Source organism: Haliotis asinina, chromosome 15, assembly GCF_037392515.1.
Source record: "Haliotis asinina isolate JCU_RB_2024 chromosome 15, JCU_Hal_asi_v2, whole genome shotgun sequence".
NCBI classification, from domain to species: domain Eukaryota; kingdom Metazoa; phylum Mollusca; class Gastropoda; order Lepetellida; family Haliotidae; genus Haliotis; species Haliotis asinina.
Window position 1 is genome coordinate 52,781,107 of NC_090294.1, and position 68,915 is coordinate 52,850,021.

Genomic DNA, 68,915 nt, shown 5'->3' on the forward strand with positions numbered 1-68,915 from the left:
AAGACTACCTTTCCAGTGTTATGACATATTGTCCATTTTGTGCATTAAATAAGATTCTGTAAAATGAATTAGGAATTTCATAGGGTTGCCACTTACACTGATGCATCAACACTTTTTCTAATAAGATACAATTGTTGATACAATGAAAACTGTTTTGATATTTAGTGTTCAAAGTACTGATTTAAATATATTTATGTATCATTCACATTTTGCAGTTGTTTTTTAATGTTTCAACTGATCATTATGATGCACAAAGATGGATAATTACAACTGTTTAGTCTTTTATAATCAAACATGTTGATATGTTCATGGACAATTATAAAATATGAAATAGTAACGTTGAAATTTTAACAACATTAATAGAATAATGCAGCGAAAAATGGTGTCGTGATACATATCAAACCTTCACATGGGTATTGTGACACATCTTGATTCATGAAATTTCTGTATCATGACATCAGCAGAATTTGATGTTGAGGATGAATATCCTAAAATGCTTATATTTCATAGGTACAGTTCAGTGGAAAAACGTACCATCAGAAATTCTACACAGAAGGATTGTCAATCTGGAAAATACTTTGTGCATTTGAAATCATCAACAAGTGATAATGTAATGTACATTGCCTGTCAGCATCTGACGAAATCTCAGTGATTAAGAAAAACTACTATCATAATCGGAGCCATTGGTCTGAAATATGAGTAAATCTCTGTCAAAGGAATATTGTTATACAATGTCAGTTTTATCCATGTTTTTCAGGGTGACAATAATTTCTGTAGAGTATTACTGCTATGAGTGTAATTGGTATAAACTAATGGTAATTATGATTAATGACTAAAAAATGTCCGAATAATGTGATGTCTCACATCACAACCATCAGTTTGACCTGTATTCAATGGTACATAATTATCATTAACATTTGGTGTTGGAGGAACAGGATTGTCTTCATTATTAATTATATCTCCCCTTTCAATCCCAAGATTGTGTAACACAACACAAGCTATAACATATTGCACAGCATTCCTAGGTGTGGCTCTAAGCTCATTATGCAGGCACTGAAATCGCCGTTTCAGAATGCCAAATGTCTGCGCAATAAGCACCCTTGTCCTGCACAAAGAGCCATTGTATCTCTCCTCCGCTCGAGTGGTTGGGTTCAGCAAAGGTGTCAGGATGAACCAACGACATGGGTAGCCTGAGTCCCCTAGTAGAAAGCCAGTGTACTGTCCTTAAAGGGGCACTGATGCGGAGCGAATAATGTTTCTCACCAACGGTCGAATTACGAAACAAAACCGCAAATTGGTAAGCGCCCGCTCCTTCGACCGTGACGGACAAAGGAACTGGGCTCCTGTCCATATTAGCAGAATTTCTTCACCTAAACAATCAGGAGGCCGGATGCCCATCATATGCCATCTGTTTAAAAATATCCATGGTATTCCTTGTCTGATCGTAACCAAATATCCCAGCAGTATAGTTCTTTTCGGATGCTTGGATGGTATAGTGACTGATCCAATTTGATCCTATTTCTGTGTTTTTAACCTCGATATTTAATCATGTTACATGAAAATATGATGTCTACAGGCACGTAGCAAGCCATTTGTTTCAGTACGGAAGATTGCAAAGCTTTATATATATAGGTAGTTTTGAGTGTTGGTTCAGCTGTGATAGCAAATATCATACGTAAATTTTGGTAGCTATGGTAGCTACAATGGTTTATTATTTATGATAATAAATAACACACAGTTGATTTATTTGAATTCGTAAACAAAAAACGATGACTTTGCCTTTGGTAGAGAAATCTGAAAATTTTCTTACGTTAAAAAACCCTTATTTCACCTATTTACCCAAGTACACAGCAAATGCCTGTGTGTATTCCTTATGTAACGAAATTCCGTTGGTATCCTCAAAAGAGTTTCGGCCCATAAGTGTTTTCAGGCTGCATGCGACACAGAGATTACATCTTCCTTGCTGTAACTCGCGTTTGATGATGTAAACCTACACGTGTTATTTGTCATCATCCTCTGGATGGTCAATTAATGAATTTATAACAGGTATAATTAGTAGTAACACCATTTCGGTTACTCAACAAAGGTTCCCATTTGGCATTTCTCCTGTCTGGAGTAAATACTCAACATTATAAATTAAGGTCTGTAATGGCAAATGTATTGTATGTTATGTAATATGTGCATGTAAGTGATGCAAGAGGGTTTATCAGCTGAGTTACAAAAACAAACATCGATCAAAGGATTAACCGTTAACACACTGATTGATTAATTACTTTATCTTCTAGCGGATTTGTCAAAAGGCTGTGTGTGTAGATGACTACACCCTGTCGTAAAGAGTGAGTGCAAAAACAACATCCTCCCTTCAAAGAATTAACCACCCTAGCGTTGATTGATTGATTGCTCATTATTGGTTAACTAAATTACTTAGAATAGTGGACATCATACAATTAGTTGCCAGGTGTGCTATCTTGGGAGACCAATGAGAGGTTTATCTGGTTTTCACCAACGAAAGATGTGAAACGATGTGTTACTTTTTCGCAAACTAGACAGTTGTAAGACACGCGACACAGAGCAGGATTATTTACCAGCTGCAGATGAATGGAATACGATTTCTTTTACGTGGATATTGATGGATACATTCCTGAACCAGGTAGTAGCCTGACATTGTTGCTATAAAATTAGTCTGTTTTACATTCATTATTTGCATTTTGTTTTAATTTATTTGTTGTAGCATTCAGCAAAATCTGTATGACAGAAAACACACACTAGATCGCGTATGTGTGTGAAATAGGATCCACATTGGCAATCTATACAATGTATAAATGTTGCTGTTATGTTAGAAATTTACTATGAGTATAAGCAGATCGTGTGTTCTTTTATTAATTTTCAGAATCATACAAATATGACAATAAACTAATTAGGGTTTTGAGACAAAATATAGAGACGTACATTGGCTTCGTTATTTTTCCGTCCTAATAGTTTTTTACCATTTCTACCACTGGCAGATGATTAACCTTCAAAGTGTTTCATTTGTTTTCATAATACATTTGTTTTGAAGTAAAAATGACTTCACCTAAGTTGATCTGTCTATAATTAAACTACCAATTGCGCTTACGGACTGCGCAGCAGAGGTCACGAACCAGTCACAAATTCTGGGATATCATCCGGGTACTCACGGGAGAAAAACAATAACAAAAGTTTACACCAGTCCACGGAAATTGCTCCGCATCAGTGCCCCTTTAAACAAACAAATGAAAACTTATATAAGATGACAGCATAATGTATTAATTAAATTTGTAGGTGTATGATTTGTGATATTTATTTCAGCAAAAAATAATTGCATATTAATATTATGCTTGGTGCTGGAATGATACATCCATCTTCATTGAAGACAATGTTTATGATAGAATACCCATTACAAGCAATAAATTAACACATTACTGTAATTATTCTACAATATAACCCCAAAATAACAGTACCATTAATCTTGATATTTTGGCATCATTTGCAAACAACTTAAAATATTTATGGGTTTCACGCTAGGTAACGTTTGAGAAAAATATGATATCATTTTCAAACATACGGCACAGTGTTGATGTCCGGCAGATGCGGCTATCGTGTACTGACCACGGCCAGCTGGCATTACAACTGGTGATCTTAAATCTGCCTCACTGTACATCTGTAGAAGAGAAGACAGAATTTTGAAAAAAGCACAACAACAAGCAACCGTTAATACAATCAGGGATACTCTATAACAGGGATTGGTCACTCACTTGCTTTCCTTACCATTTGTACTAATTAACGTGTGCCTCGTCATGCTCCACTGCACACGTCGACTTGGTTTGTTCTCAGCGCAAATCGGCTGCGCTTAACAGTATTTCAACCAGTTTATTGTCGGAAACTATCGGCATCTCCCGGAGTAATACTCAGTAAATTGGAGTAGGCTCCCCTGAATGTTGTCACAACAAGCTGGTTACACTTCCTGTCGCCGAATGATGCATGTGTGGATTAATGAGAGGACTTGAGAATGTGTTTACACATTGCCTTGTTCAAAGACTCTCTGTTTATGTGACAATTTTGATACAGCGTTCGAAACGATCGCCAGCCCAGAGGCCCAGCGTCGGTTGTTAATGTATCAGGCCAACAGTTTCAGTTATCTGCAGGCCCTTGTGGTCTTCTGTCAATTAGATCTCATTTCTTTTTAACTAGCATCTTGCCCATAATTTGTATTAATGTTCAGGAATTATCCCTGATCCTTCATGTTAGGATAACTTCCAGTTTCACTTCATAGTATTATATATTCAGTGCCGCATAGGAATGTCAGCAGTCTGTAACTAATGTAAACTTCTCTGTGCTCCATACACTTCACTAATGGATTTTGTAGGGACTGTGAAACTCTCTACAATGAAGACTATTTTGTTTTTATTGGTTTGATTTCAACAAAATGGGTATGCAGACTTTAAAGACTGCAAGTGGCAGCAAGCCCTGATGGCCAAATGGCAAACTAAAGAACTGCAAACACTGTTATTATATGTATTTGAAATGATCTGTTACACAATTAAAATGTCTCATTATGTTTCAGTGGTTTTCTGTTTGTGTGGAATGCATAAAAATATGTTTCTTAGGCACATTCTTTTGAAAAGTGACGAGTAAGACTCTGATTTTTAATTTTTGATAGAAAAAATGTGACGAGTTTGGAAAGTTAAGCACATGTTAATGAGTTGTAGATTCAGTCACTCTCATTCTTACAGACACTCAGTCTATAATGGACAAATGGACGGTCGTGGCAAAGTCGAAATTATTTTTTTAAGAGGGCAGTTAATGAAGATGACCAGATGTCTTCCTGCATGTGCGCAATTGCATGGATACTGACAGAATGTCAACTGACACAGTCACTCCCCCCTAAAAAAACAGAAAGTTTAAAACCATCACAAAGCGTTAAAAAGTCCTTTGCAGTTTTGTCAAATATCAACTATAGTTTCAGAACTAAAACATTCAAGCATCAAAGGCATCCATGGCAGATTAGAACAGATCAGATATGTCATACCTCACACTTTCACCAGATAGAATATTCCCCTCAATACTTAGAGGTGTATTTGAAAGAAATGAATCTTAGGATGACTAAACACATTGAAACATTGGCTTGTAGTAATGAGTGATCAGATCAGATCAACGATATGTCATATTTTTCACACCAGGGAGCCTATATAGTGTTAGAGAGTATCCCTGTTCACACATATGAAATACTTGTGAATGTATACACCCAACCAATTATTTTTTTAATTCATAAAATCATCACTATTACTTCCAAACACCTCTCACCAGATGGAACGTTTCCCTAACAGAAATTAAAGGTGTGTGTGAAAGAAGTTTTTTGAGCAATAACTAGAAACACTCAAAAAATGCTGTGTAGTATTTCAATGGCGGATCAGAACAGATCAGCGAGATGACACGTTTTTCACACACCTCAAATAAATCCTAACAATATGTTTAGATTATCAAATTATAAATATTACCTGCAAACACCTTTCGGGTCATAGTACATTCCCCTCATAAATATTTAAGGTGCATGTGAAAGAGGTTTTGGAGCAATAACTAGAAACACTCAAAGTTATACTATTTCATTGGCGGATCAGAACAAAACCGCGAGATGACACATTTTTCAACACCTCAAAAACACCCTACCGATTTTTTTTTAAATTATACAATTAGCACTATTACTTCCAAACACCTTTCACTAGATGGTATGTTCCCCTAATGGAAATTAAAGGTGTATGTGAATGAAGTTTTTGAAGCTGAAACAAAAGCACTCAAACAACGCCGTGAACTATTTCAATGGCGGATCGGATCAGATCGGCGAGATGGCACATATTTCACACACCTCAAGTACGTCCTAACAATTTATTTTAGATTATGAAACTATCACTATTACCTGCAAACACCTTTCGCCTGATGGTAAATTCCCCTCATAAAAATTAAAGGTGTATGTGAAAGACGGTGATGAGCAGTATCTAGACACACTTCAAACAACGGCGTGTAGTATTTCAATGGCGCATCAGATCAGATCCGCGATCTGCCACATTTTGCACACACCCCAATTAAACCCCAACATGTTTTTAAGTCACAACACTATCACTATTGCTTGCAGACACCTTTCAACTAAAGGTATATTTCCCTGCTAAAACATAAAGGAATGTGTGAAAGAAGCTTTTATTGACGAAACTCAGTCTATCTTCGCTGTGTACCGATAATTGAAGCCAGAGAGTTACAAGATGGCGACTTGAAACTTTACTACAAACATATTTTCTTATACTGACACTAATTACAAATATGTGACTAGAACTGAAGTAACAGAACAGGTGACTTACCTTCTACGTGTAGGTTCCGAGTTGTCACAACACTCAGCGAATGTAATCAGCTGTTGAAAATGAACCGAGCTCAATCTTAAGTACTAAGATGCCGCCATATTGTCTCCACTGGTCACGTGACAAAGCGAGACATACGTTCAGCGGTTTTTCGAGGAGTTTCACCTCCCCTCTCTATATAGGCTCCCTGATACAATGACAAAACAAAAACTCATTCGACACCTACACCATATTCGAACCAAACATTAACGGGTTGTATTTGTTGATATCGATAGTTACCTGAACATTTAGAGAATGGTAACCTCTCCGGTTCACGAAGTCTCCCTCGTTAGCAGTAGGCCGCTGTATTCTCACGAAAGTCCCGCCCATGCACCCGACAACATTTGGAAAACCTGCAAGTGCAAATCAATGACATGGTCTTACACAGATAGCATATTTCATTTTCATGTGATAAAATCGTTTTCATTGACAACCAAAGCCCCCTGCAAAGATAAAACGTATCGCTAACAGAGATTTCACGTACGTTGATGTTTCGATGTGTGACACGTCCTCGACCCCTGAACCAATACACTGGCCAATAGAAATGGCACTGACGCGTACTGCACCAGTGAAATCGTCTATGTATTTTTATATTGGGGAAAACCACATGTACGTACCTGCAATGTTGCGGAATGCCTCCTTTGCACGAACGGCGTCCCTTCCGAGTGGAAACTTGATGAAATCTCTGGAAAGCTGTGCTATTTTTAATGATACTGCCCGTATGCATCTGCCGGCAGTTGATCTGGAAATGTTGAGGTTATCCCCAACCAACAGATGCATAGCTCCAGTCGCCAAAAAGCGGAGACGGATGAGTAGCTGCCAAAGTGGTGGCAGTGAACAGTTCCGTGCTATGTGCCTGGATAATTTCAGTAGACCGAGCAAATAAATGATCGTTCTCGGCCTAATACGATATCTGTCGAAGACCTCGTCCTCTCCCATATCTTCGAGCGGATTCGAACGATCTCGAAAAACTCTCGGTACGCGCGATCTCCGCCGAGCTTGCCGAATCTGACGCAGGTGAGCTGCCATTGTTGACATCGAACTCAACGTTGAGCTCAATTTACTGAGTCTAAGTTCTGATTTGAGCACGAAACCGGATTTGAGCACGAGATCGTACTCAGGACAGTTTTATAACATCGGGGCCTGGAGACGGTGAAGCTGATCCTGGACCTCACACTCATTCTCAGTTAACCGGGACTATTGCGGTCTACTATTGTGAAATCATAAAGTCAAATTAATATGATCCATGTTTACGTTTTCAGTCAGAGGCATATCTGAAGTAAACTCCTGTAAAATTTCCACACTCGGGGACAAACAGTTTTTTCATTATCAACGTCTGAACATGTGTACTCCATTTCTGCTTTGTAATTTAGGTTACAGTGCTTAATTACAAAAACTTGATACATAACTTAATTTAAAATTGTGATATCTTCGGTATATCATGGAAACAAACTTTTACATATTTTCATCTAACTATGGAGCTTAATCAATATTCTTAAAATCGGAAAATTAGAAAATCGGAGTAATTTACAAAGTGATAGACTTATTCTCAGATATAAATTTCCCACATAAGTAAAATATCAAATGTCACTTCTAATTTAAAGAACTGTTTAATTACATTTGAATGATCTTTTTCGAATTGTTTAATCCTCTAAATCTCTAAACTGACAATAGTATATATATTGGAGTTTGCATTTACCCAGGGTTAGGTCATTTGTCTGTAACGTAAACTACTATTCTTACATTGTTTCAACACCGGCAATCAAATTCAACCACATAATTCAACTCTTATTTCAGTCAAAAAACTTTTCATAAATCTTTCAAGTGATTCTCAAACGCAACACAAACAGCTTTTGAATCATCACAGTTTTGATTGTCCGCTTCAGTGTTGTATTTTGTGACATTAGGTTGGTTATCTTTCTGTTCGCCTTTGATACTGCTCTGCTAACCCTCTTTTTAGTTCTTTTCTTGGAAGGTAACTGTGGCAACTTCACTACCATGGGAGTAGCAGCTGTTGTACTGGATACACCGTTGTCATCCTCTACTACGTCACATGTGGTTTGACTTTAGTTTTGATCTTGATTTGATGCCACAGGAACAACAGTTTGATCAATGTCATTTTTCGAAAGTTTCACCTTTTGCCTGTATTTAGCCACATTCTTTCTTATTCTAATCCTCCTTTTGTTTTCATCAGCTCTACTCAGATTTGTTGTTGGTACATAGTATCCTTTAACACGTTCTGTTTCCATTTTGAGATATACTGCTCCGAATTTTGCCTTTTTTCTTTCTCTGTAGTCATGCTGCTTTTGAGCCGCAGTTCTCGCCATGGCATCTGTAAGTAAAAGAGCATTTTAATATTATATTATTTAATGATTTGTGAATATGTTTTTTCTTTTAAATATTTCAGTATTATTGTCAACAGCTGCAATGGAACATCATTGGGTATGATTAGGTAATTTACGTTACCATCACTAATGTGCTGACCAACATTCATAAATGAATTCATTCAATTAAGGAATAATTCCAACATAATAAGTCGGCAATGTATTATCCTTTTGACAAGTAAATTTGACATTAAAATGTAACATACTGACACTTTCTTACATAAAGAGACACTTTTTTCAAACATCACACATAAACTATCAGAAATACAAAAGGTTGTTCAATGACACGACCCTTTCATTATAGATGCTAAACAGTAATATTTTATGTGAGGTATCACGCTTCTAAATGCTTAAAAAGCAAAAAAATTATTTCCCATTTCGATCACATTAAATGAATGTAATTTACGTTACTTATCTATAAAGGGACATTACTCTGATCAACGTCATTCAAATATCAAACCTTACTTTCACTTTGAAGGTTCAGTAATTTGAGACATGAAAACCCGATGCTACAATGAAAAGTCAGATATTTTCTTATCTAAAATATGTCAATTGAAGTATTACTTACCAAACTTGCTTCAAGACAATCGTTGATCGCACGTATTTCCTCTCTTCCCAGAATATTTACTGCTTTAATCACCCGGAAAAACTGCCGTGACATGCCGTCTGTGGCCTGCAATGACTGGCAAATCTTTGGGGGTTACACCTTTACTTCGAGGCTGTTTCCCAAAAACGGTGCTAACGTAAGTTACAGTAACGTAAATTATTTCTGGTAATGAAGAAAATGTTGCCATATGCTATGAACACTCAATGCATGGTTAGGGCCCATGGCTAACATCATTCCACCTGGCTCCAAGTATATCGGGTCGAATACAGCTGACAGAAGGCTAGGTTTTGAGTCCTAACAGTAACGTATGATTACATCCTTAAAAAATCGGTACTTATGAAGAATATATCTTTCCACGTTGGAGGAAAACTTGATGTTGATTAAGCTAATTGTTTGAAACTAATAAAAACATATCATTTGACACATTGAGAAATTGCGTCTTTATTGATTTTGGCGATGGTTTATCACAAGAACTGATAGAAACAAACAGAGGGTAACGTAAATTACCCAGTCCCTACCGACGAAATATAAATGCATTTTTTGTTTCATTCACGCGGAAATATGGACAAAGTAATATTTGCAAAAGAAACCACATATATGTTGTTGAATGTATGCTTATTACGTTAAGGAAAAGTCTTTTGGTGTAAGTTTTATGCAAATTCATTTGTGTTTGGTCTCTACTGCCGACATTAGAAAAATGGCGTCATTGAACCATGTAAATTTGTCTTACGCTTCAAATTGTTTTACTGCAAAGCCTTTGATGCTTGAAAATGATTGTAGATGCTATTATTTGAAATATCTGTACATGAAAATTTGTATTTATGCTCAAATTTTAAAGTACAGCCAGCTATAAAGTAGGCGACATATATAGTCCCTCTTAACCCCTGGATGCCGAGTTTTTTTTCAGGCGCACATTTTCATAAGGTTTGAAAAGTGAACGTTGTGCGAGATTTGCGCTCGCGTGGTCCTGGATCTGCGTACGGCTATGAAATTGCACAGACATGTTGAATATTTAATTTCCTATCCGTTGGTATAAATATAATTGCGGCTACCTCAGGGGTTTGAGAAATAGACACTGCTAAAAGTTGTCCAAAACTTTTGTGTGTGTTCAAAAACAGTACATTTCTCAGTTTTTTATCGTGCACCAATAAAAGCACTCTGCTACTATTTTTTTTTTAATTTGGCATCTTAACGGAAAGTGTGAGCGAAGAAAATACAGCTTGATATCTGAACGACGTAAGTGTATATGAAATGGATGTATGTGCTAATGCATAACGTCATTCTCACAAAATCAAAAATGACCCGTAATAAATGTCAAAAATCGATTTTCTACTATGACGTCAAACTTCGATAGAGAGGTCATGCACGTATAAAGATAAGGGGGCATAACTCAGCTATGGTTTACATTAGGTCAATGTAACTCCGATCACATGAAGAGAATTTGCTGTGGATATGGACAGTATATTGTCGTGATGTTTTGTTCACAGTGAACCAAACTATTCCAATACAAATTTCCCCAATGTGTGAGAATACCTTTTGGTAGTTTCACAATTTGTAAGAAAAGATGCCAGTGTACTACATCAAAAAGCAGGCAATAGCGATTTGGATTTTCAATGAAATAACTGAAAATAATACGACATTTTAGTTGACGTCACGGCATGTTTTGTGCATTTTGTGACGTCGGAAAAAGACTAGTACTCTGGTTGCTGATTAGTACATATCTAACCTAATTTCCACTCGATGTGTAAAAGATCTCGGCTTCTGTGTCAGAATTCAACACCTCTCAGCCAAAATATAAAATGAATGGTTTTATCACTGAAATAGTGTCCTGAATATATCAACAATTACACGGTTTTACTACATATCTTATTGTGAGCAACACGCGCACCTGCCTAGCATCAATTTAGCGTAAATGAAAATTTCACAACACCTGAATATTCATTGAGTATTCATTTAGGAAAAAGACTTTTCTTCTCATGACTATGAAATCAATTCCCTTCATAAGTATGCAATGAAAGGTACAAAGAGATCGCTTTTTCAGTGAAGAAGTATTAGAAAATGGACGTAAGGCTTGTCCAAATTAAGACTTGACCTGATTTATATATTTTTAACAATTTCCGTATAAATATTGTTTGAGTTAGACATTCTGCCATCAGAAATATTTTAATCGCATTTGAATTGACTTTATTATCGAAAAACAATGATAATGAATCATGGAACGTTTTGACAAACTCGCACCTGGTCAATTAATATTCATAATAGTTTTGTCTATAAAAACGACACAAACCAATACAATGAACAAGACAATTCCTTTAATTAGTAGTATGTGTGCCCCTACATTTGATAAAATGTACAAATCATTTTCATTAATACTATCCGTTTTACTTATAAGTTGGAAGTAAATCGCTGTTTATTAATCTGTTCATATGAAACTGCAATATTTGTCCGAACGTATTGAATATTGCACATCACGGGAACTAAAGCACATGTTGCAGTAATGGCTACGTGTGATCTTCCAACACTTGTGTAGAGGCTTAAAATGTGGTATAATACACTTGCTGAGTCAATTTCCCATGTAAATATTATTCAAACAATCAGAAGCTTTCAAAGAATAAAAACGGATACCTTATATCCACACATGATATGGTGTTGAACATGGATTATGTAGATACTGAAATCAATTTCATGAAAAAATATCTGAACAATGCGCAAAATATACATCACAATACTAAAAGTGCAATCGGAATGGTATGGGCATTGTGTTTACTCTTGTTCACCGACCTTCACCTCAAAGAAATTGCCTAATATTTGCAACAATGCTGACGTGTGACATCACTACCGATGACCGATTTCTTTCAAAATGGCGGCTTCGCTGACAAGGGTACACGAGATTTTGCGAGGACGTTTTCCTCGTTTCAGGGATCTTTTATACATAAATGTGAGATGTAAGTAATCAGAATTATTCTGACTATCTGTGTATTGTCATATGTTCTTATCGTTTACATTGTAAATGACGGAAGAAGCCAGAAATGCCGATAAGTACCGTTGTCGTTCTGCGTGATTTTGCGTCAGTCATGGCGTCACGCTGCACTAAAAGTTTGACAGTTTCTTATGAATTACCCAATTATTTCATTGTATCTATTTTCAATTTGCTATTTTTTGCCACGATACTCTTCCCCTGAATATACTAAGCGTATTGAGCCATTGTAAGCAATGATTAGACAGATGGATGTTGGAAAATGTCCGAAAATGCTACGCAGTTTAAAATTGGAATTTTTCTCTGTTTACATTTCAAACAAGCGCTGTCTTTCGAGCACAGCGTTCGTTTTCATACGAAGTATATTTCGTTTCGTTTTGTCTAGACAGTTGGTATTGGTGACAAAGACCATTTGTAATTTGATTCTAAGATGCTTGGGGAATTCAATGATGCATTTGCCGCAGCTAACTATGAAGTATACATGATGTAATAGGCTTCGCAGTACCGGCCTTCTCGAAACGTGATTTTGTAAACACTATCCAATATGGCGGAAAGCGCACTTCATCGTTCGTGTAAGTGTATTTTCGAAAACTTCCCAAACGATTCTGGGTACATCGGTGGCGTTTGAGAATTATCATTCCTGGTGACATGAAAACTTGATATCAGTGATCATTAATATGCTATTTTTGAATTTCATTACTCCCAGTAATTATCCGATTTTCACATTTCAAAACATACTGCAAATAACGCTGTCAATCTCGATTTTGTACAGTTTGAAAAATGGCGACATTTGCGATGAAGCCTATTTTGAAAGGCGATTTTAAGCACTCTAGCTTGGTCTGAGATAATAGTGGATCGTATCAAGAAACTGGGAATTTTCCGCAGAATTCAAAACTGTGAAGTATTTATATATGCGTGGTATATTTACAATTTTATTCGACTTCCAAGTGAGGTATGTAGAGGAAGGACATATATGTCCCTGTGGCATCCAGGGGGTTAACCCCCTACTCACTTGATTATTTCATTGAAAATCCAAATCGCTATTGCCTGCTTTTTGATGTAGTACACTTGCATCTTTTCTTACAAATTGTGAAACTACCAAAAGGTATCGTCTCACATTGGGGAAATTTGTATTGGAATAGTTTGGTTCACTGTGAACAAAACATCACGACAATATACTGTCCATATCCACAGCAAATTCTCTTCATGTGATCGGAGTTACATTGACCTAATTTAAACCATAGCTGAGTTATGCCCCCTTATCTTTATTCGTGCATGACCTCTCTGTCGACGTTTGACGTCATTGTAGAAAATCGATTTTTGACATTTATTGCGGGTCATTTTTGATTTTGTGAGTATGACGTTATGCATTAGCACATACATCCATTTCATATACAATTACGTCGTTCAGATATCAAGCTGTATTTTCTTCGCTCACACTTTCCGAAAAGATGCCAAATTAAAAAAATCGTAGCAGAGTGCTTTTACTGGTGCACGATAAAAAACTGAGAAATGTACTGTTTTTGAACACACACAAAAGTTTTGGACAACTTTTAGCAGTGTCTATTTCTCAAACCCCTGAGGTAGCCGCAATTATATTTATACCAACGGATAGGAAATTAAATATTCTACATGTCTGTGCAATTTCATAGCCGTACGCAGATCCAGGACCACGCGAGCGCAAATCTCGCACAACGTTCACTTTTCAAACCTCATGAAAATGTGCGCCTGAAAAAAAAACTCGGCATCCAAGGGGTTAACTGAGAATGCGTGCTCAACGTGGTGGACGTCAACGCCAGGAACAACTTCGGGCAGACAGCGGCCTACTACGCAAGACGCTGGAAACGTCAGCGAGTGTTGCATCTCCTGGTGGCACGTGGTGCACACTGAAGTCAGTGTTGGTGTAGACAGAGACGGAGCAGATGTCGTTACTGACACTAACGTGGTGTGTGCCGTTCATGTAGTCGTGTGTCACAATTCAGGGGATCTCCTTTTATCTTCTTGAATATATATAAAAGTTGTTGAATGTATTTTCAGACATTTTGTCATGTTTTGTGTTTGGAACCTCGCATGATCAAGTAAGAAAATTGTGAAGTGAGTGTAAACATAAACTATGAGTGATTGTACGTAAACGCCGCCCGTCTTGACATAATTCCACTTTAATTTTATTCTGAGAACCTCGCGATTTGTGAAACAGACGACAACAAACTTACATGTCGCTGTACTCTGTGACCTCAGACTGAGCCCAGGTTCGCCACCTGACGTGGTGCCATTTGTACAGTGATAGTGACGTCACACTGCTTATGACGTCATAAAGATACACTGAGGCCAGCTAGAGCCACACAACACAAGCAGTGTTAGTCAAATACGAGGTCGTTGATATTGCTTAGCAAAGAGAGAACGGACATTTGCAGCTGATTACTGTGTAATAGGGAAATGCACCTATTTTGCACTGACTGAACACACAACATTGAGCTAAAAACAATCATCTGCCAAATAATCTCAGTTGTATTTATCCCTGGATGCCATTAGGACAAATATAATCTCCCTCTTGACATAACATGCAGGTTTTAGGCTAAACACAATTTCTGAAAATGACCGATAATGATTATTTACATAATAAATCTCGCCATTTTCGACAATGACGAAGTCACCATTAGTCGCCACGTTTACTGTTTGTTGTAAATTTAAATATTGTTTTGTATTAGTGATGGGTGACGCGTGTGTTTTGTCAAGTCGCAAATGATTTTGCTGAGACCTCGCCTATAACTTTCAGATATATAAAAAAAAGAAATCTTTAAATAGTCCTTCTGTCATATTTGATAGTGAGAGTCTCGGCGAGTTAGCTTAGTTTTGCGCCGCTTCTGGCAATATACCAGGAATATCCCGACGGGCGACACCAGAAATGAGTTTCACACACTGTACCCATGTGGGGAATCAAACCCAGGTCTTCGGTGTGACCAGTGAACGCTTCAAACATAAGGCTACCCCACCACTTCTGTTTGACAGTGTTTACAAAATCCTGTTTCACGTAAAGATTCATGAAACGCCCATTACACACAAATGTTTAACACTCGGCCACAAAACACACATCCTTGAATTCTTCACAGATTTATACTATCAGATGACTCATGGTTTTTCTTAGGCGAGAAAACAGTGTTGATAATATTAGCCCTTTAGATGCCGATGAAATTGTTTCGATAATATTAACCCAAGGTTTGAAAAGTTAACGTTGTGCGAGAATTGCGCTCGCGTAGTCTTGGATCTGCGTACGGCTACACAATTAGATGTACACAGAAATGTAAAATATTAAATTTCCTATCCGTTGGTACAAATATATATGCGCCTCCAACTAGGGTTTGAGAAATAGACACTGCCAAAAATTGCGTATGCATTGAAAAACAGTAAATTTCTCCGTTTTTAATCGCGCACCGATTAAAACACTCTGCTACGATGTGTATTTTTAACTTGTCGTCTTTACCCATAGTGTGAAGAAAGAAAATACGGCCTGATTTCTGAACGACATAAATGCATATGAAGTAGATTTATGCGGTTATGCACAACGTTATACATCAACATTAAAGATGACCTGTAAAACTATTCCAATACAAAGTTTCCCAGTGTGAGCGGATACATTTTGGTAGTGTCACTATTTATAAGAAAAGATGCCAATGTACTACAGCAGAAAGCATGTCATAGCAATTTGGATGGTCCTTTCCGATATATACTCTGTTTTTGTCGACTCCCGTTTCTGCAGATGTATTTGACTGATAATAAAAGTGAATGAAATAGCGTCTGTTCGGCGGCCCGCTGCTTGCTAATTGCATGTTGGGCTTACAACTTATAAATTATAGCCTGTCCAGTTGGCCAATACATTTTCCAGGGGTATATATTTCACCTTTTCACTGACTGCGGGCAATACAACATCCAACACCTGGGCCCCGTTTCACAAAGCTTTCGTAAGCCTAAGATCTCGTAACTTTTCTCGTAGTATCCGTAACTCCTGTGTTACAACATAGGAGGCACAATGGCTACGAGAAAACTTACGAGATCTTAGGCTTGCGAGAGTTTCGTGAAACGGGCCCCCAGCTATCAAAAGTACGTTTTGAGGACGTCTCAACGTTACGTTTACGTCCCCAGAACGTCAGCATATAACGTCCCACTTACGTCTTTTTTGTGGAGTCGAAAACACGTCCTCACAACGTTATTTTCTACGTTCATACGACCCAAAAATAACGTCCTCGTGACGTTATAAACATAACGTTGTCACAACGTTATTTTCTACGTTCATACGACCCAAAAATAACGTCCTCGTGACGTCATAAACATAACGTTGTAACAACTTTATTTATAGTTGTTTTGGGTATATACCTACTCAGAACGAACAGTAGTCTGAGGATAAAATATTTGTATTAGGTTTCTGGGCTGTTGTCACCATGATCATAACAATATCCAGGGCTAAAAGTCATAGTTTCCGTTGTTTTTGTTAGATTTAAATTACGAATGCTGAAAAAAGGTAAAGTGATCAACAGTTCGAAAACTCATTTCGGCAATTATGAATGTGTGGTTTGCATTTTTCGAAACTGTCTACTTTGAGCCCTGGTAACAAATAACAGAGATTCTTCTTTTGTTTACACTGAACCATTTATTCCAGTATAATACATTGCTTAGAAACGTTTCACTCTAGACTTGCACTTCCTCATCTTTCCCAGCGGCAGCGTGCATCTGAAAAAAGAATAGTTTAGCTTCAAGACTAAATGTTATTCAAAAGCACAAGATTAGAACATGCCGTTACATTTTTAACACCCTGAATGCCGAGGTTTTTTTTGTTGTCTGCATACGGCTATAAAATTACACAGAAAATGTACAAATCATGTTCATCAATATTATCAGTTTTACTTATAACTTTGAATTAAATTGCTGTTTATTAGCCTGTTCATATGAAACTGCAATGTGTGTCCCAGCATACTGAATATTGTACATCACAGGAACTGAAGCACATGTTGCAGTAATGGCTACGTGTGATCCTCTAACAGTTGTGTAGAGGCTTAAACTGTGATAGATCCTATAGTACACTACTGAGTCAATTTCCCGTGTAAATATTCAAACAATGAAAAGCTTTAAATGAATGAAAATGCATACCCTATATCCACATATGATATGATGATGATGAACAAGGATATATCAAGATACTGAAATTAGTTTCATGAAAAAGTATCTGAACGAAAAATATAAATCACAATGCTGAAAGTGCAGTCGGAATGATATGGCCATTGTGTTTGCTCTTGTTCAACTGAGCTTCACCTCCAAGAAATTGCCTAACATGTGCAACGATGTTTACGTGTGACATCACTATCGAGGGCCGATTTCTTTCAAAATAGCGGCCTCGCTGACATGGGTACACAGGATTTTGCGAGCAGTTTCCTTGATTTAGGGATGTTTTGTACATGAAAGTGAGATGTAAGTAATCAGAATTATTCTGACTCTCTGTGTATTTATATGTATTTATCGTTTGCATTGTAAATGACAGAAGAAGCCAGAAATGCCGATAATTACTGCTGTCGTTCTGCGTGATTTTGCGTCAGTCATGGTGTCACGCTGCACTTACTCGACAGTTTTTTTTTATGAATGATCAAATGATTGTATCGTATCTATTTTTAATTTTCTGTTTCCTGCTACGATACTCTTCCCCTGAATATACTAAGCGTATTGAGCCACTGTAAGCAATGATTAGACGGCTAGATGTCTGAAAATTTCCGAAAATGCTACGTGGTGTAAAATCGGATTTTTTTCATTTCAAAAAGATAACCACGTGGGTGGGTTGAGGGAGGGGAATGGTATTTCACACGGCAGAAATGTCCTCTTATCTAGACTTGCCTCTTTGAAGGATAGAATTACATCCATGGGCCTAGCCATGGGCCTCCGTACCGCCTTGGAGCATGCGACAGTTATGCCTACGTTTAATAACACTTGTGTAACAACTAACGGTTTCAGATGTGGTATACTACACTATATTTATGTAAATATTATTCAGACAAAGAGAAACACTCAAAGAATAAAATCGCTTACCCTGAATCAACGTACGATATGGTATGTAAACACTACTCAGTATCCAAAATGGCGGAACTTTTAAACGCACTTACTGTTAGCATGTATTTTTTAAAACATCCCAGCCGATTCTAGGTTCATCGGCAAAGTTTCAGAATTATCATTGATGATTCCATGCAAAATTGATATCAGTGATCATTAATATGTTATTTAGAAATTCAGAGCTCCGAGTAATTATCCGATTTTGACAGTTAAAAAAATATATCAAATGACACTGTGAATTTCGGATGTGTAAAAAGTAGGACAAGTAAATAGATCTAATCAAGAGTCAGTTTCATTATTCTTAATGAGTACATTCTGAATTAATACATATAATTTACTAAGCTAAACAAAACAATAAACAAACTACTCACTGTTATGGCGATGAGCCCGTTTTAAAAGTGAGGAACAGACACAGAACCCTGTACACGTAGGACTGGCAGCCGCGCGAGAAGTGTGATGTCAGCGAGCGGGAAAGTGCTCGCACAGGCAATGACGTCACATGAAGAAGTCATGTGTAATGTGCCTCAATCTGGATCTTGTGGGTTAAAAGATCTAGAAGGAGACATGTTTCATAACTTCCCTGAAATGAGTGAAGTCAAGAGCACAACAACAAGTGTATAATATAATAATAAATTGTATGCAACAAAAATAAGGTAAATACTATGAATAAACTTCATTATATACTGAAGAGATAGATCTATATGGTAATTTAAATAGAAAATATCACATGCTTCGATCCTGTTAAATATGATATTCCATCAAGTAAACTCCGGGATGAGGAGAATAAGATGTAACGATGTTCCAACGGGTCAGTGCTGGCAAGCCGTGGACAGAACGTCCTCCCAACGTTATGCGAACGTTGCACCTTGGTCTGAAATACACGCTGTTACGACGTCCTGGTTACGTAAACCGTAACGTTGTGACAACGTCTGTAAATGACATTCTTATAACCTTCAAACGTGAAGTTATCTATTTGCTTCAGTTGAACGCATTTAACAAAGCAAACAAAACAAATTTATTCAAAAGTTGTTCTAGATTCGATATCGTCTTGATAAATAATTAGATGGTCAACTGCAAATACAAACACCTTCTAACAGGTCAAGTAAACAAAATATATGAAACGAACGTCCTGACAACGTTACAAGTACGTTACACCAAAGTATGAAAAATACGTTGCAAGGACGTAGAGAGAACGTAATGTGTAACGTTGTGGCAAGGTTGTGATATGACGTTATCCTAGGACGTTCTAATAACGTCCTAGTTACGTCATTTCCCGACGTAACCAAACCCTGACGTAAACATAACGTTGTGGGAACGTCGCGTGTTAGCTGGGCCCCTGGTCACAGGTGAGCTAGATTCCGACACCAGAACCTCTCTGGATCACTAGCGTGGCGCTTTAGCCAGCTTGGCCACCGCGCCCCCAATACATATCTTATTGTGACCAACATGCGTACCTCTTGCAAATGAAAAATAATATTTCGCAACACCTTCATATTCATTCATATATTTTTTTTCTTTGTATGATTATGTTTAAATGTCTATAAACAACTTTCTTACAAACACCGTTTGAATTAGAGAGCCCGCCATCAAAGTGTTTTGATCGAAATTGAATTGATTGTATTATTGAAAACAATGACAATGAATCATACAATGTTCTTTTGTTTTATGTTACTGTTATTTTTTGTTTATATGTTTTATATCCCTAATTGTTTTGTCTATGTAAACGTCACAAGACAATGCCTTTACATATCCTGTGTCTATACTTTATCATGAAATGTGTCAGTTTTACTTATAAGTTAAATTAAATCTCGGTTCATTAACCTGTTCATACGAAACTGCAATATTAATCCCAAAGTACTGAATACAGTACATCACAGGCACTAAATCACATGTCACGGCTACGTGTGATCTTGTAACACTTGTGTAAAGGCTTAAAATGTGGTATGCCGCACTTAATGAGTGAATTTCCCATGTAAATATTACTCAACCAATCAAAAATGTTCAAATAATAAAAGGCATACCCTATATTGACATATATGATGTTGAACAAGGTTAAATGTAGATGCTGAAAATAGTTACATGAAAAAAGTATCTCAACGAGAAGCAGAATATACATCATATTGCTGAAAGTGTAATCGGAATGATAGGGCCATTGTGTTTACTCGTGTTCAACCGACCTTCACCTCAAAGAAATTGCCTTGTATGTGCAACAATGTTGACGTGTGACATCACTACTGTTGACCTATTTCTTACCAACTGGCTGCTCCGTTGACAAGGGTACACGGGACATTGCGAGGGCTCTTCCCATGGATCGTTCGTTAAGTAATCGGCGTGATCCAGAATATTCGTGTACTTTTGTGACATGTTTGCATTGTAAATAAGAGAAGAAGCCAGAAATACATTTTTTTTCGTTTTGTCTAGACAGTTGGTGTTGGTGACAAAGACCGTATGTAATTTGCTTCTAAGATGTCTGTGAAATCAATGATGCATTTGTCGCAGCCGAATGTGATACGCGATGTAATTGGCGTCTCAATACTGGCCTTCGCCAAACGTGATTTAGTAAACACTATCCAATATGACGCAAAGTGCACTTCAGCATGTGTGTAAGTGTATTTTCGAAAGCATCAAAACTGATTCTGGATTCACTGGCGACGTATCAGAATTATCTCTACTGATTACGTGACAACTTGATATCAGTGACCATTAATGCGCTATTTTTGAAATTCAATACTTCCAGTATTTATCAGATTTTCACATTTCAAAACATACAACAAATAACGATGTGAATCGCGATTGTGTTTTGTTTGGAAACAAAAATGGCGACATTTACGATGAAGACAATTTTGAGAGCTAATTTTAAGCACTTTAAGTTTGTCTGAGATAATAGTGGATGGTATCAAGATACGAAGAATTCAAAACTGTGAAGCATATTTATGTGCGTGATATCTTTAGAATTTTATTGGACTTCAGATATATCCGTATGGCAACTAGGAGGTAAATTGTGTTATGAGAATATCACGAATTCTTAGCATATTATAAAATCACATGACTGATGTTCTTTATTATCAGCTCAGATAGTCTTGATGATATAAACCCCTGGATGCTGTTAAAGAGTGTTGATGATATAAACCCCTGGATGCCGTTCAGATAGTGTTGATGATATAAACCCCTGGGTGCCGTTAAACACTGTTGATGATATTAACCGTTGGATGTCTTTCAGATAGTCTTGATGATATAAACCCCTGGATGTCGTTCAGACTCTTGATGATATTAACCCTCTGGATGTAGTTAAACAGTGTTGATAATATTAACCCTTGCCAGTCGTCTGAGGGCTTGTTTTGATTATTCTGGCGCAGATATTCCGCCGTGCTCAAGTCGATGCTGTAAGCTTGGTTTCGGAGCATCCCAAATATCGCTATTTTCTACACAACTCCACACTGCTATTTACAATTAGTCATTATATTGTTTTCAAAACATTATCATGACATTTCGTAAAAGTTTCTTTTTTTTAAAATATATATGTTTCACAACTGTTAAAATTCCTTTGAAATGTTATGAAGAAATTCTAATTAATTTTTGTCATTTTTAACAAAAACATTCTGGACACTACCATATTGTACAAATAAGGTGTGAATGTGTCACAACTACACATATATAGAATAAATCCTACATGACATGTTAATTGTGTTTTAAACTGTCGAAATTTTAATCTCACTCTTGCAAAGACGACCCGTGAATGCCGCCCGCCTTGTAATCCAGGGCCTAGATTTTCGAAGCTCTCTTAGCCATAACATAGTCGTAACTGCCACTCATTGGCAATAACGTACGACTATAGTAGCACTAAGAGAGGTTCGAAAATCTAGGCCCTGATTTATAGCACCACTCCCTACCCCATGGACCCCACCAGCAACCCTCAGTTTATAAGAAGTGACTATACAATAATAATATTGATAATACAAAAGGAACCGAGAAAGAAATGGCTTGCATCCTCAGGGTCTTTCAGATGCAAGGTCTGCAGTAACGTTTAATTAAAAGAATAGATAACGTATAGCCCAAATGGGTAATAACATTCATTTCGCACACTGACTTATAAGCCTGCATAAAAGTACATAAAAGTAATTAAACGTTTCTCCGGCACATTTTGGCGAGGGGGATAGGACTTTGTTTTGTAATTGTCAATAGAAAAAAAAGTGACGAGGGAGGAACACATTGTCATTGTGTTCTCTGAGATATTCAGCTCGGAAAGTTAAGCACGTGTTTATGAGTTGTAGATTAAGTAACTCTCGCTCTTACACACACTCATTCTTATAGTGGACAAATGGATGATCGGGACATGGCAGAGTCAAAAATGATTTTTTTTTAAAATGGCAACAAAATATTATTACCCAGCGAAATAAAAGTGACGCGCCGATGCTGGAGAAACATTTCACTTTTTCTATTCAACCTAATATACTACCGACAAGAAATAAGGGAAGTAATGAAATAATAGCGAATTTGAAACTGCTTTAAATATCCACTAAATCAATTTTAGGCGTCAAGTTCAATATCTGGTGTGTCCACCATGCTGGGCAACACATTCACGGCACCTTGATGGCATGCTGTTAATCAATTTCCGGATGGTTCCCCGTGGTATTGCCCGCCATTCCTCTTGGACAGCTGCACCAAGCTGGGCCAGGTTGGCGGGTCCTGGGTCCCTGGCGTACATCCTTCGACCAAGAACGTCCCAGAGATGTTCAATTGGGGACAGGTCTGGGGACTTAGAGGGCCAGTCCAATGTCTGGATACCTTCTTGTCGGAGATAAGCGGAGACAATTCGGGCCCGATGTGGTCTGGCATTATCATCTTGGAATACAAAATTTCGGCCGATAGCTCTAGCCAATGGAGCCACAACAGGACGCAATATTTGGTCAACGTATCGCTGACCAGTCATGGCTCCGTTAATGATGACCAAATCTGATCGTCTGTCATGTATAATCCCACCCCACACCATGACACTATCACCTCCATATCGATCATGGTCAAGAATTGCTGCTCTGGCATATCGCTCCCCGCTCCGACGCCAACAACGTTTTCTGCCATCTGTGAATCGTAGGCAAAACCTTGACTCATCAGAGAGCATGGTGTAACGACAGTGGCGCATAGCCCCTCCCTGATGCTGCCTAGCCCATGCCAATCTTTGGTGCTTATGGTGAGCTGAAAGGGTGACAGACGAGCTTGATAGAGTCGGTTTTTAACGGTTGAGGTTGAAATGCGTCTTCCAGTGAGTGTGCGGAATTCTCTATTGATGGCAGGGGCCGATTTAAACCTATCGCGTAGAGCAATTAACGTAATGAGACGATCCTGTCTTGGTGTCGTTGATTTTTGTCTACCACGCCCAGGTCTCGTTGCAACCCCACCCGTTTGATGGTACTTATCCCACAGGCGTGAAATTACACTTTTTGATTTACCCATCTGCCCGGCAACTTCACATAATGATGTTTCCCTCCCTCCCCACCCCCCTATCCCCACAATTCTCCATTTTGTTGCTTCACCGAGATACACCGAGATACTGCCTCGGAGGCATTTCTGTCAGTAAGTGTCAATCTCTATTGCAATAATGATTGCGACTTCTCCAGTACATTTACAGGAGTTAACTTCTGTATGCACGTGTAGCACGTGCTGGGCATGCATTATGCGAAATTCCATTGTCATTGGACGTTGCGTTTGGGAGATACGCCACGATAACGGACCCTGTCACAGTCAAAGTCATCTACATTCAATTTCTTGGTTCCCTTATTTTCTGTCGGTAGTATATATTGAACATGGTATTCATACCCTCCCTCACCTCCCGTCTTTCATTCTGTGTGTGTTAATATACCCTTCACTATTTTTATTCTGTATGGCATAAGTTACATGTCCAATACATACCTATCCCGACTTTCATTCTGTTTGATGTGGTATATGGATATAATCAAAGACGTTTTACGAACAACAACACCCAGCTGTAACACTGCTGAAACAAATACGAGCTCATCACAATTGGAACTATGGGCGTGGGAAGAGTTTGGTCGCTTCTTTATTTCTCCAATACGCCCTTCACGCTTGTCGTTGTCTGCGATGGAAGTTATGTAATATTATATCCCCAGACACACACTTAGCTTACATTTCAGCCTCAACGATACGATATGATATTATATACACCTGGAAATTAATCAAGCAACACCCCAATTTTTTCTATTGGAGCAACTTTGAAGTGTTCTGACAATCAAAATATGCCGGGTTGATATAGTTTGACACTTTTTTATTCAACAGACGATCTCTGACAAACAACTTAAAGGGAAAAAGTATCAAGTCTTTGCTTTATTGCAACGAAATCCAAATTCTTAAAACTGTCTTAAATTCATGAAAAAATGGACACAATTTACTATTCATCCACAGACGTTGTTGTCAGGTGTATTAACACAAATGTCACATGGAAAGAAAGAACAGTCATCTGAGAGTCTGCACACCGACTTTCATCAATATCTAGTGTGTCCTCCCTGCGCACGCACCACCGATTCCAGACGCCTCCTCATTCCTTGGATGAGTCTCCGGATCTGATTCTGGGGGATCCTGTTCCACTCCTCATGCAGGGCAGCCGTCAATTCGTTGAGATTATGGACTGGTGGGTCTCTCTGCCTCACACGACGGCCAATAAAGTCCCACAAATGTTCAATGGGGTTGAGGTCAGGGCTCATGGCAGGCCATGGAATTCTGTCAATTGCATTTTGCCGCAAAAAATCATTTACAGCATGCGCCCTGTGAGGTCTAGCATTGTCGTCCATAAATATGGGTCTCGTTGCCAGAGGATGGTTCTCAAAATGAGGTACCACAGCCCTGTCAAGAACCTCCTGTTGGTAACGAACACCGTTAAGGTTGCCACGGATGGTAATGATATCCAACTTGCAGTTCATGGAAATGCACCCCCATACCATAACGGAACCTCCCCCAAAGGCCACAGTCTCCTGGATGTTCCGTGGAGCCATTGCTGTGTTCCTCTGCCTCCAGACCCGAGTACGACCGTCCACCATGTGCAGCAAGAACCGGCTCTCATCTGAGAAATGGACCTTCCTCCAAGAGGCAATGTTCCAGTGCAAACGGTCATTACACCAGGCCAGTCGGGCTGCCTTATGGGCTGGAGACAGTCTGGGTCGCTTGATTGGCCTCCTTGCCCGGTATCCTGCAGCTTTCAGACGATTCCGAACAGTCCTGTTCGAGATGGGTCTCCCTGGAAGCCACTCCTGTCTCAACCGAGAGCTCGAGTCGAAGGACCTGCGCCGTACAAGTCTCAGTAAAGCTCTGTCCTCCCGGACTGTGGTCTTCCTGGGTCTTCCTGGTCTAGGCAGGTCTTTAACTTCATTAGTGGCCCGGTATTTTTTCAAAAGTTTTGAAATTATGGAATGATGTCGTCCGATTTGAGTCCCGATTTGTCTTAGAGACATACCAGCATTCCTCATGCCGATTATTTGCCAACGAGTGGCCTCTGATAATTTCCTACGTGCCATGACATTGAAATGAATGAAAAACCGAATGCAATCGACAACCTGCGCTTGTAAACACCCCAGGGAAAAAGTGCATTTTTCGAAAGTTGAGGTTAAAGCAATGCACGTGCGCTGTGCAAGCTTCACGCGCGTCATATCAACCCATGAAAAGCTCATGCTGTATGTCAATACATCAAAATTGAATAATCAATCATCAAAATTACTTCGTTAAACTTTGTTAAGTTTTTATGTGTCTTTGAATTTGGTGTTGCTTAATTAATTTCCATATGTATATAACATACTCTCTCTCTCTTTTTTTTTCTCTCTCTCTCTCAGGTTCTGAGCTACTGATATTGACAGGTTTGTCTGTAGCTACTCTTTACTGAACTCACTTCGAATATCATGACTTTCCTTTGGTAAGATAGGCATCTGCTAGGGCTGGATACTGCCCTGATTCTCATATTGCAGACAGACAGACAGAGAGACAGACAGACAGTTTATTCAGTAAGGAGGCCACTGGCCCATAATACATGTAGATAATAGTTTACACCTTTCACAAGCGCATGCTTTAGGATGTATCTATAGCGCTCATTTGTTCTTACATTTTATAATATTGTATATGTGGGGCGGAAAATATGACACAAGGTGTTGAATGTTCAATGCATCTTTAATCTTCTGGACTTGAACAATGAGAAAGAAAACCTACAACATACAAATATCACAATCTCTTTTAGGTACAAGTCACTGAGCAACAGAACGAAAAAACATTTCTATATACTGCTTCATCAGCATGCAATATACCTACACCTGACATTGTATAAAACATACAAAGTTCAATATTGACATTCCCAGACAGGTGGACGGAAGTATCGGTATGAAGTGACAATTAGTTCAGCAAAAAAATGATGAACATTGCATATAAGATATGAAAATGTGACTAGAATTCCAAGTATGAATCAACTTATACATACAGTTGGACTGACATACATGTGACTGTAATGAAAAGGTATTTCTAATTTACAGTACAATGAAGAAAAGCACCAACATATTGCAACAGCTTGTTCATAACAAAATCTGGAATACCTATGAATGAAAGTATACACTTCAGACTGATGAACTCACCCCCAGGAGACTTGCTCAACAGTGATGACAAGCTCGGAGTGACGTCAGTCACAACGTACTGGCGTTCAAGTTACCTAACAAAAACACAATACAATAATACTAAGGTTCAAAATTGGCACAAATGCTACAATAGCTAAATAACAATAACTGGATTTGGGAACAATAAAAAAACCCAAAAACAACAGAATCATGAGACACGCAAAATGTAATTATCACATTCTGACAACCTGAGTACATTCACATTTTCTATAATAACTACTGCTGCACCGAGTGTCGGCAAGGGAAGTAACTCATGTGAGCTATAGACAAACAAAGGATTGCCTGTTCTGGCGCGAAAGACAACTTATTAACAGCGATTCCAAACATAATATATGCTGGGTAGGTACATACAAGACAAGTAAAAGCTTACAAAAAGCATCAGTAATACATTAATATAAAATTGTGGAGCAATGTTAATTCAAGATTTGCAGTTTGCATATACTGGGGTCGGCCACTGACCACGTGCATTACAAGTACGGACAATTACGTCTCTACAATTACAACTATTAGAAATATCACACACATCAACAATGTTTTCTGTTGTTGGTATACAACACATATATTATATAGCTCGAGGAGTGTACTCACATTGAAATATAGATGAAAAATAAAGTACGATGAACGAGCGTGATGTTCTCTATGACCTGCCTCGGCAAGAGCGTGCTTCCTTCTGCCGAATTTCGTGACGACTTGCACAAAGATTGTTTAAAATGAAAATACTTTAGTGAAGAAGGAATTGATTTGCAGCCAAATAATAGTAACAGTAAAATACATGGGAAGGTTATGAAATCTTACTGGAATTATGTATTTACAATTTGAAAACTGCCGGAATTTGCCGAAGATGGGCGAAGTTTACGAGCTATTTTTAAAACACTTGAAACTCTCTTCACACTCCCCTGCTGAATTAGTTGACTCTGACACCTAACTAGACGCAAACCTTATAACTATCCAAGATTAAATAGAAAAATCAAACAAAAAAATGACTACTCCTAAATCATCAAATTGTTTTGCTACCTCAAACATAAGTATGTGGTTGGAACTAACTCAAATGCCTAGAAAAAGGTTTTTCACAGCACTTGCTCTGAAGGCACAAACATGGGACTGGTTTCTGCACTCTTAGAACGAGAATGTATCTCACTTCTAAGTCACATACTTAGAACCAATAAACGCTTAAATTCTTGCTGTGAAGCAGATCACATTGTCTACATGATCTAATAATTCTAATAACATTCGATTAACAACCTGAGCTAGTAGTAACTTGGAAAGACACAATATTCTTAACATGGGACACTTAGTATAAAAAATGCGCTACTTCATTGAATTTGACAATAACTGCATGAACAACAAATGTGACTGGGTTATGTTTGACAACAGGGTGGGGTCAACTGTTGACGATGCAACTTAATTCTGTATTGCTGACCTGGGTAAATTGAATGGGTTGGAATGCTTCCCAGCACAGGATCGCTGACTCCTTCTTGGATTGACCTCCTGGATGGCTTCCTTCTGTTCCTCCCCTGCTGGAGACAAAGTACTTTCTTCAACCACTACCATGTCGTCCATATCAGGGCCAGGGCTTGCATCCTCATCTGGAGTTGAAACTGGCTGTGATTCCTCTCTAGTCTCATCCTCCCCTGCTGGAAGATGACCAACATGATGTGGTTCTTTAGCTGGCACCTCTTTTTCTGGGTCTTGGATGTAAAGTAGACAAGATGCAGGCAATTCTCCAGCCTGAGTATCATCCTCTTCTTCTACCACTTCCTCTATCACATCGGCTTCAATTCTAGAGACTGGGTTGATGTCCTTCACGAGTGTCTTTGAGTCCAAGATTTCTCGTCTATGAATGGACTTTTCCTTGTCCCCGCTTAGTGATTTGACGATGTAAACTGATGGCTCAATTTTGCCGATGACTTTGAATGGTTCTGGATTCCATATATCCTGCAACTTGTGCCTTCCTTGGAAGTGATTCTTGATAAAGACTCGAGCACCAATGGGAATTTCAAGGTCAACCGCATTCTTGTTCAGAGTTTTTAGCCTCTTAAGAGCTTCTTCTTCAGTACGTTCCCTTGCTTGTTGAAACGCGGTTTTGATGCGGTTTTGATGTTCGGTCACCCACTCTGTGTCGGTTGTTTCTAAAACTTGTCCTAGCAACAAATCAAGGGGAAGCCGTGGATCTCTGCCATAGAAGAGATAGAATGGAGAGTATCCGGTGGTGGCATGTGGAGTACAGTTGTAAGCAAACACGAGCTCTGGCAATAACTGTGGCCATAGTGTCTTTCTTTCTGGTGGCAAGGTTCGCAACATGTTGTGCATGGTTCGGTTGAATCGCTCACATTGTGCGTTTCCCTCTGGATGGTAAGGTGAAGTCTTTGTCTTCTTGACTCCATAGATACTGCACAACTCATGAACTATTCTGCTCTCAAAACATCTCCCTTGATCGCTGTGAAGTCGATGTGGTATCCCGAACTTGACAAACCATTCCTTTACAAGGATTTTGGCAACAGTCTCCGCAGATTGATCTTTAGTAGGATAGGCTTGGGTATATTTAGTAAATACATCTGTTAATACAAGAACGTTCTCATATCCGTTGTATCCTCTCTCTAAAAGGGTAAAGTCCATGGCTAGAATTTCCAATGGTTTTCTGGCAATGATGGAACCAAAGGTTGGTTTTACGTTCGGACCATGCTTTCCAAGCATGCATCGCTCACACATCTTACAGTATGAGTCAACATCTCTAGTCATGTATGGCCAGTAGCATCTGGAATTCAAAATAGATAGGGTTCTATCTGCACACTGATGTCCACTCTCATCATGACTAGCCTTCAAAATTCTTCCTCTCAATTTCTTTGGGACAACAACTCTATTTACCGTTCTGTTGTCTGTACAGGATTGTCGGTAGAGCACCCCATTTTGCATTACGATATGTTTCCAACATTTCAGTAATTTCCTTGTATCAGGATCCTCTTTGCTGATCCCTCGCAGGGTTGGTGGCTTACTTTGGTCCCAGTAATAAAGGAATCTTGAAATGGCTGGATCCTCTCGTTGCAATTTCTCCATTTCTACCGTCGACACAGATGGTATTTGGGTGCATGGGAGTGGTTCGTCTTGGGCATGAATGGCTTCTGCGCGTACAATTTGTCTGTCCTGGTTGATTTGGGTCTTCAAGTCTGTTGGTAACATTGTAGGTGTTGCCTTATGTTCTGCCATGACGACTATAACTTCCTCTAGTTTTGTGGACTCTGCCCCATGGTCGACTTTTCTGCTAAGAGAATCAGCATTCTTGTTTTTCTTTTCGGACCTGTGACGAATGGTCAGATTGAACTGAGCCAATTCCCCAATCCACCTCGTCTCTGTGGCACCAAGCTTAGCCGAAGTTTGTACATAGCTCAGGGGGTCATTATCTGTGTAAACAGTACATTGTGCACCAAGTAAGAAATCCGTAAACTTCTCTGTAACAGCCCACCTAAGAGCGACGAGTTCTAATTTCCTACTGCTGTAGTTGGTCATGTTCTTTTCAGCAGGTCGCAGTGACCGACTAGCGTAACTCAGCACAGTTCTCCCTGTTTCCTGGTCCTGTGAAAGCACAGCTCCAAGACCATCATGACTGGCATCAACTTCCAGGATATAGGGTCTTGAAAAATCTGGGTGTCCAAGAACAGGTGCCGTTGTCAACTTCTGCTTCAGCTCTTCAAAGGCCTTATAACACGAGCTGTCCCAAGCAGAAATACCTCGACCATTACTGAGTTTACGCTTGTCTTTCTTCTTGATGGGTATTCCATGCAACAGAGAGTGCAAGGGTGCTGCTATTCTTGCAAATGATGGAACAAATTTCCTGTAGTAGCCTGCTAAACCCAGAAATCCACGAAGTTCGGTTTCGGTTTTTGGTATAGGCCATTCAACCACTGCACTGATCTTGCTTTGATCTGGGGAGATGCCTTCTTTGGATATGTAATGCCCAAGATAACGGAGTTTCTCTTTAAATAGTTGGCACTTCTCTGGCTTAACTTTTAGGTTAAATTTTGCGAGTCTTGTTAAAACCATGTCTAATCTTTGTAATGTTTCTTCGAAGGTGGTGCCAAAAATGAGAATGTCATCCAAGTAGATAAGGACAGTTTGAAAATTTTCGTCGCCAAAGATTTTATCCATGAGTCTCATGAAGGTTCCAGGGGCACCTGTTAGGCCAAATGGCATTCTCAAGTACTCGTACAGTCCGCCAGTACCCGTTCTAAAGGCAGTCTTCTCGATATCGTCTTCTGCAACAGCTATTTGGTTGAATCCATGCGCAAGGTCAAGACTACAGAAGTACTTAGCACCTTTGAGAACAGTGAGGGCTTCATCTATACGTGGGAGGGGGTAGGCATCTTTCCGGGTCTTCAAATTCAACGCGCGATAATCACAACAAATCCTAAGTTTGTTGTCTTTCCTCACCAGCACAATAGGAGACGCATATGGGCTTGATGACTCTCGAATGACGCCTTTCTCCAGAGATTTACTGATGTAGTTACGGACCTCTTGCCATTCACCTGGAGGGATTCTTCTGTGAGGAATTCGCACTGGTACATCGTCAGTTGTGATAATACGATGTTTGATGGCATCACAGAACCCAATGTCATCATCATCTTTACTGAACATGGTGGAGTGCTTGTGAAGTAGCTCTTGAAGCTTGAGACTGCAGTCTGAAGGTAGGTTGCTGTTTACATCCATTCTCTGCAAAAGACTGTCAACAAGCTGGTCATTCAGTTTGGTTGAGCTTGCTTCGGTGACCAGTACTTCCTCACAGCTGACCTTAACCAAGTCAATAGTTGGTTCAATGCTGGCCTCATTTATGACTCCGATCTGGGTTCTTGGCTTCAAATAAATATCTGCTTCACTGAAGTTGGCAAGCTGCACAGGGACGATACCAGTGTGGTCAACAGTAACGATGGATTTCCCTACTGAAAGGCCTCTGGGAAGGGGAAGCAAAATATTCTCAACTAAACCTGTGTAAGGCAATTTAGAGGGGCTGACTCTACACTCTACCACCTGAAGGGATCTTGCAGGGATAATGATGGGTTTGTTCCTTTCACCAAGCAAGCGAATCTTCGTGTCTGTTCTCCGTATTTCTTGATATAGGGCCAAAATGTTTGAAATTGATTCTGGAATTTTAAGATTTCCATTCTTGACTTTCTGCTGCATTTCTTTTAAAGCATTTGATCCAAGCACTCCAGGGACTTCCATCTTCCATTCTTTCATGGCATTATCCACTGGATCCTTGACAACAAGAAAACAAACTGATCCAAAATTTTGATCGTAGACTGACACATCCAACGAGACGAGGCCCAAGTAAGGTATACTGTGGCCGCTGGCTGCAGTTAACCGGATAAACTGTCCCATGTCCAGAAGGCCTGTCGATTCCCAATTCTCTCTGTAAAACGATTCTGTGATAGTGGAGACTTGAGCACCAGTATCAACAAGGCTCTTCATCCGGACTCCACCTAGACAAGGGTGGACCTTCATCAACTTGAATACGTTCCACTCCCACCGTGTGGTCCTCCACAGCAGGATCGACTAGTTTGACTGGTTATTTCTAGCTTGGCAGTTGCGTTGCATGTGACCTGGCTGTCCACAGGTCCAGCACTTCCTCTCCCTACGTCCTCGTTGTTTGTGCCTCATCAACTCGTTTATTTGTTGTTGTTGTTTCTCGATGAGTTCAGCTTGACGTCTTACAATGTCATCCATGTTGATGTGGTGTTCCTCTACTGAGGCTTTGTCTCTGGCAGCAGTGATGTTAGACCCACTCCATTCAATCAAACGGTCACGTAGGTCAAGGAACTCAAGATCTGGTTGCTCCTTAGTAAGACGTCTTATTTCCCGCTTGATGGTGTCATTGCTTGCTGCCTCTGCAAACTGGCTCTTCAGGGCACTCTTCCTCTGATTTGAGAAGGCTGGTTCAATGTCGGTGATGTGATCGTATAGATCAATCAGGTCCAGAGAAAGAGTGATGAGATCTTGTCCCGGCTTCTGGCGGTGAGAATAAAATCGATGCTGGGCGGTGGGTAAGTCACTGCCTCCTCCAAAGACTTTCCGCAGTACTTTTATAATCTCTTTGGGTGACTCTTTCACGCTAGACCCTCTCGCTAAGATCTCCTGTCGTGCCCTGCCTCCAAGGTGTTGGCAGAGGAGAAGAGCATGTTCCTCATCGCTCAGCTTTCTTGCTTCGACGGTGCACTTTACATCAAGTAGCCATTCTTCCAGGGAAGTGTCTCCTACCTTCAGTGGCTTATCCTTGAAAATAGTCAGCTGTCGTCCAGTGGCTACCACCAGTGATTTGGGTGGGCGCTCTGCAAACTGCTTCTGTTGCTCCTTCAACTGGATCCTCATCCTCGCCAGCTCCTCCTCCAGACGGGACACATCCTCGGGGTTGACGCTGGGGACATCATCACTGCTATGTGGTGACTTTGGCTGACTCATGGTTTCAAGGCTAAGAACACTACATCAAAGAAAGTACATACAGAATATTAATATCACCACACAACGCAATAGTGTTGTTTACAATACGCTATGGTTATACAATCTTAGCCTAGCCACACTGTCAAAATGTTCCATGATACTCAGTGGGCACATGATCACTATGCCACTGGAACACTGTCTGGGCACTGTCACCAATCAGAAGTAATGACATCTGCCGTTGGTTGTACTCTGATGGGCTGCCATCCTTCCTTCTCCTGGGGGTCTCTTGCATTGCCTGTGTCATCCCACATCTGACACCAAAAAGTTGTGGGGCGGAAAATATGACACAAGGTGTTGAATGTTCAATGCATCTTTAATCTTCTGGACTTGAACAATGAGAAAGAAAACCTACAACATACAAATATCACAATCTCTTTTAGGTACAAGTCACTGAGCAACAGAACGAAAAAACATTTCTATATACTGCTTCATCAGCATGCAATATACCTACACCTGACATTGTATAAAACATACAAAGTTCAATATTGACATTCCCAGACAGGTGGACGGAAGTATCGGTATGAAGTGACAATTAGTTCAGCAAAAAAATGATGAACATTGCATATAAGATATGAAAATGTGACTAGAATTCCAAGTATGAATCAACTTATACATACAGTTGGACTGACATACATGTGACTGTAATGAAAAGGTATTTCTAATTTACAGTACAATGAAGAAAAGCACCAACATATTGCAACAGCTTGTTCATAACAAAATCTGGAATACCTATGAATGAAAGTATACACTTCAGACTGATGAACTCACCCCCAGGAGACTTGCTCAACAGTGATGACAAGCTCGGAGTGACGTCAGTCACAACGTACTGGCGTTCAAGTTACCTAACAAAAACACAATACAATAATACTAAGGTTCAAAATTGGCACAAATGCTACAATAGCTAAATAACAATAACTGGATTTGGGAACAATAAAAAAACCCAAAAACAACAGAATCATGAGACACACAAAATGTAATTATCACATTCTGACAACCTGAGTACATTCACATTTTCTATAATAACTACTGCTGCACCGAGTGTCGGCAAGGGAAGTAACTCATGTGAGCTATAGACAAACAAAGGATTGCCTGTTCTGGCGCGAAAGACAACTTATTAACAGCGATTCCAAACATAATATATGCTGGGTAGGTACATACAAGACAAGTAAAAGCTTACAAAAAGCATCAGTAATACATTAATATAAAATTGTGGAGCAATGTTAATTCAAGATTTGCAGTTTGCATATACTGGGGTCGGCCACTGACCACGTGCATTACAAGTACGGACAATTACGTCTCTACAATTACAACTATTAGAAATATCACACACATCAACAATGTTTTCTGTTGTTGGTATACAACACATATATTATATAGCTCGAGGAGTGTACTCACATTGAAATATAGATGAAAAATAAAGTACGATGAACGAGCGTGATGTTCTCTATGACCTGCCTCGGCAAGAGCGTGCTTCCTTCTGCCGAATTTCGTGACGACTTGCACAAAGATTGTTTAAAATGAAAATACTTTAGTGAAGAAGGAATTGATTTGCAGCCAAAAAATAGTAACAGTAAAATACATGGGAAGGTTATGAAATCTTACTGGAATTATGTATTTACAATTTGAAAACTGCCGGAATTTGCCGAAGATGGGCGAAGTTTACGAGCTATTTTTAAAACACTTGAAACTCTCTTCACATATATATAATATAATAAACCGAAACTATACATAACATCATAATGTTCATTTGGAGCAGTTTTACCATAGTGTGTTCAGTATAGGGTTCTTGTATATATTTAGCAATATATTTGGCTCTTAGATCTTTATAACAACTACACATAAATATGACATGCCATTCGTTTTCAATATAGTCCAACCCTTTTGATTTACAGTACATACAGAGTCTGTCTCTTAGTTCAATATTTCCATATGTGCCAGTTTCTACAGCTATCTTAAAGTTGCTACATCTATATCTTGATAGGGTCACCCTTAGATACACTGGAATGTCAGAACACAAATATTTTTCAACATTCAACAAAGACTTATATACAGTGCTTATAATAAAAGCATTTCGAGGAATCCTGTATTGATGAGTACCATGACTGTTTTAGATTATCCTTCAATCTTTCTTTAAAAAGAGAAATGAACATACCAACATTTCCGAGTTCTTGATAAAACCAGGCATAACCAAAGCCATACGTGAGTAATATTTGTTTCACCTTAGAAACCCGTGTGATGCGGCCAGTTTCATCTAAAGATCTCAACATGATGTAACATTTACGAGGCAACCTATTTTCAGGTAGGTGTATGAGACAACACCAGTATCTAATAACACGCAGGAGATAAACATATTGGAGAGGGAGCTCATAGGAAACATTAAGGAGTGAGATTGGTCTCCAATTTTTAATAAATTCTTTAGGTCTATTTCCCTTTGGGATACAGGTCATAAGTCCTTGTTTTTGAGTAATAGATAATTCGCCTGTATCAAAAGATTAATTAATAGCATTTAAAAGGTATTTGTTGAGATCATTCCAGAAAAATTTGTAAAATTCCAAAGTGAAACCATCTGGCCCCAGGCTTTTCTCATTTTTTCTTCGTTTTAGGGCTTATAGCAATTCTGTCATAGAGATTTGACTTTCTAATAGTGATGCTGTGTCATCATTTAAGGTTGGAACCGTGATATCTTTAAAAACTTGGTTTACGTCAACATCTGATATTTCCTGCTGTTGATCAAGTTCACAATAGAACATTTTCACTTCTTCTTCAATTAATTTTTTATCTTTTATCATGTTTCCAGTGGTATCTTGGGTTTCTGTGAAGATTTTATTAAGAAAGTTTCTTGATTCCAAATTCAGAAAATATTTTGTGGGTTTTTCTCCTTTTTCAACCCATTTTGCTTTAGCCCTTATGAAGATACCTTTAGTTTTTTCTCTACTTATATCATCAAGTTGTTGGTTTATTGTTAAAATGTCTTCTGATAGTTTTTCCTTTAGTTCAATGTCTAGTCTCATCCAGTTTTTCTTGAAGAGATTCTATTTGTGACAACAGGTCCTTCTCTAGTGTGTCTCTATTTCTCTTTTTCCTTGATGAGTACTGAATGGTTTCACCCCGTGTTTCTAAAAGAAGAGTTTCCCAAAGGAGGCTGTCGTTAACTGTATAATCATCTTGATTATCTGGTCGTCAATATTGTTCTACCGTTTGGTTGATTTATTATGTGATAGAAGGTCAAACAACGTAAAATAAACCTTTAAGAAAATAAATGTTGCATGTCTGGTAGTAATAGCTACCATACTGACGTCAACTGGCATTCTTCCGAAAATGATAGATTATAGGACGAAACGCAGGGTATACTTATAACAGAACAAAAATGTCCGACTACCTGATAGTCAGTTTATGGTTTTGTTAGTTCCACACCTTCATAGCCGTATGTGCGGGTGGCTTCTGACAAGCGAGCCTAAGTTGCAGCATAAACACAAAGGGAGGTTAGTCTAACTACTTGACCATCAGGCTAACCGCTAGTGATGTTTTTCCAACTTGATGAATTTCACATCATGATAGATCAGTAGTACATTTGTCATATGTGAAGTATTTTTACGATTATATATTAATGTTTCTAGGTATGTCTATACATTTGTTTTCTTAAATTATGAGTTTATAGGTGGGTCACATATTTTGCAATCTAGTGGATATGGATATATGTTTAACAAGTGTGGACAGTTTCATGATAGAGGAGAGAACTTATATCACACAAAGGAAAGCCACATATTTCACCTTCCATATGATGTAACTAAATGTTAAATAATGTGTCCACTTTCTGACAGTGCAGGAAATATACATAACACACAAAGGTGGATAACATATATTACAGCCCACACGATGTAAACAAATGTTGAACAACACGTGGGCCGCTCAAACATAGTACAGGGACTGTATTTAACACGCAAAGGTGGGTGGCATAGTTTACAATCCACATGATATAAACAAATGTTGATCAAAATGTCCGCAGCTTGAACATAGAGCCTGGAGTATACATGTAACACGCAAAGGAGGGTGACATAATATACAACTCACATGATGTAAACAAATGTTGAACAATAAGTCAGCGGTTCAAATATAGAGCAGGGAATATATATATATAACACCAAAGGGGGAGAGTCATATTTATAGCCCACATGATATAAACAAGTGCTGAACAATATGTCTGCAGCTCGAACATAGAACAAGGAATATATATAACACGCAAAGGTGGGTGTCATATTTACAGCCCACATGATATAGACAAATGCTGAACAATATGTCGAGAGCTCGAACATATAGCAGGAAATGTATATAACACGCAAAGGTCGGTGTCATATTTATAACCCACATGATATAAACAAGTGCTGAACAATGTGTTGGCAGCTCGAACATACAGTAGGGAATATATATAACACACAAAGGTCGGTGTCACATTTATAACCCACATGATATAAACAAGTGCTGAACAATGTGTTGGCAGCTGGAACATACAGTAGGGAATATATATAACACGCAAAGGTCGGTGTCATATTTATAACCCACATGATATAAACAAGCGCTGAACAATGTGTTGGGAGCTCAGACATAGAGTAGGGAATATGTATCATTCTGCGTGTAATGTATTAGTGGTAATTTGTAAATTATGTGTGTCAGTTCGGATGTTGGTCCAGGTAGACAGGAGTTAAAGAAACAGAGGAAGTTGTGAGATAGGTAGAGTGGCAGACACTCTGTCAAACTTCAGGTAGGCAAGATGTTTATATCAATGGGGTTTCTTCTAGACTGATAGAGTTCCAGGGGTAGCTTGCGCTTTTCCTGTAGTATAGAGTGATGCCTATCCCCTTTTCCATGATCTTTGTACATTAAAGTTTTTGCGAAGTTCATGTGCCTTATTGGCAAGCTTGCCCCTGAATTTTATCATAGCAAAAGGTAAATCACTCGGGATTGATATTCTCGGTTCATGAAGAGTAGAATTGTTTTTATAAACCGCATTCATCACTGACTGTCAGTCAAACATACTGACAAATTTTACCACAATCGGTTTTGGCATTTGTGATGTCCTAGGGTTGGTACTCTGTGTTGGCAGATGATGCACGTTCACCCTCTGCATGTTGTCAACATCCGGTAATCCATTCTGTGTATGCGTCTTTATCGTTGGGAAATCCATAGACTAAGAGGTTAGTCGTACGAGAATGTGTTTCTTGGATTAGAAGACGTCTATTCATATCTTCACGCAGATTATTGATTTCCTTTTGGAGGTGATCGATTTCTGCACTGTTTGCATCTATAGCGTCCGAGTTAAACTCTAATGAACGAACGATTTCATCTGTTTTCACTTTTAAATTGTTCACTTCACATTTAATAGAGTCGAGTTTGTCGGTTAGCTCGCTTGTTTGTTGCTTTAGCGAGTCTGTGATAAATTGTTTTAACTCACATGTGAGGGTAGCCATATTCACTTCATTCACCTGAGCTTCAGTCGATTCACTTTCCATTTCGACGGTGTTACTCCTGGAGCTGATGTTTTGTTTTCATCCACTGTATTGTTTTGATTAGGCCGCCGTCCCCCATCTCTTTGATTGAACTTATCTCCACAAATATTGTTTTCTTCAAATCCCCTCACAACAAGTCTGGCTTTTGGCATCATTCACTTTTCTGTTTCTTTCATAGTACAGACCCAGCGTGTTGACAGCATCTTGTGATTGCCTTTTTCCACTTCTTCATAAACGTCATTATCTTTCCAGTTCTGTAGCTCTGCCTGTTTGACTTCAGTCCATGAAATTTCATCTGTAATGAGAACTTCATCTTGTGAAGTATCATCTGTCTGTGCTGCATCTGCTGATTCTGTATGACACTCATCAAGACTCCTTCAAAATTTGTAAACTTTTTATTTGGCTTTAGTCAATAGATTGTCTTACACCTTGCATGTCTTCCCCCTGAAGCTCTATACTATACCAAGACTTGTTTTTTTCCGGTAGCTTTACCCACTCTGTATACTCGTATGAGATGCTTTGACCATTTTTGACCTTGCTCCAATCTGTTCTGTTCAAATCACAGTCTCTCACATCTGAGCCACTGTCGTCAGTGTCCCTGCCAACTTGGCCTTTCTTGACTTCCTTCACTATCATCTTTGTTTGGTTCCTGCAGGTCATCAGTTTCTTTCCGGTTTTCTAACTTTTGTAGCCTGCATTTACATACTCTAACCAAAGTCACCATGTCTAGTGAAAACCACAACCCCTTCTTGTCCAATGACAGTAGCTGGTCCTCGCCACTTTATGCTGTCAGGTCTCCTGTAAAAGACTTTCTCTCCATTAACAAAAGGACCAGACTCTGGCCTGATCTGTTTCCTTAAAGCTCTTCGGATGCGTTCAGAGTATTCAGCTTTGGAGAACTGCTGCCTCATAGCATGCAAAGTGTTGATATGTTGTCCAACAGTCTTGCTCTCAGTTGTTCTGTCTAATGCAGGTAGGTCATTTGTCAAATTCGTAGGCAAGTTTGGGTTTCTGCCGTAAACTAACTGGTGTGCTCTAAAGCCATAGACATTGGTCATTGTATTATTCTTGGCTGAGAGTGTTCAGCTGAGTGCTGTCTCCCAATCACAATTCTGCTGTTGACAAACTTTCTTCAACACTACAGTCAAAGTTTGCTTATGTCTCTCCAAAAGTCCATTACTCCAGGGGCTGTATGCTGCTGTGGTCTTTATCTCAATGTTGAAGCTCTCCCACAAATCCCTCACTTCACAGCTGTTAAACTCACCACCATTATCACTGAACAGTCTTTTTGGTGCACCATGGACACATATCCAGCATGACAAAAACTTCGCTACAAACTCTTTTGATTCCTTGCTTCTCATTATGGCCCCTGAGCTAAATCTGGTGAACTGATCAATAATATGCAAATACCATATTCTGTCAAGTTGATGGAGATCTACCGCAGTTGTTTCATTGAAATCTGAAGCAAGAGGAAGGACAACTGCTGGCTCAGGAGGTTGTCTCTTATACTGCTGACAAGTGTCACAGTCATTGCACACCTGATCTATCACACCGATAATCTCTTTGTCAATCACACCAGCATTCTGAATCAGTTTTCTGAGGTGTTCTTTTGATGCATATCCAAACTGTTTGTGCAGCTTCTTCATGATAATTTTCTTCTCTGCCTTGCTTGTTGTTTCTTCTATCACCAGGATTTCTTGGTCTATGTTGTGACTTTCAATATGTGCTCTGTCTCCTGATATTTCCACACAGTAGTGGCCACTTGAGGTCAGACTGAGAGCAGCTGGTTTGTTAAACATTTCAGCTTTGTCTGTACCTAAATCCAACTTTATCCCAGCTTTCTTCAGGGATTGCTTGCTCAACAACAATGGAATGTCAGCATTCACTACCTCTGTCTCTATCTTACACTCTGTTTCACCAATTGTTGCAGGAATTAAAGCTGTCATGGATGATGTCACTTTGACTCCTCTCCAAATCGGACTGCTGTTTCACTCTCTTTAGTAACCACTTCAGATTTGTTGTGATGCTTTCACCGAATATTCTTTTTAGTGCTGCTTTTACTGTCTGATATTTTCTTTCACAAGCAGCTGTTAGAACCAATTGCCTTTCTCTAACTGAAAGATTTGCACAATCCAGAAGTTTGAAAGGAAGAATGGAGTCAGGAAATTCCATCTGGTATCTTTTGCACATGCCATTTCTTCTCTCAAATTCAATGATATATTCATTCATACTTGTCCCACATGTTGGACGATAGATATCAAACTGGGTGTATGCAGAATAGGCCAAGCCTATCTTCTTTGTTGGTTCAAAGAGTCAAGTGCTTTCAGTAAGGTTTTCAGTCCTCTGTTTCTGTTTAAATATGTCACATCAATCTCCAAAGGTTTAGCCTTAGCTTGACCAGTAAGTGTGAGAGTACCTGCCAACGCTTGCATTTCTTCAACTACATCTGTCATAAGACTCCAAACATTCAACTCATTTTTCCAAACTTCATAAACACTATCTTCTTTCAATGTTGGTGGTGATTTAAGATTCACAGCCATTTTCCTCTTTAAAGTGAATTTTATGCTCTGCAACCATGTACATTACAGTGTCTATTCTAGAACTGAACATCTAGGGGTGATTTGTCGCCCCCTTACAAAAAAAGTTGGGGAAATTTGGAAAATGTAGGGGGTAATGCCTGTATTACCGTCTTTCAAAATAGTGTGGATGTACGAAAGTTATTGCAACCACCACCAGTGAAACAATTGTTCATTTTATTGTGCCTACAATAGTCACATATCATAGTACCAAGCCCATTTTGAGTGAGAAATGGCCATTCTTGCAACCATTTTTTTCTTAAAAACACTTGGTTTGGAATTTTTTTCGAGTCAGAGGGACCAGGGTAAGTCTCGGGGTTTTGCTCGCCTTTTGATTCACACGTCTCCTTAACAGATGTATAAGTCTGGGGAGACATGGCGGACACTGTTGCTGTCTCAGTGGTATTTTGTGCAAAAAAGTCAGTTATTTTCATTCTTTTGCATGGCATTATTCACGCCAAATTACCACAAACCATTGTAAATAAGAATTTTGTATTTATTTGTCGTCTGCAACTTCAAGTGATAATATTGTCTGATTTCGAAAACGAAGCTAAAACAAACTGATGTTCTGAAAAAGATTGACGAAACTGTGTTTTGCAAGTGCCGTACACAAGCACTATGTCTAGTGTTCATAGTGTAACGTTGTCAATTAATTAATTAATCAAATCATAACTTCATCAAAAAATGTTATCTATTTTCATGCTGATATGAATGGAATTTAGTTTCCCCAGTGCCGATATTGGTTTTAACCAAGGGAGGCTGCTTTGTTATGTTTACATGTTGTCACTCTGCCGTGACTCTGTGGCTGACTCCGATTTAAACTGTTATTCCTTGTCCATATAAAGCTTTTTTCGTATGTTTTTTGAAAGGTAGTTAGGGAGCAAATTACTGTGCGCGACAGTTTGCGCTCTGTTGTTTTTATGAGGTTCGATTTGATCATTGTTAGCGTGAATCTCACAATCGCGCGTCCTAGAATAGACACTGACATTATTTACTCACTCACATGACACATCCTCTCATGGCCACTGCCTTTTGTCAACTGCTTGTTCCCTTCAGTAAGTCTAGTCCACTCTGTCCAGTCAAAGCCAATCAGTATCCAAGGCCATCTGTTGTGTTTGTATTACAGTCCAGGTGCTATCATATGTGAGGTGCACTCTAGTAGCCTTAGCATCAAACTTAACTTGTATCATCACTTACCAGTATTTCCGCAACTGGCTTTACTAACCATTGTGAAGTCAGCAATTAGAGTGAGATAACACACCCTTCCACTGTACATCTCCATTTACTTAATGCAGCTACCATTCTTTCCTTAGGACAATAAGTGTTTAACTACAACATATGTTCAGGAACAAATACATCATGTAGATGTTCTAGAATATTCTTAGAAATGCAAAACCAACCATGGATAAACTCGAAACAACTGTCATCAGTGTTCCACTGTGTAGAAGCACATATATCTTGTTTCATGTACAAGAGCAGTGAAGAAATATCAATGTCTTCTGTTCATTTATGTGTAAAAAAATCACCTCAATATAAAAGGTACTTAATACCATATGGTAAATGAGATTTCCTTTAAATCAGGTTTCAGATGCCAAGAAATAATTCACCAGTTACACTGAAAAATGCATATGAGCTGTAACATATGTCACAAAGAGCATTCATGTTGCATCAGATATATACAGATATTTACAACCACTTTGAAATGATAATCACTTTCATTAGAAAACTTTCAGAGTAGGACAAATTTATATACGATGTACCTGCCATCCCCTATCAGATGCATACTTGTATATTCAAATTCAGTCTTGTTAGAAGACATTCACCTGTGAATGGCAATAAACAATTCATCCCTCACAGAAATTCTGCTAATGTGTTCAAAGAAATTGTATAAAATGACAGCATCACTTATCAGTGTCATAACTTATGAACAATGAAGGGGCTGTTGGGTTAAAATCATTCACTTGTCATACCAAAAACCTGTATACAATTCCCCAAGTTGGTACAGTGTGTGAAGCCAATTTCATTTGTTTCCCAGCTGTGATATTGATTTAATATTGCTAAAAGCAATGTAAAACTCACTACCTCACTGTGAACAACTGAGATAAGTTTAGAAACATATACTTTGAAGCAAATGAATTTTTACTGGTGTCTTTCAGATATGTCAAGGCAATGACCAATATTGTACTTATGAACACAATTACAAAAAGGCAAATAGTATTTCTCCAGAATTTCATTCATAAATTATTAATTCTACTCTTCAACATTGTGCAGTGGTCAGGTATATTCAAACCAGGTGCACCAGCATACCACCTCCACTATGATGTGTTGTGATCAGGTGTATTGACACCAGGTGTACCAGTGCACCACCTCCACCATGATGTGTTGTGATCAGGTGTATTGACACCAGATGTACCAGTGCACCACCTCCACCATGATGTGTTGTGATCAGGTGTATTGACACCAGAGGTACCAGTGCACCACCTCCACCATGATGTGTTGTGATCAGGTGTAGCAGTGCACCACCTCCACCATGATGTGTTGTGATCAGGTGTATTGACACCAGATGTACCAGTGCACCACCTCCACCATGATGTGTTGTGATCAGGTGTATTGACACCAGGTGCACCAGTGCACCACCTCCACCATGATGTGTTGTGATCAGGTGTATTGACACCAGGTGTACCAGTGCACCACCTCCACCTTGATGTGTTGTGATCAGGTGTATTGACACCAGGTGTACCAGTGCACCACCTCCACCATGATGTGTTGTGATCAGGTGTATTGACACCAGGTGTACCAGTGCACCACCTCCACCATGATGTGTTGTGATCAGGTGTATTGACACCAGATGTACCAGTGCTCCACCTCCACCATGATGTGTTGTGATGCATACTGACACCAGGTGTCCCAGCACACACCTCTACCATGATGTGCTGTGATGAGGTGAAGTGACTTTAAAACATCTGCACTGAATAAATCCATGTTGGTTTTTTCCAACATCAAACTCATATTTAACTTAACATATGTTTCTGTGATGGTTGTACGATGGACTCTCTAATAAATCACCAGATGGACACATTGTATCACTTTGTATCTGTGTTCTGTATACATGTACATTATAGTTTAACATACTCTTTGTGTATCTTAACTGAGTTAGGATAAATAAGCAACTTTCAAACACCATAAGAAAATTATAAGAATCATCACATTACTTTTCTTGTAGGTATGACCTGCCCTGGGATATAGATGAAACGTCTACCTGCTGCTGTCCACAGAAAGAAAGATCATGTTGGCTGTTTTAATCTGGTAGAAGGAGTCACAATATTGTGTGAACTAATGATGTTATATGTCACAGTTTATATATGTGAAGCAATGAACCATCTGTATCAGTCACCATTAGTTGGAAACACACGTTGTACATGCAGAACACTCAATTCAGGAACGTAATTCATTAAGAGGCTATTACAATAGCTTAAAATATCAGCACACCTGTACGTGTAGCATAAGGTTTATTCACTTGGTCTGCTAAGTTGAGTATTTACCACGAACACAGAGGTTAGGAGTTCAAACCCAGGGTGCTGCCTGAACTTTTTCAGTTTCCAATAAGATCCAAGTCCTGGCATCTGATCACATGACCAGCAGCACTAGCTGACACAAGGGTTGAAGGCTTCCATGTGCAGACCACAGTTCACTGTTATGGTAGAACTCACACATGAGTCTTTTTCTACTTCATCATGTTTCTATGTTCAAAGAAAACATCATTGATTTAATTAATTGTTGATTTAGAAAATATTGAATTTGAGTGACTCACGTTACTGCCACTTTCTAATGTCACCACCCTGAATCCATGTTTTGCTCATCTCTGTGTTGGTACATTGTCTCCATGTTGCCACACTGAATCCATACTTTACACATTTCCACATTGCCACACTGTCTCCATATTGCCACATTTTCTCCATGTTGCCACATTTTCTCTATATTGTCACATTGTCTCCATGTTGCTACATTGTCTCCATGCTATGGGGGATGAAGTGGGCGAGCTGTCAAAGGTGCCAGGTGAGCTTGGAGATGCCGGGGTCGAGCCCACCTGTGACCAGGTGTAAAAACCCTTGGAGTCAGGTTTGTGTGCAGCCACATTCCGAGTTGTCACAACCCCTAGTGTGCAGTACACAACCCTGTGCACTTAAAAGAATCCACGCATCCATTGGCAGATGACAAAAAGGTGGCCACACGAATGCTGCCACATAGTCTCTATATTGCCATGTTGTCTCCATGTTGCTACATTGTCTTGACATTGTCACATTGTCTCCATGTTGCTAGAGAAAATTCTGAATATATTTGTGACAATTGCTTGACTGATGTTTCACAGGTCGATGGTGTGTAATTGACTCTATGCAATAAAGAAGAAGTTGTCATCCATAAAGTTGTATGTTTCATTTCTGACTCACCAACTTCTAGAATGCCGATCAACGAATTAGAGATAAGCAATGTAAGCAAAGAAATATGGCGATCATCTGGTATCTTGACATCACGGCCACACTTTGCCCAAAGTTGAGATTACTGTATCAGCAGTTGTTTCTTACTTTTTTAGAATACAGTGGAAGCGGTCTAAACCAGCACCCAGTGGAAGCTGTCTAAACCAGCACCCAGTGGAAGCTGTCTAAACCAGCACCCAGTGGAAGCTGTCTAAACCAGCACCCAGTGGAAGCTGTCTAAACCAGCACCCAGTGGAAGCTGTCTAAACCAGCACCCATTGAGACTGACAAAATAATCCGGATTAAACAGCATGCTGAATGGTAGAGGTGGCACTGTGAAGTACAACTAGAACTGAGCCAGTTTTGTCACTGTCATGTACATTGTTGTATCATGTGGTTTTCTCAGTTATTGCATACTGAAGCAAGACTAACTTGTCTTTGTCGGCAACCATGTAGTTACCAGCACAGGATTAATGGATGGCAATACACATTCGGCCGACACAATGCCATATGCTAGATTAGACAGCGCTAATTACTGTATAAACACATATTTGGGTGGCTCTTTTCATGCTGGGATATGGAATTGGCAACTGCCAGATCGCATAGCTTTTAAATGATGATAAATGTACAAGCCACGAACAGGACTGGTTTTGAAAGTTTCAACTGTAGAATGAAAGCATACAGGAATTATTGTTATTGAATGCTGATGACATTGATATATGTAGTGGAATTCCTGATCACTTACAAGAACCTGTAGTCTCATTTCACAAATACTGTAACATAATGGTAATGAGTCTAAAGTTAATGAAAACTGTTGCAGTGAATGAAAGTTCTTGCTTTGGGAAAAACCGGTAAGTAAAGAAGATTCGATGGAATAAACATACATCTTTAACAAGCTAAGTATATCGGCATGTGAGTACCTGGGAATATTAGTGTATGATGTTTATGCAATTGACTGCATAGTATGATCAAATCACTGTTCACACAACACTATACATAGTGGAAATGCAACCCATTCTCTGAAGCAGCAATCCACAAGAGTGAGTGAGTGAGTCAGTGAGTGAGTCAGTGAGTGAGTGAGTGAGTTTAGGTTTACATGGCACTTAGCAATAATCCAGGTATATGGCAACAGTTTTGTAAATAATCGAGTCAGGACCAGAGAATCCAGGGATCAACAACATGAGCATCGATCTGCGCAATTGGGAACCGATGACATGTGTCAAGCAAGTCAGCTAGACTGATCACCCGATCCCGTTAGTTGCCTCTTACGACAAGCTTAGTCGCCTTTTATGGCAAGGATGGGTTGCTGAAGGCCTATTCTACCCCGGGACCTTCATGTGTCCAATCCACAAGAAGGCAAACTACATACATCCATAGCCAGATCTGGCATGCCTAATGGGATGCATGTAACACTGAAAGGTATCTCTACAAAATTCAGCCATGATGTACAATTAAAGAAAACCAACACACATCTGTGTCAACAACTCATATCTTCAAATTTGCTGATATATATCACCTTTACTGCAAGTAAATTAATTCACTGTCTGTGGTCTATGTGATCATATTAAGGTAACTGAAGTATACCAGGGTAACTGCGGAATAACATAGTAACTGTGGAATAACATAGTAACTGTAGTAAACCAGGTCAACTGTGGTATAGCAGGGTAACTGTGGAATAACACAGTAACTGTAGTAAACCAGGTTAACTGTGGTATACGGGTTAACTGTTCTATACAGGGTAACTGTGATATACAGTTAACTGTGGTATACCAGATTAACTGTGGTATAGAGGGCCTCCAGAATTGTCACCAGGTGATAAAAATGTTTGAGTGGCCAAACTATATCACTGATCAAGTCAGTGAGTTGGTTGTTGGTGAATGACTGGAAGAGAAAAAACTGTACATGGTTTCATCATTGCTACAGCCATATATCCACAACACCATATACACAGGCAAGTTGTAAGCAAAAATTAAAAATATAAGAGGAACATGATGTGTGAGGCACATCACTGTACTCCATGTAAGCCCTGGTTACGTCACCTTCAGGCAGACCATCAACCCATCCCGTCACTACACAGGAGGTGGTTCACCTGGCATGTATGCTCATTCATGCCAAACATAGAAGGATATGTTATATAAGCTGTTTTAGAAACAGTTACCATAATGAACATGCAGGTCCTGCAACTGAAGCAGTACAAGTGGATTGTGTTTAGAAGAGTGAGTGGGTTGGTGAGTTGGGTGTGTTTGGGCGGGTCCATTTCACTAATGTTGCAACAGTAACCTACACAAGCCACTCCCAGTCTTGTTCTATTGGATGTCATCTGTATTATACAACAGCAGCCTACAAAAGCACACTCTCAGTCTTGTTGTATTGGATGTCATCAGTATTATGCCACTACTGTATTACACAGAGAAAAGAGTCCTGTACCTATTAGGAAATCTATGTAATGCAACGTATAACTATGCTTTTAAAGTAATCTTTCTAGTTTTCCTTGGTCAGTTTATATGTTGAGAGAGTTTTACATGCAAATATAAGTTTCTACATGAGGTAAAAATCCTTTGTATATAATATGCTGCAAATTGTACATAAGTATAACCTGTATGATATACTAAGTAAGAAATGGTCCATTTATTAAGAAGAAAAGCTGGTCCAATGCCCTAAATGATGCTATAAAATCTCATTGAGACAATCTGTTTTATCATCCACCAGACGCAAGGGCAAGGAATAGCTCATAAACATTGTGTAAACAATAAAAAAGAAGTTGACATCCATAACATGTTGTCTTATATCAGATCTATTTTATGGCCATCTTAACTCAGGACTTAGTTAATAAAAATATGTCAATATAAGATCCAGTAATGAATAGTCACAGAGGAAAATGACCAGATTACTGATATTGCAGGACCTGTAGTCACAGATATTGTAAAGCACGTGTTTATGTAATGTACGATTAACATGAACGACCGAAATGATCTCTATAACTCCCAATGAGATATTCTGGATTTAGATAACTTTCGTTAAGATTTGCGACCAAGATGATAATGTCATTCTTGCACTTTTACTCACTGGATGTCCAGTACAATGTATCTTGGAAAAAGAAAGGGATGAGTGGACAAAAGTAATAATCAGTGTAAACCATTTTATAAGGGAGTAAGTGACAATTGCTGAAACACTTGCATGCATCTCAACATTCCTGACTAAAGCACTAATCTTAGTTTTAATCTTAATCGTTTAATGTAAATTATATATTCCCTGCACATTGTAATCATCATTCAGTTGGACTATCTATCTATCTATCTATCTATCTATCTATCTATCTATCTATCTATCTATCTATCTATCACACCAGTTTATGCAACAGTATTGTCTGTCACACCAGTCTGTAACCCCTTTGGAGTGAGATTTTATATGGGTGTGGTGCAATATGGACAAACTTTATGAATAACAATGTGTTTATGTCATGAGTGATATCACAAAATGAAAAAGTTGCTATCCATAAGGTTTGTCTATACAGTCAATACCTGCTATCACTATCACTATCACTTATTAGAGCTGTCAAATTCCTGTGTGGATAGAGTGTGATGTTTGTTTGTGCAGTGAGACCACAGAGGTAGCAATTCAGCTGCTTGTTATCAAGAAGATAATTGGCTTAGTAAGCATCATGCAAGTGATAAAATGTAAGCACCAGAGACACTTATGGCTCACTGGTTTGAAGACAAATGGGTGAACTAAAGAACAGGTGCACTCTACCAAAGTGGCTGCCACTGCACCAAGACTGGACTCCTCAACATGTATACTGTTTAGTCTGTAGCCAGGAAGGAAATTTGCTCTTCTTTTGGGCATTATATACAAACAGGTAATTTAACACAGTGCTTGCCCATCAGTTCTCATTTGCTCTACAAACCCTTGATTCTATAAACAGATTCTGTAACAGATTGTGTAATGCAACTACTGCAGCATATCATCTGCAGCATATTGACTGGATACTGATGATGAACAAATTGTTAGGAATGACACAACTGAATAAAGACTGTATACTATGTGACCAGTAGTGTCTAGGCTGGCAGTGTAACCTGGTTATTTTAACTGAAGACAAACCCTGACTGCATGTGTCAGTATCTCAACTGAACATACCCTTCACTTTGAATGAAACATTCAAAATCATTTTCATTCTTATGAATGTTTAAAGTCCCACTTGTTTACACATGCTTGAGTTAATGCTTGGAGACACAGAGATTGAAACTTGCCTGGCTGTTTTAATGTACGTTCATACTCTAAGGTAACCTTTGCAAACAACCTCAGTTACATGCCTTTTTTCTATTGTAATCATCTGCTTTTGTAGCTGTGTGTGGAGAAGCTGATATGAGTGCTCAGATACTGCATAATCGTCCCTTTAAGTCGGGTATATACTTTGAATAAACCATAGCTTCTTAATATGTTCTGTCATGCCACACCCACATATAACACCCACATACAACACCCAGCATCTCTGATGGTGTCAATATGAAGTGTAGCAGAAACTCAGTGACAGCCCAGATGGGTTTAACAACAGTGAACAATGTTTCAACAATGTTTCAACAATGTTTCAATGAACCATAACATGGGTGGGTGTAAGAGCATGAAGGTATGACTGTAACATTGTAGAACACTGTCACACTAAGTGAGAATATCATTCTGTGGCAAGATTGTCTTGTCAAATTATTTCGCTGAAAGAAATTTGTTATTAGAAAGATATATTTTATATGCTTGCCCCAAACACCATTGTTTTTTCCACATAGAGTATATTTAATATTACTTACCCGAATACTCACCCCCTGGTATAATGAGCAATTAGCAAAATTCGATGGAGAATGGAGGGGAGTAATTCCAGCTATTGTTTTATACCACTTGTAACATATTTGTACGCAATCGCAAATTGACAGCGCATTAATAATGTTTGAATATCATAAATCTATAAAATACACGAAGAGTAATAGGAATCCGCACTAGTGTGCATGACTTCCATTGTAGGAAAACGTTTTTGGTATATTCCATGAAATGAATTCTCCCCCTATTACAAAATGATAATTTTCACCTATGAGAAAAATGTGGCTGTATCCTTGGGCCGTCGGTGATATAAAGTAGTCCCTATTTTTTCCCTCTATCAAAATTTTGAGATTTTGCGTATGGGAATTTTTCAACATGACTTGTACGTTGCTTGAAGCCCTTTTGCGTGAGTGTTTCTGCAGGGTGCCTTGAAATGTGGGAGACATAGTTTAGCACTCTTTTCTTTCATTTTAGGGCACGTCTCAAGAATGCTCCTTTTCTGTTAAAATACGCTATATTCACATGCATAACGTTCCAAAGATCCTTGTATCAACCACTGACATAGACCATTCTTTTGAAAAATCAAAGTAAAGGAAGATAAAAAATATAAGAACGAGTCAAACAAAAATACATCATTAAAATACAAGAATGCTGAGATGCTGAAAATAAGATCAGGTTGGAAATAAACCCTAACCCTAGCCTGCCGACATAGGCGAAAACGTGCCCAAATAAGTGCCCAGCATGCGGTTTTTTGCGCTTGCGGCATCGGCACATAGCCCCTGCACACGCACAAACGAAAAGCGCACCCCTCCCAACACTCCTTCCCTGCCCCGTCATACTAAGTGCCGTGGACTTAGTCCAAATCACGCTAACCCTAGGTGCACTCTAACCCTAACCCTAGCGTTCCTAGTTAAGTGCCCAACAAGCGGTTTTTTGTGCTGATCACCTCCGCACACAAGCCCCAGACACGCACAAACGAAAACTGCACCCAAATCTACCATCAGGTTGGAAATAAACCCTAACCCTAGCTCTTACCCTAACAGTATCCGTTAGCTGAAAATCTAACCCTAACCCTAGCCTGCCGACATAGGCGAAAACGTGCCCAAATAAGTGCCCAGCATGCGGTTTTTTGCGCTTGCGGCATCGGCACATAGCCCCTGCACACGCACAAACGAAAAGCGCACCCCTCCCAACACTCCTTCCCTGCCCCGTCATACTAAGTGCCGTGGACTTAGTCCAAATCACGCTAACCCTAGGTGCACTCTAACCCTAACCCTAGCGTTCCTAGTTAAGTGCCCAACAAGCGGTTTTTTGTGCTGATCACCTCCGCACACAAGCCCCAGACACGCACAAACGAAAACTGCACCCAAATCTACCATCAGGTTGGAAATAAACCCTAACCCTAGCTCTTACCCTAACAGTATCCGTTAGCTGAAAATCTAACCCTAACCCTAGCCTGCCGACATAGGCGAAAACGTGCCCAAATAAGTGCCCAGCATGCGGTTTTTTGCGCTTGCGGCATCGGCACATAGCCCCTGCACACGCACAAACGAAAAGCGCACCCCTCCCAACACTCCTTCCCTGCCCCGTCATACTAAGTGCCGTGGACTTAGTCCAAATCACGCTAACCCTAGGTGCACTCTAACCCTAACCCTAGCGTTCCTAGTTAAGTGCCCAACAAGCGGTTTTTTGTGCTGATCACCTCCGCACACAAGCCCCAGACACGCACAAACGAAAACTGCACCCAAATCTACCATCAGGTTGGAAATAAACCCTAACCCTAGCTCTTACCCTAACAGTATCCGTTAGCTGAAAATCTAACCCTAACCCTAGCCTGCCGACATAGGCGAAAACGTGCCCAAATAAGTGCCCAGCATGCGGTTTTTTGCGCTTGCGGCATCGGCACATAGCCCCTGCACACGCACAAACGAAAAGCGCACCCCTCCCAACACTCCTTCCCTGCCCCGTCATACTAAGTGCCGTGGACTTAGTCCAAATCACGCTAACCCTAGGTGCACTCTAACCCTAACCCTAGCGTTCCTAGTTAAGTGCCCAACAAGCGGTTTTTTGTGCTGATCACCTCCGCACACAAGCCCCAGACACGCACAAACGAAAACTGCACCCAAATCTACCATCAGGTTGGAAATAAACCCTAACCCTAGCTCTTACCCTAACAGTATCCGTTAGCTGAAAATCTAACCCTAACCCTAGCCTGCCGACATAGGCGAAAACGTGCCCAAATAAGTGCCCAGCATGCGGTTTTTTGCGCTTGCGGCATCGGCACATAGCCCCTGCACACGCACAAACGAAAAGCGCACCCCTCCCAACACTCCTTCCCTGCCCCGTCATACTAAGTGCCGTGGACTTAGTCCAAATCACGCTAACCCTAGGTGCACTCTAACCCTAACCCTAGCGTTCCTAGTTAAGTGCCCAACAAGCGGTTTTTTGTGCTGATCACCTCCGCACACAAGCCCCAGACACGCACAAACGAAAACTGCACCCAAATCTACCATCAGGTTGGAAATAAACCCTAACCCTAGCTCTTACCCTAACAGTATCCGTTAGCTGAAAATCTAACCCTAACCCTAGCCTGCCGACATAGGCGAAAACGTGCCCAAATAAGTGCCCAGCATGCGGTTTTTTGCGCTTGCGGCATCGGCACATAGCCCCTGCACACGCACAAACGAAAAGCGCACCCCTCCCAACACTCCTTCCCTGCCCCGTCATACTAAGTGCCGTGGACTTAGTCCAAATCACGCTAACCCTAGGTGCACTCTAACCCTAACCCTAGCGTTCCTAGTTAAGTGCCCAACAAGCGGTTTTTTGTGCTGATCACCTCCGCACACAAGCCCCAGACACGCACAAACGAAAACTGCACCCAAATCTACCATCAGGTTGGAAATAAACCCTAACCCTAGCTCTTACCCTAACAGTATCCGTTAGCTGAAAATCTAACCCTAACCCTAGCCTGCCGACATAGGCGAAAACGTGCCCAAATAAGTGCCCAGCATGCGGTTTTTTGCGCTTGCGGCATCGGCACATAGCCCCTGCACACGCACAAACGAAAAGCGCACCCCTCCCAACACTCCTTCCCTGCCCCGTCATACTAAGTGCCGTGGACTTAGTCCAAATCACGCTAACCCTAGGTGCACTCTAACCCTAACCCTAGCGTTCCTAGTTAAGTGCCCAACAAGCGGTTTTTTGTGCTGATCACCTCCGCACACAAGCCCCAGACACGCACAAACGAAAACTGCACCCAAATCTACCATCAGGTTGGAAATAAACCCTAACCCTAGCTCTTACCCTAACAGTATCCGTTAGCTGAAAATCTAACCCTAACCCTAGCCTGCCGACATAGGCGAAAACGTGCCCAAATAAGTGCCCAGCATGCGGTTTTTTGCGCTTGCGGCATCGGCACATAGCCCCTGCACACGCACAAACGAAAAGCGCACCCCTCCCAACACTCCTTCCCTGCCCCGTCATACTAAGTGCCGTGGACTTAGTCCAAATCACGCTAACCCTAGGTGCACTCTAACCCTAACCCTAGCGTTCCTAGTTAAGTGCCCAACAAGCGGTTTTTTGTGCTGATCACCTCCGCACACAAGCCCCAGACACGCACAAACGAAAACTGCACCCAAATCTACCATCAGGTTGGAAATAAACCCTAACCCTAGCTCTTACCCTAACAGTATCCGTTAGCTGAAAATCTAACCCTAACCCTAGCCTGCCGACATAGGCGAAAACGTGCCCAAATAAGTGCCCAGCATGCGGTTTTTTGCGCTTGCGGCATCGGCACATAGCCCCTGCACACGCACAAACGAAAAGCGCACCCCTCCCAACACTCCTTCCCTGCCCCGTCATACTAAGTGCCGTGGACTTAGTCCAAATCACGCTAACCCTAGGTGCACTCTAACCCTAACCCTAGCGTTCCTAGTTAAGTGCCCAACAAGCGGTTTTTTGTGCTGATCACCTCCGCACACAAGCCCCAGACACGCACAAACGAAAACTGCACCCAAATCTACCATCAGGTTGGAAATAAACCCTAACCCTAGCTCTTACCCTAACAGTATCCGTTAGCTGAAAATCTAACCCTAACCCTAGCCTGCCGACATAGGCGAAAACGTGCCCAAATAAGTGCCCAGCATGCGGTTTTTTGCGCTTGCGGCATCGGCACATAGCCCCTGCACACGCACAAACGAAAAGCGCACCCCTCCCAACACTCCTTCCCTGCCCCGTCATACTAAGTGCCGTGGACTTAGTCCAAATCACGCTAACCCTAGGTGCACTCTAACCCTAACCCTAGCGTTCCTAGTTAAGTGCCCAACAAGCGGTTTTTTGTGCTGATCACCTCCGCACACAAGCCCCAGACACGCACAAACGAAAACTGCACCCAAATCTACCATCAGGTTGGAAATAAACCCTAACCCTAGCTCTTACCCTAACAGTATCCGTTAGCTGAAAATCTAACCCTAACCCTAGCCTGCCGACATAGGCGAAAACGTGCCCAAATAAGTGCCCAGCATGCGGTTTTTTGCGCTTGCGGCATCGGCACATAGCCCCTGCACACGCACAAACGAAAAGCGCACCCCTCCCAACACTCCTTCCCTGCCCCGTCATACTAAGTGCCGTGGACTTAGTCCAAATCACGCTAACCCTAGGTGCACTCTAACCCTAACCCTAGCGTTCCTAGTTAAGTGCCCAACAAGCGGTTTTTTGTGCTGATCACCTCCGCACACAAGCCCCAGACACGCACAAACGAAAACTGCACCCAAATCTACCATCAGGTTGGAAATAAACCCTAACCCTAGCTCTTACCCTAACAGTATCCGTTAGCTGAAAATCTAACCCTAACCCTAGCCTGCCGACATAGGCGAAAACGTGCCCAAATAAGTGCCCAGCATGCGGTTTTTTGCGCTTGCGGCATCGGCACATAGCCCCTGCACACGCACAAACGAAAAGCGCACCCCTCCCAACACTCCTTCCCTGCCCCGTCATACTAAGTGCCGTGGACTTAGTCCAAATCACGCTAACCCTAGGTGCACTCTAACCCTAACCCTAGCGTTCCTAGTTAAGTGCCCAACAAGCGGTTTTTTGTGCTGATCACCTCCGCACACAAGCCCCAGACACGCACAAACGAAAACTGCACCCAAATCTACCATCAGGTTGGAAATAAACCCTAACCCTAGCTCTTACCCTAACAGTATCCGTTAGCTGAAAATCTAACCCTAACCCTAGCCTGCCGACATAGGCGAAAACGTGCCCAAATAAGTGCCCAGCATGCGGTTTTTTGCGCTTGCGGCATCGGCACATAGCCCCTGCACACGCACAAACGAAAAGCGCACCCCTCCCAACACTCCTTCCCTGCCCCGTCATACTAAGTGCCGTGGACTTAGTCCAAATCACGCTAACCCTAGGTGCACTCTAACCCTAACCCTAGCGTTCCTAGTTAAGTGCCCAACAAGCGGTTTTTTGTGCTGATCACCTCCGCACACAAGCCCCAGACACGCACAAACGAAAACTGCACCCAAATCTACCATCAGGTTGGAAATAAACCCTAACCCTAGCTCTTACCCTAACAGTATCCGTTAGCTGAAAATCTAACCCTAACCCTAGCCTGCCGACATAGGCGAAAACGTGCCCAAATAAGTGCCCAGCATGCGGTTTTTTGCGCTTGCGGCATCGGCACATAGCCCCTGCACACGCACAAACGAAAAGCGCACCCCTCCCAACACTCCTTCCCTGCCCCGTCATACTAAGTGCCGTGGACTTAGTCCAAATCACGCTAACCCTAGGTGCACTCTAACCCTAACCCTAGCGTTCCTAGTTAAGTGCCCAACAAGCGGTTTTTTGTGCTGATCACCTCCGCACACAAGCCCCAGACACGCACAAACGAAAACTGCACCCAAATCTACCATCAGGTTGGAAATAAACCCTAACCCTAGCTCTTACCCTAACAGTATCCGTTAGCTGAAAATCTAACCCTAACCCTAGCCTGCCGACATAGGCGAAAACGTGCCCAAATAAGTGCCCAGCATGCGGTTTTTTGCGCTTGCGGCATCGGCACATAGCCCCTGCACACGCACAAACGAAAAGCGCACCCCTCCCAACACTCCTTCCCTGCCCCGTCATACTAAGTGCCGTGGACTTAGTCCAAATCACGCTAACCCTAGGTGCACTCTAACCCTAACCCTAGCGTTCCTAGTTAAGTGCCCAACAAGCGGTTTTTTGTGCTGATCACCTCCGCACACAAGCCCCAGACACGCACAAACGAAAACTGCACCCAAATCTACCATCAGGTTGGAAATAAACCCTAACCCTAGCTCTTACCCTAACAGTATCCGTTAGCTGAAAATCTAACCCTAACCCTAGCCTGCCGACATAGGCGAAAACGTGCCCAAATAAGTGCCCAGCATGCGGTTTTTTGCGCTTGCGGCATCGGCACATAGCCCCTGCACACGCACAAACGAAAAGCGCACCCCTCCCAACACTCCTTCCCTGCCCCGTCATACTAAGTGCCGTGGACTTAGTCCAAATCACGCTAACCCTAGGTGCACTCTAACCCTAACCCTAGCGTTCCTAGTTAAGTGCCCAACAAGCGGTTTTTTGTGCTGATCACCTCCGCACACAAGCCCCAGACACGCACAAACGAAAACTGCACCCAAATCTACCATCAGGTTGGAAATAAACCCTAACCCTAGCTCTTACCCTAACAGTATCCGTTAGCTGAAAATCTAACCCTAACCCTAGCCTGCCGACATAGGCGAAAACGTGCCCAAATAAGTGCCCAGCATGCGGTTTTTTGCGCTTGCGGCATCGGCACATAGCCCCTGCACACGCACAAACGAAAAGCGCACCCCTCCCAACACTCCTTCCCTGCCCCGTCATACTAAGTGCCGTGGACTTAGTCCAAATCACGCTAACCCTAGGTGCACTCTAACCCTAACCCTAGCGTTCCTAGTTAAGTGCCCAACAAGCGGTTTTTTGTGCTGATCACCTCCGCACACAAGCCCCAGACACGCACAAACGAAAACTGCACCCAAATCTACCATCAGGTTGGAAATAAACCCTAACCCTAGCTCTTACCCTAACAGTATCCGTTAGCTGAAAATCTAACCCTAACCCTAGCCTGCCGACATAGGCGAAAACGTGCCCAAATAAGTGCCCAGCATGCGGTTTTTTGCGCTTGCGGCATCGGCACATAGCCCCTGCACACGCACAAACGAAAAGCGCACCCCTCCCAACACTCCTTCCCTGCCCCGTCATACTAAGTGCCGTGGACTTAGTCCAAATCACGCTAACCCTAGGTGCACTCTAACCCTAACCCTAGCGTTCCTAGTTAAGTGCCCAACAAGCGGTTTTTTGTGCTGATCACCTCCGCACACAAGCCCCAGACACGCACAAACGAAAACTGCACCCAAATCTACCATCAGGTTGGAAATAAACCCTAACCCTAGCTCTTACCCTAACAGTATCCGTTAGCTGAAAATCTAACCCTAACCCTAGCCTGCCGACATAGGCGAAAACGTGCCCAAATAAGTGCCCAGCATGCGGTTTTTTGCGCTTGCGGCATCGGCACATAGCCCCTGCACACGCACAAACGAAAAGCGCACCCCTCCCAACACTCCTTCCCTGCCCCGTCATACTAAGTGCCGTGGACTTAGTCCAAATCACGCTAACCCTAGGTGCACTCTAACCCTAACCCTAGCGTTCCTAGTTAAGTGCCCAACAAGCGGTTTTTTGTGCTGATCACCTCCGCACACAAGCCCCAGACACGCACAAACGAAAACTGCACCCAAATCTACCATCAGGTTGGAAATAAACCCTAACCCTAGCTCTTACCCTAACAGTATCCGTTAGCTGAAAATCTAACCCTAACCCTAGCCTGCCGACATAGGCGAAAACGTGCCCAAATAAGTGCCCAGCATGCGGTTTTTTGCGCTTGCGGCATCGGCACATAGCCCCTGCACACGCACAAACGAAAAGCGCACCCCTCCCAACACTCCTTCCCTGCCCCGTCATACTAAGTGCCGTGGACTTAGTCCAAATCACGCTAACCCTAGGTGCACTCTAACCCTAACCCTAGCGTTCCTAGTTAAGTGCCCAACAAGCGGTTTTTTGTGCTGATCACCTCCGCACACAAGCCCCAGACACGCACAAACGAAAACTGCACCCAAATCTACCATCAGGTTGGAAATAAACCCTAACCCTAGCTCTTACCCTAACAGTATCCGTTAGCTGAAAATCTAACCCTAACCCTAGCCTGCCGACATAGGCGAAAACGTGCCCAAATAAGTGCCCAGCATGCGGTTTTTTGCGCTTGCGGCATCGGCACATAGCCCCTGCACACGCACAAACGAAAAGCGCACCCCTCCCAACACTCCTTCCCTGCCCCGTCATACTAAGTGCCGTGGACTTAGTCCAAATCACGCTAACCCTAGGTGCACTCTAACCCTAACCCTAGCGTTCCTAGTTAAGTGCCCAACAAGCGGTTTTTTGTGCTGATCACCTCCGCACACAAGCCCCAGACACGCACAAACGAAAACTGCACCCAAATCTACCATCAGGTTGGAAATAAACCCTAACCCTAGCTCTTACCCTAACAGTATCCGTTAGCTGAAAATCTAACCCTAACCCTAGCCTGCCGACATAGGCGAAAACGTGCCCAAATAAGTGCCCAGCATGCGGTTTTTTGCGCTTGCGGCATCGGCACATAGCCCCTGCACACGCACAAACGAAAAGCGCACCCCTCCCAACACTCCTTCCCTGCCCCGTCATACTAAGTGCCGTGGACTTAGTCCAAATCACGCTAACCCTAGGTGCACTCTAACCCTAACCCTAGCGTTCCTAGTTAAGTGCCCAACAAGCGGTTTTTTGTGCTGATCACCTCCGCACACAAGCCCCAGACACGCACAAACGAAAACTGCACCCAAATCTACCATCAGGTTGGAAATAAACCCTAACCCTAGCTCTTACCCTAACAGTATCCGTTAGCTGAAAATCTAACCCTAACCCTAGCCTGCCGACATAGGCGAAAACGTGCCCAAATAAGTGCCCAGCATGCGGTTTTTTGCGCTTGCGGCATCGGCACATAGCCCCTGCACACGCACAAACGAAAAGCGCACCCCTCCCAACACTCCTTCCCTGCCCCGTCATACTAAGTGCCGTGGACTTAGTCCAAATCACGCTAACCCTAGGTGCACTCTAACCCTAACCCTAGCGTTCCTAGTTAAGTGCCCAACAAGCGGTTTTTTGTGCTGATCACCTCCGCACACAAGCCCCAGACACGCACAAACGAAAACTGCACCCAAATCTACCATCAGGTTGGAAATAAACCCTAACCCTAGCTCTTACCCTAACAGTATCCGTTAGCTGAAAATCTAACCCTAACCCTAGCCTGCCGACATAGGCGAAAACGTGCCCAAATAAGTGCCCAGCATGCGGTTTTTTGCGCTTGCGGCATCGGCACATAGCCCCTGCACACGCACAAACGAAAAGCGCACCCCTCCCAACACTCCTTCCCTGCCCCGTCATACTAAGTGCCGTGGACTTAGTCCAAATCACGCTAACCCTAGGTGCACTCTAACCCTAACCCTAGCGTTCCTAGTTAAGTGCCCAACAAGCGGTTTTTTGTGCTGATCACCTCCGCACACAAGCCCCAGACACGCACAAACGAAAACTGCACCCAAATCTACCATCAGGTTGGAAATAAACCCTAACCCTAGCTCTTACCCTAACAGTATCCGTTAGCTGAAAATCTAACCCTAACCCTAGCCTGCCGACATAGGCGAAAACGTGCCCAAATAAGTGCCCAGCATGCGGTTTTTTGCGCTTGCGGCATCGGCACATAGCCCCTGCACACGCACAAACGAAAAGCGCACCCCTCCCAACACTCCTTCCCTGCCCCGTCATACTAAGTGCCGTGGACTTAGTCCAAATCACGCTAACCCTAGGTGCACTCTAACCCTAACCCTAGCGTTCCTAGTTAAGTGCCCAACAAGCGGTTTTTTGTGCTGATCACCTCCGCACACAAGCCCCAGACACGCACAAACGAAAACTGCACCCAAATCTACCATCAGGTTGGAAATAAACCCTAACCCTAGCTCTTACCCTAACAGTATCCGTTAGCTGAAAATCTAACCCTAACCCTAGCCTGCCGACATAGGCGAAAACGTGCCCAAATAAGTGCCCAGCATGCGGTTTTTTGCGCTTGCGGCATCGGCACATAGCCCCTGCACACGCACAAACGAAAAGCGCACCCCTCCCAACACTCCTTCCCTGCCCCGTCATACTAAGTGCCGTGGACTTAGTCCAAATCACGCTAACCCTAGGTGCACTCTAACCCTAACCCTAGCGTTCCTAGTTAAGTGCCCAACAAGCGGTTTTTTGTGCTGATCACCTCCGCACACAAGCCCCAGACACGCACAAACGAAAACTGCACCCAAATCTACCATCAGGTTGGAAATAAACCCTAACCCTAGCTCTTACCCTAACAGTATCCGTTAGCTGAAAATCTAACCCTAACCCTAGCCTGCCGACATAGGCGAAAACGTGCCCAAATAAGTGCCCAGCATGCGGTTTTTTGCGCTTGCGGCATCGGCACATAGCCCCTGCACACGCACAAACGAAAAGCGCACCCCTCCCAACACTCCTTCCCTGCCCCGTCATACTAAGTGCCGTGGACTTAGTCCAAATCACGCTAACCCTAGGTGCACTCTAACCCTAACCCTAGCGTTCCTAGTTAAGTGCCCAACAAGCGGTTTTTTGTGCTGATCACCTCCGCACACAAGCCCCAGACACGCACAAACGAAAACTGCACCCAAATCTACCATCAGGTTGGAAATAAACCCTAACCCTAGCTCTTACCCTAACAGTATCCGTTAGCTGAAAATCTAACCCTAACCCTAGCCTGCCGACATAGGCGAAAACGTGCCCAAATAAGTGCCCAGCATGCGGTTTTTTGCGCTTGCGGCATCGGCACATAGCCCCTGCACACGCACAAACGAAAAGCGCACCCCTCCCAACACTCCTTCCCTGCCCCGTCATACTAAGTGCCGTGGACTTAGTCCAAATCACGCTAACCCTAGGTGCACTCTAACCCTAACCCTAGCGTTCCTAGTTAAGTGCCCAACAAGCGGTTTTTTGTGCTGATCACCTCCGCACACAAGCCCCAGACACGCACAAACGAAAACTGCACCCAAATCTACCATCAGGTTGGAAATAAACCCTAACCCTAGCTCTTACCCTAACAGTATCCGTTAGCTGAAAATCTAACCCTAACCCTAGCCTGCCGACATAGGCGAAAACGTGCCCAAATAAGTGCCCAGCATGCGGTTTTTTGCGCTTGCGGCATCGGCACATAGCCCCTGCACACGCACAAACGAAAAGCGCACCCCTCCCAACACTCCTTCCCTGCCCCGTCATACTAAGTGCCGTGGACTTAGTCCAAATCACGCTAACCCTAGGTGCACTCTAACCCTAACCCTAGCGTTCCTAGTTAAGTGCCCAACAAGCGGTTTTTTGTGCTGATCACCTCCGCACACAAGCCCCAGACACGCACAAACGAAAACTGCACCCAAATCTACCATCAGGTTGGAAATAAACCCTAACCCTAGCTCTTACCCTAACAGTATCCGTTAGCTGAAAATCTAACCCTAACCCTAGCCTGCCGACATAGGCGAAAACGTGCCCAAATAAGTGCCCAGCATGCGGTTTTTTGCGCTTGCGGCATCGGCACATAGCCCCTGCACACGCACAAACGAAAAGCGCACCCCTCCCAACACTCCTTCCCTGCCCCGTCATACTAAGTGCCGTGGACTTAGTCCAAATCACGCTAACCCTAGGTGCACTCTAACCCTAACCCTAGCGTTCCTAGTTAAGTGCCCAACAAGCGGTTTTTTGTGCTGATCACCTCCGCACACAAGCCCCAGACACGCACAAACGAAAACTGCACCCAAATCTACCATCAGGTTGGAAATAAACCCTAACCCTAGCTCTTACCCTAACAGTATCCGTTAGCTGAAAATCTAACCCTAACCCTAGCCTGCCGACATAGGCGAAAACGTGCCCAAATAAGTGCCCAGCATGCGGTTTTTTGCGCTTGCGGCATCGGCACATAGCCCCTGCACACGCACAAACGAAAAGCGCACCCCTCCCAACACTCCTTCCCTGCCCCGTCATACTAAGTGCCGTGGACTTAGTCCAAATCACGCTAACCCTAGGTGCACTCTAACCCTAACCCTAGCGTTCCTAGTTAAGTGCCCAACAAGCGGTTTTTTGTGCTGATCACCTCCGCACACAAGCCCCAGACACGCACAAACGAAAACTGCACCCAAATCTACCATCAGGTTGGAAATAAACCCTAACCCTAGCTCTTACCCTAACAGTATCCGTTAGCTGAAAATCTAACCCTAACCCTAGCCTGCCGACATAGGCGAAAACGTGCCCAAATAAGTGCCCAGCATGCGGTTTTTTGCGCTTGCGGCATCGGCACATAGCCCCTGCACACGCACAAACGAAAAGCGCACCCCTCCCAACACTCCTTCCCTGCCCCGTCATACTAAGTGCCGTGGACTTAGTCCAAATCACGCTAACCCTAGGTGCACTCTAACCCTAACCCTAGCGTTCCTAGTTAAGTGCCCAACAAGCGGTTTTTTGTGCTGATCACCTCCGCACACAAGCCCCAGACACGCACAAACGAAAACTGCACCCAAATCTACCATCAGGTTGGAAATAAACCCTAACCCTAGCTCTTACCCTAACAGTATCCGTTAGCTGAAAATCTAACCCTAACCCTAGCCTGCCGACATAGGCGAAAACGTGCCCAAATAAGTGCCCAGCATGCGGTTTTTTGCGCTTGCGGCATCGGCACATAGCCCCTGCACACGCACAAACGAAAAGCGCACCCCTCCCAACACTCCTTCCCTGCCCCGTCATACTAAGTGCCGTGGACTTAGTCCAAATCACGCTAACCCTAGGTGCACTCTAACCCTAACCCTAGCGTTCCTAGTTAAGTGCCCAACAAGCGGTTTTTTGTGCTGATCACCTCCGCACACAAGCCCCAGACACGCACAAACGAAAACTGCACCCAAATCTACCATCAGGTTGGAAATAAACCCTAACCCTAGCTCTTACCCTAACAGTATCCGTTAGCTGAAAATCTAACCCTAACCCTAGCCTGCCGACATAGGCGAAAACGTGCCCAAATAAGTGCCCAGCATGCGGTTTTTTGCGCTTGCGGCATCGGCACATAGCCCCTGCACACGCACAAACGAAAAGCGCACCCCTCCCAACACTCCTTCCCTGCCCCGTCATACTAAGTGCCGTGGACTTAGTCCAAATCACGCTAACCCTAGGTGCACTCTAACCCTAACCCTAGCGTTCCTAGTTAAGTGCCCAACAAGCGGTTTTTTGTGCTGATCACCTCCGCACACAAGCCCCAGACACGCACAAACGAAAACTGCACCCAAATCTACCATCAGGTTGGAAATAAACCCTAACCCTAGCTCTTACCCTAACAGTATCCGTTAGCTGAAAATCTAACCCTAACCCTAGCCTGCCGACATAGGCGAAAACGTGCCCAAATAAGTGCCCAGCATGCGGTTTTTTGCGCTTGCGGCATCGGCACATAGCCCCTGCACACGCACAAACGAAAAGCGCACCCCTCCCAACACTCCTTCCCTGCCCCGTCATACTAAGTGCCGTGGACTTAGTCCAAATCACGCTAACCCTAGGTGCACTCTAACCCTAACCCTAGCGTTCCTAGTTAAGTGCCCAACAAGCGGTTTTTTGTGCTGATCACCTCCGCACACAAGCCCCAGACACGCACAAACGAAAACTGCACCCAAATCTACCATCAGGTTGGAAATAAACCCTAACCCTAGCTCTTACCCTAACAGTATCCGTTAGCTGAAAATCTAACCCTAACCCTAGCCTGCCGACATAGGCGAAAACGTGCCCAAATAAGTGCCCAGCATGCGGTTTTTTTGCGCTTGCGGCATCGGCACATAGCCCCTGCACACGCACAAACGAAAAGCGCACCCCTCCCAACACTCCTTCCCTGCCCCGTCATACTAAGTGCCGTGGACTTAGTCCAAATCACGCTAACCCTAGGTGCACTCTAACCCTAACCCTAGCGTTCCTAGTTAAGTGCCCAACAAGCGGTTTTTTGTGCTGATCACCTCCGCACACAAGCCCCAGACACGCACAAACGAAAACTGCACCCAAATCTACCATCAGGTTGGAAATAAACCCTAACCCTAGCTCTTACCCTAACAGTATCCGTTAGCTGAAAATCTAACCCTAACCCTAGCCTGCCGACATAGGCGAAAACGTGCCCAAATAAGTGCCCAGCATGCGGTTTTTTGCGCTTGCGGCATCGGCACATAGCCCCTGCACACGCACAAACGAAAAGCGCACCCCTCCCAACACTCCTTCCCTGCCCCGTCATACTAAGTGCCGTGGACTTAGTCCAAATCACGCTAACCCTAGGTGCACTCTAACCCTAACCCTAGCGTTCCTAGTTAAGTGCCCAACAAGCGGTTTTTTGTGCTGATCACCTCCGCACACAAGCCCCAGACACGCACAAACGAAAACTGCACCCAAATCTACCATCAGGTTGGAAATAAACCCTAACCCTAGCTCTTACCCTAACAGTATCCGTTAGCTGAAAATCTAACCCTAACCCTAGCCTGCCGACATAGGCGAAAACGTGCCCAAATAAGTGCCCAGCATGCGGTTTTTTGCGCTTGCGGCATCGGCACATAGCCCCTGCACACGCACAAACGAAAAGCGCACCCCTCCCAACACTCCTTCCCTGCCCCGTCATACTAAGTGCCGTGGACTTAGTCCAAATCACGCTAACCCTAGGTGCACTCTAACCCTAACCCTAGCGTTCCTAGTTAAGTGCCCAACAAGCGGTTTTTTGTGCTGATCACCTCCGCACACAAGCCCCAGACACGCACAAACGAAAACTGCACCCAAATCTACCATCAGGTTGGAAATAAACCCTAACCCTAGCTCTTACCCTAACAGTATCCGTTAGCTGAAAATCTAACCCTAACCCTAGCCTGCCGACATAGGCGAAAACGTGCCCAAATAAGTGCCCAGCATGCGGTTTTTTGCGCTTGCGGCATCGGCACATAGCCCCTGCACACGCACAAACGAAAAGCGCACCCCTCCCAACACTCCTTCCCTGCCCCGTCATACTAAGTGCCGTGGACTTAGTCCAAATCACGCTAACCCTAGGTGCACTCTAACCCTAACCCTAGCGTTCCTAGTTAAGTGCCCAACAAGCGGTTTTTTGTGCTGATCACCTCCGCACACAAGCCCCAGACACGCACAAACGAAAACTGCACCCAAATCTACCATCAGGTTGGAAATAAACCCTAACCCTAGCTCTTACCCTAACAGTATCCGTTAGCTGAAAATCTAACCCTAACCCTAGCCTGCCGACATAGGCGAAAACGTGCCCAAATAAGTGCCCAGCATGCGGTTTTTTGCGCTTGCGGCATCGGCACATAGCCCCTGCACACGCACAAACGAAAAGCGCACCCCTCCCAACACTCCTTCCCTGCCCCGTCATACTAAGTGCCGTGGACTTAGTCCAAATCACGCTAACCCTAGGTGCACTCTAACCCTAACCCTAGCGTTCCTAGTTAAGTGCCCAACAAGCGGTTTTTTGTGCTGATCACCTCCGCACACAAGCCCCAGACACGCACAAACGAAAACTGCACCCAAATCTACCATCAGGTTGGAAATAAACCCTAACCCTAGCTCTTACCCTAACAGTATCCGTTAGCTGAAAATCTAACCCTAACCCTAGCCTGCCGACATAGGCGAAAACGTGCCCAAATAAGTGCCCAGCATGCGGTTTTTTGCGCTTGCGGCATCGGCACATAGCCCCTGCACACGCACAAACGAAAAGCGCACCCCTCCCAACACTCCTTCCCTGCCCCGTCATACTAAGTGCCGTGGACTTAGTCCAAATCACGCTAACCCTAGGTGCACTCTAACCCTAACCCTAGCGTTCCTAGTTAAGTGCCCAACAAGCGGTTTTTTGTGCTGATCACCTCCGCACACAAGCCCCAGACACGCACAAACGAAAACTGCACCCAAATCTACCATCAGGTTGGAAATAAACCCTAACCCTAGCTCTTACCCTAACAGTATCCGTTAGCTGAAAATCTAACCCTAACCCTAGCCTGCCGACATAGGCGAAAACGTGCCCAAATAAGTGCCCAGCATGCGGTTTTTTGCGCTTGCGGCATCGGCACATAGCCCCTGCACACGCACAAACGAAAAGCGCACCCCTCCCAACACTCCTTCCCTGCCCCGTCATACTAAGTGCCGTGGACTTAGTCCAAATCACGCTAACCCTAGGTGCACTCTAACCCTAACCCTAGCGTTCCTAGTTAAGTGCCCAACAAGCGGTTTTTTGTGCTGATCACCTCCGCACACAAGCCCCAGACACGCACAAACGAAAACTGCACCCAAATCTACCATCAGGTTGGAAATAAACCCTAACCCTAGCTCTTACCCTAACAGTATCCGTTAGCTGAAAATCTAACCCTAACCCTAGCCTGCCGACATAGGCGAAAACGTGCCCAAATAAGTGCCCAGCATGCGGTTTTTTGCGCTTGCGGCATCGGCACATAGCCCCTGCACACGCACAAACGAAAAGCGCACCCCTCCCAACACTCCTTCCCTGCCCCGTCATACTAAGTGCCGTGGACTTAGTCCAAATCACGCTAACCCTAGGTGCACTCTAACCCTAACCCTAGCGTTCCTAGTTAAGTGCCCAACAAGCGGTTTTTTGTGCTGATCACCTCCGCACACAAGCCCCAGACACGCACAAACGAAAACTGCACCCAAATCTACCATCAGGTTGGAAATAAACCCTAACCCTAGCTCTTACCCTAACAGTATCCGTTAGCTGAAAATCTAACCCTAACCCTAGCCTGCCGACATAGGCGAAAACGTGCCCAAATAAGTGCCCAGCATGCGGTTTTTTGCGCTTGCGGCATCGGCACATAGCCCCTGCACACGCACAAACGAAAAGCGCACCCCTCCCAACACTCCTTCCCTGCCCCGTCATACTAAGTGCCGTGGACTTAGTCCAAATCACGCTAACCCTAGGTGCACTCTAACCCTAACCCTAGCGTTCCTAGTTAAGTGCCCAACAAGCGGTTTTTTGTGCTGATCACCTCCGCACACAAGCCCCAGACACGCACAAACGAAAACTGCACCCAAATCTACCATCAGGTTGGAAATAAACCCTAACCCTAGCTCTTACCCTAACAGTATCCGTTAGCTGAAAATCTAACCCTAACCCTAGCCTGCCGACATAGGCGAAAACGTGCCCAAATAAGTGCCCAGCATGCGGTTTTTTGCGCTTGCGGCATCGGCACATAGCCCCTGCACACGCACAAACGAAAAGCGCACCCCTCCCAACACTCCTTCCCTGCCCCGTCATACTAAGTGCCGTGGACTTAGTCCAAATCACGCTAACCCTAGGTGCACTCTAACCCTAACCCTAGCGTTCCTAGTTAAGTGCCCAACAAGCGGTTTTTTGTGCTGATCACCTCCGCACACAAGCCCCAGACACGCACAAACGAAAACTGCACCCAAATCTACCATCAGGTTGGAAATAAACCCTAACCCTAGCTCTTACCCTAACAGTATCCGTTAGCTGAAAATCTAACCCTAACCCTAGCCTGCCGACATAGGCGAAAACGTGCCCAAATAAGTGCCCAGCATGCGGTTTTTTGCGCTTGCGGCATCGGCACATAGCCCCTGCACACGCACAAACGAAAAGCGCACCCCTCCCAACACTCCTTCCCTGCCCCGTCATACTAAGTGCCGTGGACTTAGTCCAAATCACGCTAACCCTAGGTGCACTCTAACCCTAACCCTAGCGTTCCTAGTTAAGTGCCCAACAAGCGGTTTTTT

The 68,915-nt window shown here is 42.1% G+C and overlaps 2 protein-coding genes across 2 annotated transcripts; both read right to left on the bottom strand.

Moving 5' to 3' along the window:
* Window positions 1-825: 825 nt before the first annotated feature.
* LOC137265113 (putative nuclease HARBI1) lies at window positions 826-7,442 on the bottom strand. The gene is made up of 5 exons (XM_067800419.1): window positions 7,022-7,442; window positions 6,645-6,757; window positions 6,402-6,418; window positions 3,570-3,663; window positions 826-1,224 (listed from the first exon to the last, which is right to left on the bottom strand). The coding sequence occupies exons 1-5, from the start codon at window positions 7,440-7,442 to the stop codon at window positions 826-828; spliced, it is 1,044 nt and encodes a 347-aa protein (XP_067656520.1).
* Window positions 7,443-32,666: 25,224 nt separating this feature from the next.
* LOC137265115 (uncharacterized) lies at window positions 32,667-33,569 on the bottom strand. The gene has a single exon (XM_067800420.1). It carries the CDS (start codon window positions 33,567-33,569, stop codon window positions 32,667-32,669), a length of 903 nt encoding a protein of 300 aa, XP_067656521.1.
* Between the last annotated feature and the right edge of the window lie 35,346 nt (window positions 33,570-68,915).

What these genes read in the sequence shown, in the direction of transcription:
- LOC137265113 (XM_067800419.1), bottom strand. Translation starts at nt 7,442, where the DNA reads ATGTCAACAATGGCAGCTCACCTGCGTCAGATTCGGCAAGCTCGGCGG. An exon ending in GGCATTCCGCAACATTGCAG is followed by an intron (nt 6,758 to 7,021) that starts GTACGTACATGT and finishes TTGCACTTGCAG; the next exon opens with GTTTTCCAAATGTTGTCGGG. An exon ending in TGTGCCGTATGTTTGAAAAT is followed by an intron (nt 1,225 to 3,569) that starts GATATCATATTT and finishes GTGCCCCTTTAA; the next exon opens with GGACAGTACACTGGCTTTCT.
- LOC137265115 (XM_067800420.1), bottom strand. Translation starts at nt 33,569, where the DNA reads ATGAGTCAGCCAAAGTCACCACATAGCAGTGATGATGTCCCCAGCGTC.